Consider the following 72,089-nt stretch of genomic DNA (forward strand, 5'->3'; position numbering starts at 1 on the left):
GGGAGAGGGGATAGGATGAGAGAGATAGAGAGAGAGAAATGATAGGATGTGTGTGTGTGTGTGTGTGTGTGTGTGTGTGTGTGTGTGTGTGTGTGTGTGTGTGTGTGTGTGTGTGTGTGAGAGAGAGAGAGAGAGAGAGATTATGGGATAAGATGGAGAAAGTGAGAAATATGGAGAGAGTGTGATAGTATGGAGAGAGAGGGGGGGTGATGAGAGAGAGAGAGGGGTTAGGGATTACTTAGAAAGAGACAATGCTTAAGGGTAACAAGCTAGACATAGAGAAAGAGGTTAGGAGTTAGTAAGAGAGATATCTTAGGATTTATTTAGTTATTTTGTGAGTGTTTTTATGTGTGTTTGAGAGGGAGAGAATTAAGAATATGTTAGCATTCATGCTTACCTATTGATTACACATTTGGAAAATAATGACTACATATTTTAGATTATACTTAATTCAAATTGATGGAAAATAAAATTTTGATGACATAGGATTGATTTATCTACATGATGATGTAGATATCTTTAATAGATTTCCAATTCATTTTGAATGGAGTCAATCGAACTTTGTATGTGAAATTTATGGCCTTCAGAGTAAAGCCTACTTTTAGTTCTTGAAAACCTAATCGAGTTTTGAATGCACTTTTTCATTTTCATAAACTAGTCAAGTTATTTAAATACTAGAAACTTGATTGTGTTATGGCTTGGTGATAGCATAGGGAAACGACCCAAAGGATTGGGAACTGTTTTCCCTCCAAATTTTTTTCCTTTAGATGTTTTTTATATTCTAAGATGAATTTCCATCTTTGCCTTCATCAGGTTTCTAATGGTGAAGTGGGTGTCTCTGAAATTACTACCATAATTTTACACATCTTCTAAGATTTCTAACCATATAAATTTTTCTATTTTTGGACAATATTAGCAATGCATACTTTAATTACTTTTACCAATGCCTTGACATTCCTCACAGACATATGTCTACCATTTTTTAATAACTTTTGATATACTTAATTAAATTCAAAATAAATTATATATTATTGTTCTACCCTTGATTCTATACACTTTTTTAAAAATAAGTTTCTATTTTCGATTGTTTTGGTGCAAGTTATGCTCAACACACGAATGGGTACTAAAATTTCAGGATGTAGTCAGATTCAATAATTCATTAAAAAAAAATACTCATCAAAAAATTTATAAGAAAAATATACAAATTCTATAAATGATTCTTAACTATCATCCTATCAAAAGGTTATGCAAAATACTAAATATAAATATGTTTTTTGTGCTACACACAAAAAAGCTACACACAAAAAAAAGTTATGTTATGTTTTCTAATCAGGAACTATTTTTTGTGCATGCAGGGTTTGACCGACCTAATATTACCCATCTTTTACAAACTCTAGTAGTTTATAGAGTAGATTCAAAACACTACAATTTATATATTTTATGCATATTGTCATTTTAAACCTCAAATGTCTCCTCCAAGTTCAAATTTACCTAATTTCAGAAAAAATGTGTCCACTTATACCCCCTTTTTGTACATTGTCTTCGTGCACTCACCCTATAATAATCAAGAAATGGATGTGACATTAGTGAAAAAATATTTTTATGAGGGAATACTTGGATTTAGGCATGAAGACTCAAAGCATGTTCAAACATACAAATAATAATTATATCATCCAACATAAAATATTGAGTGAACTTTAAAAAAGGTTAATTATCATTTATGAAGTGTGAACATAAGAGCACTACAAAAATTTAGCATCAAGAAAAAACAAGAACGACATCCATCAAAATAGCTAGCAACAATCGGTAGTAAGCCTGGGATTGAGCAGCAGGGTTGAGGGGACTGTAAGGAAGTGTTGACCCCGTACCTTAAAATATTTTGTGTTCTTGTGCTTTTGTGACAACGAGTAAAGTAGTTTTCATAACATCAATCCCTACATTGTCTAAAAGTAGATGTCAATGTTATCATTGGTGTAATAAGAAGACATTTATTAGGGTTTCTAGAACATATCAAAATTTTACACAACATAACATCTTGGCAGACAAGTATGTGGCTTCACCAAAGCAAAACAAACTATAGAAAAAACAAAGAATGAAAATAAACTACAAAAAAAATAAAGAAGGCAAACAAACTATGCACATTTTGTGTGAATTGGCGACGATTCTCAAGATTGGCAGCAAATGTTTTCAGATTAGCAATGATTTTCTTCTCCAATTGGCAATTTGTTTTCCACAATGAGATAATAATTAATTTCCTAAACTGTTGGTGAATCAATATTGGGAATGAGATAGTGTAAAACTTGTTTCAAGCTTGAGAGTCATTAATTCTAAACAGTAAAGCGCCTACAGAAACAAAACAATGGCTCTATAAAAAGTATACACAAACTTTAATATGAATTCTAAATTATCATCATAATTTGTTAAAACAAAGTATGCCAACCAAATTTTGTTTCCTATTGCAAATAAGTTTGATATACTACTATTAATTTTCTAGTCTTCAAATTTCAAAAGCAGGGAAGATCTTAGGAAATTAGATCATTTTCATCCTAATACAAATCCAATATACATCAAAGGAATTCAGTACCCGCTTCTTTCAAAAAGAAAAAAATATTTCTATTCTAAAGCTAAATATGCACAGAATAGATGAGATGAAGATCTTGATATTATATCTACATTGCAAACATGAAACTCACACAAGAGAGGAAAACTACAATACATGCATCACAAGAAAAGGTGCAATTTCTTGCCCAAAACTATAATCACATATATTCTAGAAACAAACATAAAGAAGGTGAATGGATAATCGTAACAAGTAGAAAAGAATGCAAAATGAAAATTTCCTATAACCCTTCATCCTCAAATAGACATCTCTTTTAATAGAAACAATTTTTAAAGGCAAATCAGACTCCATTAAGTGATCTAAAGTACAAAAAAAAATATTGGGGTACAATGCATCGAATCATTAGAAAGCATGAAAAGATTTCTAAAATCAATTTCCTAGTACACACAGGATCTGACATGCTTCAAGATACCATTACGAACTATAAATTTAATGAAAATATCTTAATCATTAGTAATATACACAATGAAGAACATTGGTCTGAGTGTGAGGACCAAGGCATTTTTGCATTCTAAAATGAGCCTAAAATGAAGGATCCTAAACTAACAAAATGGTTGGGAAGCTTATACAGGAAACAAGTAAGTATATCTTCCATGCCTAATTGTTTGGCTTATTTGCATTATAGTAGTAAGGATATCAAAGACAAAAAAAACTTCACGTCCTCTTTGCCTTTATAAAGGGTTTACCATTAATTTTATAAAATGGTCCCCTAAATTTTTTTAGGATTTTGTCAAAAGTCATAACCTACCAACCTAGGTGATAATTAAATCCATACCAATAGAACTTCTCAATTTTAAATTCTTAAATGTATAGGATCTACAATGGGAAAATTTTGTGGCATGATAATTATAAAAAAGAAAATAATGTTAAGATTTTAGTTTATATTAAACTAGATCATTATAATTTTAAACTCATAAAAATAATTACTAATAGATTCATATATAACATTCAAAAAATGAATCAGTAGATTGGGTGTGTGTTGAGATCTCCCCTATTAACACTACCCTTTCCCATGTTCCTATTACTACTACTAATTCTTGGATCAAACATGACCATGGTGACACTTATCCTAGCATAGATAATGAGCCAAAGACCACCACCCAGGACTAGAAGGATAAGCTTCAACAAATTCTGGATTATAAGGATACCCAGGATTTAAGGGGTGATGATATAGTTCTAAAATATTTGAATAAAGCTAAATATAGAGCTAATATAGGGTTGCAGATGGACAACTAGATGTATAATGAAATAAAAAAAAATCACTTATATGTTTCTTCTTTGTAGGAAAAGTTCCTTTTATTATAGGTGAAGCTAGATGAGGAATGTAAGAAGAGGGGGGAGCTAGATTCTTTGGTTGGGAACATCCCAACCAAACTCCAGGAGTATGAAGCTTCCCTTAAAAAATTGATTAAGGACTGTGAGATGGGTATGTAGGATATTACTTTGTCCATCTTGGTTGCTACTGCCTCCATTGGGAAAGCTTCTCTAGATGAAGCCAATTTGGCTGGTCAAGCTCTATCATTGGTTGGTAGTTTGAGAAAAAGGACCAAATAGAGCACTAAGAAAGTAGACCTCCAAATTCATCTAAAGAATGTTCATGGTTCTCTTAAGGAGGTTGTTGTCTTAGGTGCTACCATTTTTTAGTGCTATAAAAGAACTAATCTATGTTTTTTTAAAGGTTTTTTCTGAACTTTGGGTTACTACTATTTTGTTTACTTTTGTTGGTTGATGGTCCATGTAAAACTAGCTTGACTTGGTTGCTAGCCCCTGTAAAACCAACCTTTGAATTCTTCTTTAACTTTTTGGGTTGCTAGTCCCTATAAAACCAACTCCTTACTTTGGTTCTTTTTTGTTTGGGGTTTTGGGTCCCCTTCAAACCTGCTTTTACCTAATCAAAACATTCAAATAGTAAAATTTGAAGGTCATATACAAGACATGATGTTAATAGAGAGGAGTGGTAACAATGCAAGATTCAAATGTATAGAAAAAACAACAAATTTCAAATTAGATCTCCTAAATCCTCCCAATGGAACTCCAGATAAGATAGCACATATCCAAGGAAGTATGAAATTTCAACCTTCTAATAATCCTACAATACTAAATCTAAACATAAGCAAAACAAGATCAAGGTTGGCAAGTGAAATTTGTCTACCATAAGTAGTGCTCAAAGAAGGAGAAATAGTGGAAGAAATAGACAAAGAGAAATATGATCTTACTCAACCTTAATAATCTAAAGACCAAATCCCAAGAGGGAGATCAAGAAGATCTTAAAAATGTCACAAAAACAAGAAAGGATAACACTAGTGATAATGGTTTTGAAAAAGATGGAGTCACTAGATTAGAAGACAATTTTAATAAACTTCAATAGTGTGACCAATGCAAAAGTCAACAATTGTTTATTGAAGATATTAAAGGAAAGCTAAACCTTTATAAAATCCTAACTAAGGATTTAATTCCCATTCAAAATGATTTGACAAGTCAAATATTTCTATGGGAGGAAGCACAAAGGAGCACAAGCATATTCAAAGGATAATGTCTAACAATGAACATTTTCAATCCAAAGATAGAGTCATAGATCAAAATAAAAAATTAACTGATAAAATGGCTTCTCCCAAACTTTAGGATAATAGGGAAAAATATTCCAAAATAGTAGATTATATCACACATATAGTGGAAAACAATGATGTCATACTCTGTGCTAAACACAACTCTAACATGGTTTCAAAAAAAATTTTAGATGAAGTTTTCTTAGATAAAGATGACTTCTTTGAGGACCTTGATTCTGAATTAGAAGATGAAAATAGTGAATAAGGGATAAAGGAGAAAATTTGGTTAATTGAAAGAATCATGGAAAGGGATAAGGAGAAATTTGAAGATAAGGATTAGAGGATTATATTAAAAAACTCAAGTTAGTAGAGAGACGAAGTAATTTAGTTATCAATGTCAGATAAAAACATTATCTTTAACATTCAAGTAGGAGTAGGGGAAGTTAAATATCCGAGTATAATTTAACAATAAAAGAGTATAATAAAGTATATATTCCACCCTTTTGAGAAAAATTAGAAGAAAGTGAAGGAGTTTACAGATATATTCCTATTGAGGTAGAAACAGTTTTAAGAGAAACTAAATTAATAAATCAAGAAGAGTTTCTAGATAATTGGAATTTGGATAATGTAGATAGCAATAAAGTAGGTACAATCCAAAATGTGGAGGAGTTGGGGATCTAGGAAATATAAGTATTGCAGCAAGATATGGATAAAATAAATGGAGTAAATAATCAAATTAAGAAAATAGTAGAAAGAGATGTGGACAAGGAAGATAGAAGAATTAGTAACAAAATTATGAAATAATTAGAAAAAGACTATTCAGATAAAAAGGAAGATGAATCTACTGCTGCAAGTATGAAGAATGCTAGCATAAATTTAGACAACCTTGGTATTGTATAAAATTTTGCAAGGCTTAGAACATCCAAAATGTGGAAAAAAAGTAGAAAAAGAGGAAGGAAATTAGTTTATTTTAAAGAAGCTACAAATCTAGTTGGTAACCTTAAAAAGATAAACAATCTTCTAAATGCAGGGAAGGGGAAGTTCCTTCCCACAAAGCCATGAAGCTAACAACATGGAATGTTGGAGGCCTAAATTCCCCTACCAAAAAGCACTTAATAAAGAAAAAATTAACATTATTTGAATTAGATAGTATTAATACAAGAATCAAAACTTAACAAAGAAGAAGGAAAAAACTTTTAAAGAGAACTAGGTTCTTGGAAAACAAAATTAGTTGATTCACTAGGGGCCTCAAGTGGGATTGGTATTTATGGGACCCAAGAAGGGTAGATTTCACTCCACTCATATCCAATAATAATTAGATGCAAGGAGTGTAAAAATCATCAAAGGTAAAATTCAATTCATACTTATTAATGTGTACGAACCAACACCAACAATGAATAAGAAAGAAATATTGAATGAATTTAGTTATTATTTAGAATTAAACCCACAAGAAAATGTTTTCATTGGTCAAGATTTTAATGTAACTCTAGATTTAAGAGAAAAAGAAGGTGGTTTATGACCATCAACTAGGTTATGTTATATTTCAAATCATGGTTCGTAAAAGATAACCTTATTAACATTCCTACATCTAACAAGGTCTTCACATGGAATAATAGACGAGCTGGGTGAACTGTAACATAACAAAAATATTAGACAAATTTATATTTAAAGGAACTTTAATATCATTTAATCATCCTTTCAATTCATTCATTCTCCCTGTTGCAAGATCTTATCACTACTTGTTAGACTAGAAATAGGAAAATCACAAAAACCATCAAAAAATCCATTTTAGAATGAAAAAATATAGTTTCTAGATAAATAATGTCTTAATAATATACATCAATGGTGGAATGAAGAGAAATTTCAAAGATCAAAGATATTTTATTTTATAACCAAATTGAAATCATTAAAGTAAAAAATTAAAAAAAGGAATAAAGATCATTTTAATTACATATTTAAAGAAAAACTAGAGAATGAAGAAGAATTAAAAAAATAAAAAGAATAAATCATTAAGGTAGGAATGGATAATGAAAAATATATCAAAGAAAATGAATTTATAGCTAAATAGGAAAATATCCTAGCAAAAGAAGAAATATTCTAGAAAAAAAAAATCAAGAGAAACATGGTTATTAGAAGATGATAGAAATAAAACCTTTTTCTATAATTGTAATAGTAATAGAAGAAATATCAATAGAATAATAAAAATCATGGATAATATAGGAAGGGTAATTGAAAATCCAAACGAGATAGCAGAAACTTTTGTGAATTATTATACAAATATCTTTAATAATTTTAAATCATCAAATTCAAATAGCTCAAATTAAGAAAAGAATAATATGAATTATAATATTGTTGAAGACTTTAGGGACAAGATGGGCTCTGCAACTTGCCATGTGTTCGGATGATGTCAGCCTTGGAGCTTTTTTGGTTTGTGTTTTGTGAGTCATGTGGTGTGCCCCGTGTCTCTCGTACTATTTGTTTGGTTGTTGTAATTACTATGTTTTCTTTTGTCCTTCATTTAGCTTGTGTTTTATTGTTTCATTATTTCATGCACTCATTGTGTTGTGTGACACTTGCCCTCGGCCTGGTTTTCTCATGCCATGGGAGAGCTGAATCATGGTTGAGGGGAGGCCAACATTTTGCAAGATGAAATGGGTAGGAGTACAACTAAAAAGGGCATTAATAAGACTGCAATTGAGAATGTTGGCAATGTTGAAGGAAAATTGTCTTACAAACAAGTGGTGGCTGAAAGTTCTCCAACCTTCTCGATAGCCACAACATTTAAGGGTGTCATTCATAGATAGAATGTGGAACCAGAGTTGCGAGGAGGAGAAGGAAGATGGACCGCAACCAATGGAGGTGGATTCTCTGACAGAAGTAGTGTCATTGGTGGAAGTGGAGGAGAGAATGGTAAGTCTCCTTCTCTAGGTCCTAAGGTTCTTTCTCTTTACCCCAATGAGGACATGGTGTCTGCTAGTTTGAATGAAAGGTCTAGGCTTAAAAGCATTGCTATTTTCTTCATTTGTTTGGATAAAGAGGCCTTGCCTGCTAGGAAGTTTTTTGATGATTGGCTTGCAGTAGTTTGGGGTAAGAAGCTTGGTGTGTATGTGACATATTGTAGAATGATTTAGAAGGGCTTGTTTGTTATTTTTCTGAAAAATCACAACATGCAAGAAAGAGTTTTGGAAAAAAGGTTTTGGAATGTTGGTAGGTTGATGTTCAGGGTCTACCCGTGGTCTCCAAAGGGTGATTTTGATAAGGTGGTTGCTAGGGCTCCACCAAATTAGGTGGAAATTAAGAACCTAAATGTGGAATTTTGGCCATTCATTCTACAAATTCTTAAGTCGTTAGGTTCTATTTTACAGGTTGAGAAATCTAGGGTTACTTTGCCTCACCTTAATGCTAGCTTGGTTCTTTTGGCTCTAGCTCCAGATGTGGATTTTCTTGATAATATTTCTTTAGATTTTGAGGGAGAAAGGTTTTGTTGGGAGATTTCCCTGTTGGGAAATTTAAATGTTTGTTTTCATTGCAGACATAATGGGCATACTAAAAAGGATTGCCCAACTCTTCAACCTTCTCATAAAGAAAAAATTAATGTGGTCAATAACAAGAAGTCCTCTGGTTTACCAATCACTGGTAAAAATAATGCAAGCAAAGTCCCTAATAAGGATGTGGGTTCTATTAACCAAGCTAAGGAGTTAGGTGGTATATAGTTGGAAGACCCTGCTACCATACCGGGTCTCCAGCCTCTAATTGTTAATGTTATTGACATTCCTATGAGAAATAGTTTTTTGTTGCTATGGAACCCCCTTTTTGAAGAATATTTTGATGTGGTGCTAGCTAGGGTTCGTGTTTCAGATATTATTCCTATGCCTGTAGCTTCCCCCCTATCAAGAGGTCAGTCTAAAATCCCCTAGGAAGTCATTAATGTTCAGCCAACTCTAAATGCTTAGTAGTTAGCCTTCATATCCATTAAAGAGAGGGAAATTAAAATTCAACAAGAAAATAAGGAGGTTCTTTCTTTGCCTTTTTCTCCCACTTCCTCTCCTGGATCTTAATTCGAAGGGTCAATTTACAGAGGTTGTTAGGAAGAAGAGAAAGATTGCAGAAAGAAGCTCTTGTCCTTTAGGGGATAGAGGGAGGAGGAATCTTCATAATTGTTTTAATAAGTTATGTAAGAGTTCCAAAACTCCCCCTAATTATTATGATGTTGCATATCCATAGTTGGAATGTTCGGGGGTTAGAAATGCCAAATAGGAAATACCTTGTTAGAAGATGGTGTAATAACTTGAAGGATAAGGATTTTATTTGTTTATAGGAAATTAAGGTGGTTGGGTTTCAAGGCTATTCTATTTTGAATTTTCTTTGGGACAAGTATATAGGCTTCCACTCCAATCATGAGAGAGCAAAGGGTGGTGTGGCTATTCTTATTCACCCTAAATGGGAAAGCTCTATTGTAAGCCATGGGTGTTCCACGTGTTAGAGGGTAATTTGGGATACTGTCAAGCAAGGCAAAAGTGTTTTTGGTATTTGTAATGTGTATGCTTCAAATAATTATAGAGAAAGAACAGAGTTATGGGAGTGGTGTTGTGTGCACCTACCAAAAATCCCATGGGTAGTTGTGGGGGATTTTAACATGGTGGAGCACATCATTGATAAATTTGGAGGTTTGTCTCATTGTTGGAAAGGTAATGAAATGTATTTTTGGTATAAATTCAAAAGAAAATTCAATTTGGTGGATCTCATGGAAAATACATATGGAAAGTTCAAGACATTTGGTTCACTTGGTGCAATAATCAAACAGGCAAGCAAAGGGTTTATTGTAGACTGGATAGGGTGCATGGGGATGGTTCCTCTATTTCCTTCCTATAGCAAAATAGTCATGCTCTAGTCCAAGTTGTTCCAACTTCTCTCTCTGACCATTCACCTATCCATACTTGTTGTAGGATAGAAGCTTTTGGGAATTCTCTTATCCCTAAGAGGACTCATAGCTTTTTCAAGCTTAATTCTATGCTCCTCAAGGATGCTGATAATGTTGAGGCCATAGTTATGGTAACAGAGATTCTTACAATTAGTAACCCTTTGCTTGATCCTATTGATCTCTGGAACTTGAAGGTGCAGACATGGAAAAATCTTCCTCAAGTCATTGGTAAAAATTTAGGCATGGACAAGAACCAAGAGGAATCCTTGTGGCAGAACAAATTGATATGGGTAGAAAAAGAATTGTAAGGAATAGGGTCGAATGAGGAACTGGTGATGCAACTAGCTAGCATTAAGCACCATTTGAATTGTATACAAAGGTACAAGATTCAAGGGCAAAGGATTAGAGCAATAATGAATTGGATTAAAGAAGGGGATAAAGGTTCGAGGTACTTTTTTAACATTATCAAAGTTGATTAGTGATATTCTTGTAGGGGATAGAATTTCAAGTGACCTTGAGGAGATTCAAAATGATTTCTATAGTTTTTATAGTAACTTATTCTCTTCAGAGATGACTCCAAATAGTAGAATAGTGATGGAAGAATGCTTTAAGATCATTCCTGTCAAAGTTTCTGAGGAGGAGCAGAATAATCTTAGTAAGGATATCTCATGGGGGAAATTGAAGCTACTATTTATACCTTTCCTAATGGAAAGTCTCTTGGTTTGGATGGATTTCCAACTGAGTTCTATAAGAAAAATAAAAGTTGGATCTACCTTAAGCTGTTGGAAGTTTATAAAGAATATTTAAAGAAGGGGTCATTAGGGGATTCCAATAATAAAGGAGTTATTAAGCTACTACCTAAAGTGGGGGATAAGTCTCTGGTTAAGAATTGGTGACATATTGCCTTATTAAACCTGTACTATAAAATTCTTACTAAAGTGCTTGCGAGAAGAATTTCTTTGTTGCTAAATATGTTTGTTTCTCAGACACAAACAAGTTTTATCCAAGGGAGGTATATTCTAGAGAATCTTATCACTAGTTGGGAGGCCATGAATTGGGCTAAAGATGATGGGCAAGATGTAGCTATGATTCTATTAGATTTTGAGAAAGCCTATGATAGGATTGAGTGGGGATTTGTTATTGGTATGCTTAAAGCATTTGGCTTTCTAGAAACATATTGTAATTGGATAAATGCTTTATTCAAGGATGCTAGTATTGTCATTAATGTGAATGGATGCATGTCAGAACCTATTGTGCTAGAAATGTCAATTAGGCAAGGTTGCCCAATTGCCCCTTTTTTGTTTGTCATTGCAGTGGATGCTCTTTTTTACATTCTAAGGGCAAAGGAGTTGGGACCACCCCTAAAAGGTATTTCCTTGCTTAACAGGGAGGATTTTCTTAATGCTTAGTTTACAGATTTTACTTCTTTGTTCTTAGGGCTTTTGGAGGAGAATTTTGAGAATGCTTATAAAAGGATTAATTTCTTTTGTATAGCCTCCAGGTCCAAGATTTCACCTTCAAATTCTAATATGTTGGGTTGGTCTGTTGATCCATCTGATTGGTTAGTTAGCAAGGGTTGGCATTGGTTTGGCCCTAATCAGATTGTTAGATACTTGTGTATACCCTTTTTAGTTGATCCATATCTCAATAAGATGTGGGAATGGGTGTATGAAAAAATTAATAAGAAACACTTGAAACGGTAGATCCATTCCTTGCCTCTTGTTGGTAGATTGCAAGTTGCATTGAAAGTTCTTTGCTCTCATCATATTTTTTATGCCTCAGTTTGGATGTTTCTTAACTCCCATGTGAATATGTTAGAAAGAATTCTATGAGATTTTCTTTGGTTAGATGGAAAAGGGAGTAAGAAGAGACATTGTGTTAAGTGGGAATGGTGCTGTCAAGTAAGAAGTCAGGGAGGTTTGGGTTTGAAGGATCTTAAAGCCCAAGGAATGGCTCTAGCATCCAAATGGGTGTTAAAAGCCCTATGGGGTAATGAAACATGGAAAATCCTTACTAGAAATAATCTTTTGAAATTCGTCATTAGGAAAGGCAAGAATTGGAAGGATATTCCAATGATTGATATTGTTTTAGGGGAGTTTAAGATGAGATTGTTTGGGTCAAAAAAAATTATACCTTTTGGAAGGCTTGGATCTAGCTGAGGAAGTTTATATAGGAAAGAGAAGCAACATGAGGACCTCCTTATTTCCTTATGAAGGATAGATCCATTTGGTGGGGGCTTTCTTATAATAATAAAGCTTTGGCCCTTACTTAGAGTTATTTTGTCAAAGCTTGGAACTTGAAGGGGATTTCATTGATTCAGGATATCTTGATGGGTGGGTAGTTAGGAGTGTGGGAGTAGTTAAAAGGCAAACTTAATATTCCTAATTCTTAGAAAAAGACTTACACATTGATTAAGAAAGTGATTAAGTTTAATAGCCCCTGTGATATTATTGATTCAAAGGTCTTTCTTGATAAAGCTAAATGGGTTGATGGTGTTCTATTGAAAGATACCACTACTAAAGGGTTGTATCTATGCATGAAGAATGATTCTTCTCTCATTGCTAGAGTGATCCAGTGCTGGGGGCAAATTAATCCATTCTCTGATTGGTCTTTCTTTCTTGAATGTTTTTGGATAGGTAAAGTTGGGCCTAAAAAGATTTGTTGTAAATGGTTGTTGTTGTTGTTTAAAAAGTTAGTTGTTGGTCAAATTCTTTCTTCTATTGGTCTATCCCGTGTGTCTTGTAGTTTTTGTAATGTGGCTGAGTCTTTTGAACATTTATTTTTTGAATGTGTTTATGCCTACAAGTAGTGGTCCATTTTTCTTGGCTCCCCTTGTCTATGGAACTGTGAAGGTAGTATCACCTAGAGTGAAATTCTTGCTAGTTATGTAGAGAAATTTGATTCTATACTTAACACTTTTTGGTTTTCTCTTTCAACTAAAATTTTATGGACTCTTCGGAAAGAAAGGAACAAAGAAATCTTTCAGGAGGAGAGAAGGGTACTTACTAAGTTTAATTTTAAACTCACCCATTTTCACATTATGTCTCAGGTTGCTTTGGTGTTACATATCTCTAGGAGTGATTTCATGATCCTTATGCAAGAAGCTAACCTCTTGATCAATAAGGATAATGTGCATTCAACAAATTATATTGCTAAGTACCAGAGTTTGCTAGCTCCTTCAGGGGCAGCAGATTTAAACAATGTAAGTAACGTGTTTCAAGGATACAGTTTAGCCAGTTAGGAGGAGGCAACTGCTAATGTGACTCAGAACCTTAATGAAGTTCCAGTGGCTCAACCTAGTCATGACAGCCATAATGATGGCTAGAGCTAGTTTGTTTCTTCAGTTTAATTTTTATTATGATAAATATGTAAAAAGTTGTAATTAGTAAATGGAAATGTAAAAATCTAATAGTGCTATGATCTTTTAAGTTTTGATATCACCCCCCAAAAAAATTGTAACTATATATGTAATTGGGGATGTGATCTGATGTTTTATCTCAGACTCTTGGATATACTTGTAAATGTGTAAACTATCTTAATAGAAAAAAATAGCTTAGATTAAGATGTTAGGTTCTATTCCAAAAATAATAACTATAAAAGATAATAAAAACTTAAATAAGAAATTTACCAAAGCATAAATTAAAGATGCCATTTTTTAACTTAATCATGATAAATATTTGGGTCTTGATGGCTTTCAATATTTTTTCTTTCAAAAATGTTGGGATATTTAGGGAGACGATCTTTGGAAGGTTATTGAGGCAACTAGGAATTCTAGATCCCTTCTAACTAAAATTAACATTATACTCCTAGCTTTAATTCCAAAGAAAATTGAACATATGAATCTAGGAGTTTTTAGGCTCATAGTCTTATGTAGTACAATCTACAAAATACTCTCAAAAGTAGTAGCCAAGAAACTTTAAAAAGTACTACCAAATCTCATTTCAAAGGAACATACATGTTTTGTTCCTAATAGGTCAATTCTTGATGGTATTATCATAATTCAAGAATTAATTCATTTTGTGCAAATTAACAAGGAATCTAGTAATGCTAATAAAGTTAGATATCCAAAAATCTTACGATAAAGTGGATTGGAGATTCTTATGACACTCAGAGCTTTTGGATTCTCTTGTTAATGGATCATCTCAATATATAATTGCATTTTGACCTCTGAAATATCCCTCCTCATAAATGGTACCCCTAAAGGTTTTTTTAGCATATCTAGAGTAATAAGACAAGGGGATCATATATCACCTTTTCTCTTCATTATTATGGTAGAAACTTTTGGCAAAGCTATAATAAAGGCTCAAACTGAAGGAAATTTAGAGGAATCATAGTAACTAAGGAGGTCCCTAAAATAACATGTATCAACAATTTCCAAATGATATAATTCTACTAGGAAAAATAACTTTTGAAGAAGCTCAAAATTTTAAGAAAATAATAAATAATTATATGGATGCATCAAGTCAGAAAGTAAATGCTAACAAATCAGATATTCTCTTTACTAATATCAAAGACAAAGTGGACAATGGAATTCATAAAAGGAACCTTTCCATGAAAATGTCTCGGTATTCAACTTGAAAAAGGCATTAGAGTTCAAATAAAGCATGGGACACAATTTTAGAAAAATTGGATTAAAAAAATAGGAAGTTGGAAAGGGAAATGAGTAACTACAGATGGTAGAATAACTATGATCAAAGAAGTACTTTCATCTATCCCCACATATCATATGTCATGTCTTCCCCTAACCAAAGATGTACAAAATAAATCAAACTCTAAACTTAAAAACTTCTTCCAGCAAGGTATTGGAGATCAGAAAAAACAAGCTTTGATAATAAGAGAAAAAAATATGTAAACCTAGAGAATTTGGAGGCCTAGGCATAAAAAATTTGAGTTGGAAAAATGAGGCACTATGGGAAAACCTTATGTGGAGAATGTTTAATGAGCATAATAGTAAATGGGCCAAAATTTTATTTCTTAAATATTTAAACAATAATAATCTCATGTCTTTGTTTAGAACTAAAAATCCTCCAAAAGGTTCAATAATTTGGAACTTTATGTTGAATTATCACCCATTAACAGCTAACAATTTAACTTGAGATATTGGTTTAGGGTAGGATGCTTTATTTTTGGGAAGATTCATGGGATGGGTTCCCTTCTCTAGGTAGTCTAAGTCTACCTATCAACATCAAAACTACTCTTTCATCTCTGTGAGGTAAGAATGTAAGTGAATATTAAATTAAAATTAACAATAATTAGTATGGAGGATTGAAATAGAAAACGCTAGATGAAACTCCACTTTCATCACAGGGAAAATATATTTTTAATAAACTTTTAAAAGGTAGACAAGAAAGTCATAAGATAGGAAAGATAAACTATTTTGGGGAGCATCGAAGGATGGAAATGATGAAGTCAAACTAGGGTATGAAAAGATAATAAATTATCAACAATGGGATAAGATTGACATCCCTCTAAATCTTTGTTCAGACCCAACATGCCTTTTGAAAGAAGGTATCTTCCTTTGGGATGCTCTTCAAAAGATAATTCTAACAACATATAGTTCTACCAAGATTTAATTTGAAGGACCATCTACATGCGGGTATCTAAAGGATCATGGTCAACCAAACTATGGCCTTAAGTGATAGTGAAGAACCAACAAATCACTGTTATGTCAACTTTACACATAATTTTAAAGTAGTTCTAGAATTTATATCAAAAAGTTGTAAGAAAAGAATATGTAGGAAATTGAATGTAACTTCTAAACTACTAGGCCTTTTCTAGAGAAAAAATTATTTGATTGGTCAAAATTTTGGCTTTTAATATAGTACTACAAAAATTTTAGGGTGAAAATAAAAAGTAGGTGTATGTCTAACCACCTTAATCAAAATCATGTGATAATATTTTTTTAATATAATTATAGATATAAAAAATAGACTCATTCTCGGATGTGATGCATATTTTTGGTATTTTTATTCCAAATAAATAATTAATATTAAATTTTCTACTATACCATTTTCAAAATTTAAAAACTTCCATGTCTAGCCACTTTAACTAGTTCAAGAAATTCAAAATTAGAGTTCTCATTTATTTTTCCTTATAGTAGTCAAAGCATAGAATGTAACGCATCTTTTGGATTTCAAAAATTTTATACGGTTTGAAAGTTATAGCTATTTTTCAATTAGTATGTTGATCAACACTGAAAAACTAGAGAATGAAGAAGAATTAAAAAAATAAAAAGAATAAATCATTAGGGTAGGAATGGATAATGAAAAATATATCAAAGAAAATGAATTTATAGCTAAATAGGAAAATATCCTAGCAAAAGAAGAAAAATTCTAGAAACAAAAATCAAGAGAAACATGGTTATTAGAAGATGATAGAAATAAAACCTTTTTTATAATAGTACTAGTAATAGAAGAAATATAAATAGAATAATAAAAATCATGGATAATACAAGAAGGGTAATTAAAAGCCCCAATGAGATAGCATAAACTTTTGTGAATTATTATACAGATATCTTTAATAATTTTAAATCGTCAAATTCAAATAGCTCAGATTAAGATGTTAGGTTCTATTCCAAAAATAATAACTATAAAAGATAATAAAAACTTAAATAAGAAATTTACCAAAGCAGAAATTAAAGATGCCATTTTTTAACTTAATCATGATAAATATTTGGGTCTTGATGGCTTTCAATATTTTTCCTTTCAAAAATGTTGGGATATTTAGGGAGACGATGTTTGGAAGGTTATTGAGGCAACCAAGAATTATGAATCCCTTCTAACTAAAATTAACATTACACTCCTAGCTTTAATTCCAAAGAAAATTGAACATATGAATCTAGGAGATTTTAGGCTCATAGTTGTATGTAGTACAATCTACAAAATACTCTCAAAAGTAGTAGCCAACAAACTTTAAAAAGTACTACCAAATATCATTTCAAAGGAGCATACATGTTTTGTTCCTAAGAGGTCAATTCTTGATGGTATTATCATAATTCAAGAATTAATTCATTTTATACAAATTAACAAGGAATCTAGTAATGCTAATGAAGTTAGATATCCAAAAATCTTACGATAAAGTGGATTGGAGATTCTTATGACACTCAAAGCTTTTGGATTCTCTTGTCAATGGATCATCTCAATATATAATTGCATTTTGACCTCTAAAATCTCCCTCCTCATAAATGGTACCCCAAAGGTTTTTTTTAGCATATCTAGAGTAATAAGATAAGGGGATCCTACATCACCTTTTCTCTTCACTATTATGGCATAAACTTTTGGCAAAGCTATAATAAAGGCTCAAACTGAAAGGAAATTTAGAGGAATCATAGTAACTAAGGAGGTCCCTAAAATAACATGTATCAACAATTTCCAAATGATATAATTTTACCAGGAAAAAGCACTTTTGAAGAAACTCAAAATTTTAAGCAAATAATAAATAATTATATGGATGCATCAAGTCAGAAAGTAAATGCTAACAAATCAGATATTCTCTTTACTAATATCAAAGACAAAGTGGGGAGTAAAATTGTAGAATAATGGAATTCAAAAAAGGAACCCTTCCATGAAAATACCTTGGTATTCAACTTGAAATAAAGCGTGGGACATGATTCTAGAAAAATCAGATTAAAAAATGGGAAATTGGAAAGGGCAATGAGTAACTAAAGATGGTAGAATAACTATGATCAAAGTAGTACTTTCATCCATCCCCACATATCATATGTCATGTCTTCTCCTAACCTAAGGTGTACAAAATAAATCAAACTCTAAACTTAAAAACTACCTTGTCCCCTAACCAAAGGTGTACAAAATAAATCAAACTCTAAACTTAAAACTTCTTCCGGCAAGGTATTGGAGATCAGAAAAAACAAGCTTTGATAAAAAGAAAAAACATGTAAACCTAGAGAATTGGGAGACCTAGGCATAAAAATTTTGAGTTGGAAAAAATGAGGCACTTTATGGGAAAACCTTATGTAGAGAATGCTTAAAGAGCATAATAGTAAATGAGGCCAAAATTTTATTTCATAAATATTTAAACAATAATAATCCCATGTCTTTGTTTAGAACTAAAAGTCCTCCAAAAGATTCAATAATTTGGAACTTTATGTTGAATTGTTGCCCATTAATAACTAACAACTTAACTTGAGATATTGGATAGGACAGGATGCTTTATTTTGGGAAGATTCGTGAGATGAGCTCCCTTCTCCAGGTAGTCTAAATCTACCTATCAACATCAAAACCACTCTTTACTCTCTATGGGATAAGAATGTAAGTGAATATTAAATTTAAATTAACAATAATTAGTATGGAGGATTGAAATAGAAAACCCTAGATGAAACTCCACTTTCATCACAAAAAAAATATTTTTTAAATCAATTTTTAAAAGGTAGACATGCAAGTTATAAGATAGGAAAGATAAACTATTTTGGAGAGCATCAAAGGATGAAAACTATGAAGTCAAACTAGGGTATGAAAAGATAATAAATTATCAACAATGGGATAAGATTAACATCCCTCTAAATCTTTGTTCAAATCTAGCATGCCTTTTGAAAGAAGGTATCTTCCTTTGGGATGCTCTTCAAAAGATAATTCTAACAACATATAATTTTACCAAGATGGTTTTTGAAGGACCATCTACATGTGGGTATGTGTAGCATCATGGTCAACCAAACTATGGCCTTAAGTGGTAGTGAAGAACCAACAAATCACGATTATGTCAACTTTACACATAATTTTAAAGTAGTTCTAGAATTTATATCAAAAAGTTGTAAGAAAAGAATCTGTAGGAAATTGAATGTAGCTTCTAAACTACTAGGCCTTTTCTAGAGAAAAAATTATTTGATTGGTCAAAATTTTGGGTTTTAATGTAGTACTACAATAATTTTAGGGCCAAAGTAAAAAGTAGGTGTATGTCTGACCACCTTAATCAAAATCAAGTGATAATATTTTTTAATATAATTATAGATATAAAAAGTAGACTCATTCTTGGATGTGATGCGTATTTTTGGTATTTTTATTCCAAAAAATAATTAATTATGAATTTTCTACTATACTATTTTCAGATTTAAAACTCCCATGTCTAGCCACCTTAACTAGTTCAAGAAAATTCAAAATTAGAGTTTTTATTTATTTTTCCTTATAATAGTCGAAGCATAGAATGTGAGGCATTTTTTGGATTTCAAAAAATCTTATATGGTTTGAACGTTATAGCTATTTTTCAATCAGTATGTTGCTCAAAACTTTGTAGCTAACTCCATTAGAAATGAAGTAATAATTACTCACTAAACTCATGATTTAACAAATATTATATCGATGGAAAGTTGAGACATTCTCAAGAAACCCTTTTCATTTCATCAAATTTGGATGAAAAAAAGTCATCACCTACATCGTCAAAGTCAAAAATACTCAATAACATGCCAAAAAAACCTTTTTAGGATGTTTTTGGTGTTGCCATGGATGGGTGGCATCTAGAGCAAAATCAAGCCTAATCAGGTTCCTAATAATATCGGGCACCCATTCCTAAATCAGGTACCTATTTCCAAATTGGATACCTGTTCTCAAATCAAATACCCATTTTTTTAAATAAAAAAATTTAATTAAAATATAATTTTTTAATTTTTTAATAATAGTATGACCCCTTTTTAGGATCCTTAATTTTTTTTAAAGGCTTTAGGACCCTTAACCATACATATATAATGTTCCAAAGGATAAAAAAGGGTCATAGGGTACTATTTGACACTCTTTGACCCATTTAATCACAATATGTTTGCTTATGGGTCCTAGGACCCTTAACCACACAAATGATGAGATATAATGGCTCAAAATGGGCCTTAGAGTACCCTATAACCCGTTTTGACCCATTTGATGACATTAAGTGTGCTTAGGGGTCATAGGATACTGCATTACCCCTTTTGACTCATTCGAACAGATGATATATGTTCCTAGGACCCCCTAGGAATATATTTTCTTGTTTAATGGGTCAATAGGGGTCATAGGGAACTTTATGACCCCATTCGACCCATTCAAACACATAATGTATGTCCCTAGGGGTCCTAGGAACATATGTTGTCATATAATGTGTCGAAATGGGTCATAGGGTACTCTACGACCACTTTTAACTCATTCGAACACATGGTATATGTTCGAAGGGATCCTAAGACCCTTAGGAACATTTGTTCTCATTTAATGGGTCAAAGGGAGTCATAGGGCACCATATGACCGCATTAGATCAATTCCGACACATGTTATATGTCACTAGAGGTCCTACTATCCTTAGGAATATATGTTGACACACAATGCGTTGAAAGGGGTCATAGGATATTCTATGACCCTTTCGACTCATTTGAACACATTATATATGTTAGGGGTCCTAGGACCCTTAGGAACATATGATATCATTTAATGGATCAAAAGGGGTCATAGGGCACCTATGACCACATTTGACCCATTCAAACACATGATGTATCTCCCTAGGGATCCTAGAATCCCTAAGAGCATACGTTGTCACATAATGGGTCAAGAGGGGTCATAATGTACCCTATGACTCATTTTGATTCATTCAAACACATTATGTATGTCCTTAGGGGTCTTAGTACCCATAGAAACATATGTTGTCATATAATAGATCGAAAGGGATCATAGGGTACGTTATGAAACCTTTGAAGCCATTTAGACACATGATGTATGTCCCTAGGGGTCCTAGTACACCTATAAACATATTTTTTCATATAATGGGTTAACAGGGGTCATATGGTACTCTCTGGCCCCTTTCAACTCATTTGAACACATAATATATGATCTTCGGCATCCTAAGAACCTTAGGAACATATGTTATCATTTAATGAGTCAAAAGGGGTCACAGGGTACCATATGACCCCTTTTGACCCATTCAAATACATAATGTATATCCCTAGGGTTCTCAGGAGCCTTAGGAACACATGTTATCATATAATGGGTTGAAACAGGTTATAGGGTACTCCATGACCCTTTTTTTATTTATTCAAACACATGAAATATGTGGACCCCTAAGAACACATGTTATCATTTAATATGTCAAAAGGGATCACATGGAAACCTATGACCCCATTCAAACACATGATGTATGTCCCTAGGGGTCCTAGGACCCCTAGAAAGATATGTTGTCATATAATGGGTCGAGAGGGGTCAAAGCATACCATATGACCTCTTTGGATCCATTCAAAAACATGATGTATGTCCCTAGGGGTAATATGTGGTGTCATACAATGGGTCGAAGGGGTCCTAGGGTACTCTATGACCCTTTTCGACTCATTTAAACACATGATATATGTTCCTAAGGGTCCTAGGATCCATAAGAACATATGTTCTCATTTAATGGGTCAAAAGGGGTCATAGGGAACCCTATAACCCAATCCAGCCCATTCAAATACATAATGTATGTCCCTAGGGGTCCTAGGAGCCCTAGGAACATATGTTGTCATATAATCAGTCAAAATGGGTTATACAATACTCTTTGACCCCTTTTGACTCATTCAAACACATGATATATGTTCCAAGGAGTCCTAGGACCCTTAGAAACATATGTTCTCATTTAATGGGCCAAAAGGGTTCATAGGATACCCTATAACCCCATTCAATCCATTCAAGAAAATGATGTATGTCCCTAAGGGTCCTAGGACTCCTAAAAACATATGTTGTTATATAATATGTTGAGAGGGGTCATAATGTACCCTATGACCCCTTTCTAATCCATTCAAATGTATCATGTGTGTCCCTAGGGGTCCTAGTACCCTAGGAACATTTTTTGTCATATAATGGGTCAAAAGGGTCCTAGAGTACTTTATGACCCCTTTTGACTCATTTGAACACATGATATATGTTCCTAGGAGCCCTAAGAACATATGTTGTCATTTATTCGTTCAAAAGGGGTCCTAGAGTACTCTATGACCCCTTTTGACTCACATGAACAATTATAATATGTCCCTAGGGGTGCTAGGACCCCTATGGTTATATGTTATCATGAAATGTGATAAAAAGGGTCATAGGTTATCTTATGAACCCTTTCGACCCATTAGAACAAATAAAATAGGCCCCTAGGAATAGGACATATGTTGTCATGAAATGTGTTGAAAGGGATCATAGGTAATCTTATCACTCCTTTTGACCCATACAAACAATTGTAATATGTCCCTAGGGGTCTTAAGGTCCTAGTTTATCATTAAATGTGTCGAACGAGGTCGCAGGTTATCCTACGACCCCTTTTTGACCCATTGAAACAAATAAAATAGGTCCCTAAGGGTGCATAGGTTATCCTATGACCCCTTTCAACCCATACATGAACAATTACAATATGTCCCTAGAGGTCTTAGGACCCTTGAAGACATATATTGTAATGAAATATGTCAAAAGGAGTCATAGGTTATCCTATCACCCCTTTTGACATATTTGAACAAATGAAATAGGTCCCTAGTAGTCCTAGGACCCTTAGGGACATATGTTGTCATGAAATGCATCGAAAGGGGTTATCCTATGGCCACTTTTGACCCATATAAGCAATTATAATATGTCCTTAAGGGTCATAGGACCCCTAGAAACATATTTTGTCATGAAACATGTCGAAAGGGGTCATAAATTATCCTATGACCCCTTTCAACCCATTCAAACAAATAAAATAGGTCCCTAGGGGTCCTATGACCCCTAGAAACATATGTTGTCATGAAATGTGTCAAAAGAGGTTATTGGTTATCTTATGACCTCTTTCAACCCATTTAAACAAATGAATTAGGTCCCTAGAGTTCCTAGGACCCCTAGGGACATATGTTATCATGAAATGTGTTGAAAGTAACTATAGCTTATCCAATGACCCCTTTCAATCCATTTGAACAAATGTAAAAGGTCCTTAGGGGACCTAGGACCTCTAGGGACATATGTTAAAATAGAATGCATTAAAAGGGGTCATAGGTTATCCTATGACCCCTTTTGACACATTCAAACAAATGAAATAGGTCCCTAGGGATCCTAGGACCCCTAAGGACATATATTGTCATGAAATGTGTTGAAAGATGTCATAGGTTATCCTGTGAACCCTTTTGACCCACTCAAACAAATAAAATAGATCCCTAGGGGTCCTAAGACCCCAAAAGACATGTGTTGTCATGAAATATGTTGAAAGGGGTCATAGGGTGTTATATGACCCCTTTCGACTTATTCGAATACATGATATATATTCTTAGGACCCTTAGAAACATATGTTATCATTTAATGGGTCAAAAGGGGTCATAGAGTAACCTATGACCCTTTTCAACCCATTTAAACACATGATATATGTCCCCTAGGAACATATGTTGTAATATAATGTATTGAAAGGAGTCATGGGGTACTCTATGACCCCTTTCAACTCATTTGAACACATTATATATTTTCCTAGGGCTTCTAGGACCCATATGAACATATGTTATCATTTAATGGGTCAAAAGGGGTCATAGAGAACCCTATGGCCCTTTCAACCCATTCAAACACATGATGTATGTCTTTATGGGACCTAGGACCCCTAGGGACATACATGATGTTTTGTAATGGGTCAAAAGGGATCATAAGATACTCTATGACCTCTTTTGACCCATTACATGACAACATATGTTCCTATGGGTCCTAACAAGGGGTCTTAAGACCCCTAGGGACATTCATGTTGTGTTTGAATTGGTAAAAAGGGGTCATAGGGCATGCCATGACACGTTTCAACTCGTTACATGACAAAATATGTTCATAAGGTTTCGAAGACTACTGGGGACATACATGTTGTGTTCCAATGTGTCGAATCGAGTTAAAGGATATCCTATGACCCCTTTCGACCCATTACATGACAAAATATGTTCTTGTGGGTCCTCAGACCTATAGGCACAAGCATATTGTGTTGAAATGGGTCGAAAGGGGTCATAGGATAACCTATGACACATTTCAGTCAAATACATGACAACTTATGTTCCTAGGGGTCCTAGGGCCCCTAGGGACTTGCATGTTGTGTTTCAATGGGTAGAAAGGGGTCATAGGGTATCCTATGACCCCTTTTGACACAATACATGAGAACATATGTTCCTAGGGGTCCTAGGACCCTTATCATCATGTGTGTTGTGTTCCAATGGGTCAAAAGGTGTCATTAGATACCACCCTATGACCCCTTTTGGCCCATTACATGACAACATATGTTCCTAGGGGTCATAGGACCCCTAGGAATGTATGTTGTCATGTAATAGGTCAAAAGGGTCATATGATACTCTATGACCCATTTCGACCCTTTGGAACACAACATATATGTCTATAAGGGTCCTAGGACCCCTAGGAAACATATGTTGTTATATAATAGGCCAAAAGGGGTCATAGTATACTCTATAACCCCTTTCTACCCATTGAAACACAAGATGTATGTCCCTAGGCATCCTATGACCCCTAGGAAGATATGTTGTTGTACAATGGGTCGAAAGGAGTCATACATGACCCATTTGGACTCATTGGAACACATGTATGTCCCTAGGGGGACCCCTAGGAATAGACATCATCATATAGGTTATTAACTTAGGTTACTAGTGTATATAATATATAATAATAATATACACAATATATAATTAGGGTATCCCATGACCCATTCAGACTCATTGGAACACATGTATGTCCCTAAGGGGACCCCTAGGAACATACATCATCATATAGTTTATTAACTTAGGTTATAATATATATATATATATATATATATATATATATATATATATATATATATATATATATATATATATATATATATATATATATAATCATTATTATTATTTAATACTATATAATAAATTTTAGTAACTATATATAATAATTGGTCCCCCTTTGAGTTTGGTAAATACAAATCAATATTTATCTTAAAAATTGGTCCCCGCCCTCTTTACATTTGAATTTGGCTCCATGATTTGGGCACATAGATTGGGTACCCATTATGAAATCAGGTATCCATTTTTAAATTGGATACCCATTCTCAAATCAAGTACTCGATAAGGCAAGGTATTACATTTTTGGTTTGGTATCAGGATGGGTGGGAAAAAAGTCAAAGCGGATTTTGAAATGCTTTTAGACATTTCAAAACTACATATTTTTCACATCACCACTTTTTGGCACACCATGATCCTGCACATACCCATGCCTGCTTTGTGAAAAAGAATCAAAAACCTCTGAACACTTGCTTTATGATTTTCCCTTTGCTAAGAATTGTTGGTATTGGTTATGTAAAAAATTAACTTAGCAAACTGAATTCCTTGATAATCTACTAATTTTTAAAAAAAGTTGGCTGAAACATGGTTGCACTAAGGTTTATTGTAATTTATGGAAAATATGCTCTTCCATATTTCTATGAGAATTGCGGAAAGAAAGGAATAGGATATTTTTTTGTAATGAAAAGATGGATCTAACATCCTTTCTTAATAAATTGGAGGCTTGTATTTAGCTAACAATAATCTCATAAACTCATATAAGGAGGAAGGTTCCTTTTCAGATCGGGATGCATATATGCATAAAAATTGGCTTAAATTAATTAATCCACCAATGATATACATAAAATCCAACAGGATCGCTAGGAAATAATATAAATGGGAACCTCCTTCTGTAGGATGGTCAAAGTTAAAATTTTGATGGGGCCTCTAGTGGTAATCCAAGGTCAATAGATTTAGGATGCAATTTATTCAAATAATGGATCATGCCTACTTAAACATGCCAAACCTTTAGGAGTAATGTCTAATAACTTAGCTAAATTAGAGGCCCTAATAGAAGGCCTCACACTAAGTAGATAGATAGGTATTAACAAATTATTCATTGAAGCAGACTCACAAATTATCCTAAATGCATTAAGAAAAAGAGAAAGCCCAAACTGGATCCTTAATTCTAAACTTGAATAGTCTCTAACCATTGTTGATCAATTTGAAGAAACAATTATAAAACATATTTATAGGAAAGGTAATAAAGAAGCAGATAATCTTGCTAACAAAGGAGCAAATGGAAAAGAGATTCTAATAAGATAAGCTAATACATGATAAGTATTAGTTAGACACTTGCTCTTGGAGTAAAATTGGTTTAGTACTTTTACTATCAAAATATACATGTTAATGTCTTTTGATAGACCTATTGTATATCTATGTGCAAGTTGTATGATTGACCAATTTAGTTGGTATCATGGAAGTTTAATGTTAATAAGAGACATATTTTAGGTTATTCAAAATTTGTCTTTGTACTATTTGATTTCAAAATTAAAGTTAAAAGGAGATAAGTTTCATTTTGATTATGATACATACTTCATTTCATTCTAATAACTTGATGTAGCCAAGTTTAATTTTCAGGTTATATTCACAAGGAATTTTGAAGAGCAAAGCTACAAATTTGGAAATAAAAAAATAGGCACTAAAATTGGTTAAATCACTATGAGATATTTATGTAAGGGCTACACTAAGGACACATATCCATCTCTGATCTTTGGTGCCCAATCAAGATAGTTTTAAATCTAAATACAATCTTGGGCATCATGGCCTCTTAACTAACAAAAACTAAAACTAAAAATATATAGTAATCAAGCAATATGGTCATACTAACATAGACCTATCAAGAGCTAACATGAATATATGACCAAAAGAATTAATACAAGGACCAATAACACATGACAAACGTAATTACTTAGCTCTAAGAATGAAGAATGAATGTAATATGAATTGATTATAGGTACAATAGCACTATCATTCGCCAATGATGTACCCACCAAGTAGTACTATCTAATGTGGCCATGCACTTGCTTAGGAGATCTATTGCCATTTTTTTAAAGAATATCCAACATTATAATGTTGAGAAACACCTAAGAGTTTCCTGCCAAAATGGGTATTTTGCTTCTTTTCTTGAATATAGTTACTTACAATGAACAATATATTTTTATGGGAGAAAAGTAATACATGTGTGTGATTCGAACTTGTAAAATGCCTAGTATATATTTTTAAATCCAAATACTATGGGTAAAATGCTCACAATTACTACAACAATGTTAGATGATTCTTGGATTTTTTGTAGTGTGATGTGAAAAAATGTACAAAATGAAGTTAAGAAATTATTTTAAATAAAACTTTCTAGCACACCTAATCACATAATTTGCATACGCGTTATTATAGAAGGGGAAGGAAAATTGGAGTCAACTTAAATTGAAGAACACTACCAATCCCGAGACTCTACCAATTGGTAGGACTATTCCGCCTCGATGGGAACATCCAACCAAGGGATAACTCGATTAAGTTAGACCATTATCTTTGTTAGATTATGTTTAAAATAGGTTTAACAAACGCTCAAGTTCCAACAAATATACAATATGGAGAGAAAAGAAAATTAGTTCATCATATCAAAGCCCACTGACCAAAATGAATAAAAACTATTAGGGACAACCACGAGTTATAGAAATTTCATCATTACACTATTATAATAAACTATAGAAAATAACATTTTTTGATCTAATTGATCCAAGATTTCATAATATTATTAAAAATTCAATGACATCTTAATGAACCTTACAACACGATCTCTAAATATAAAACAAAACACAACAAACCCTACCTAATTTACAATAAGTCCTTAATTGTACCTACAATAAGTCCTTAATTCTCAAAATTACCTTTCAATCGTTCATTCCTTTTTCTAAACTAAATAAATGTTCACTTTGTCTGTTACATTAACCTACCTCAAAATAAACTTTCTGCGCCTTCACCCTTTAAATTTCGTGAAGATTCGAATATACTTCCATCCAAACATATTTCTTTCTCCTTATGAAACAAATCTACTGACTCGAAGTAAGCTATGTTCGCTTGGTTGCGAAGATTATTGCAAGTCCATGTTCTCAAGAATGCGCTATCAAAGTTGCATTCTAAAGAAAATGTTTACTGTTACCATTCAAATTGTGGATTGGAACCTTCGATTGTTGCAGACCTGCATTCTCAAGACTGCGCTTTCAAAATTGTTACAAAAGAAAATTGTTACAGGTGATATTCAAATGATTGCCTGGAAGCTTCGATTATCGCGGACCATCATTCTCAAGAATGCACATTCAAAGTTGTATTCAAAAGAAAATTGTTACTGGTAGTGTTCAAATGGTGGCTTGGAACCCTCGAAAAACCTACATTCTCAAGAACGCCCTTTCGCAAGGTAAAAGATGTCCACTCTTCATCGCTTACAGGCGATTTTCATTTGCTATTCCTACAACTTTTCAGAATAGGTTGATTAACATGTATGCCAAGTGCGGAAGTTTGATTGATGCTCGTAAAATGTTTAATCACATGAAAGAACGAGACAGCGTCTCGTGGAATACGATTATTGTAACATATCGAAGATATGAGGATCCCCACGAGGCGGTCGCACTGTTTCACCAAATGCAACGAAGAGGTTTCCATCCCAATGAGTTAACATTTGCCAGCGTGATACCAGCCTGTGCCAAAATGGGAGGCTTGGAGCAGGGTATGGACATCCATCTATCCATTAAGGATAGAGAAATTTTATTAAATCTTGTAGTGGCAAATGCCCTGGTAGACATGTATGCAAAGTGTGGAAGCTTAGACAAGGCACGCGATTTGTTTGACAGAATGCCTCAAAGAGATGTAATCTCATGGACTGCAATGATTTCAGGATATGTACAAAATGGAGACTATGACAATGCTTTAGAAATTTTCAAGCAAATGCAATTGACAGGTGTAAAGCCAAATTCGACTACGTTTGCCAGCATCCTCCCATCTTGTGCCAAAATGGGAGCTGTGGAACATGGTACAGCGATCCATCAAAGCGTAATGGAAGGGGGATTTTTATCAGATGTTGTAGTTGTAAGTGCCCTGGTAGACATGTATGCAAAATGTGGAAGCATAGACAAGGCATGCGAACTGTTTGGCAGAATGCCTCAACGGAACGTGGTCTCATGGACTGCAATGACTGTAGGATATGCACAAAATGGACTTGTTGAAAAGTCTTTGGAAACTTTCAAGCAAATGAAATTGGAAGGTGTCAAGCCAAATTCAAGAACCTTTGCTAGCATCCTTACGATCTGTGCCAAAATGGAAGATTTGAAACTGGGTATGGGCATCCATCAAAGCATAGTGGAAGGAGAGTTTTTGTCAGATGTTGTCGAAAATGCTTTGGTAGACATGTACGCAAAATGCGGAAGCATAAACAGGGCATATAAAATGTTTAATAAAATGCCTCAAAGAAATGTGGTCTCATGGACTACAATGATTGTAGGATACGTACACAATGGGTTTGTTGAAAAGGCTTTAGAAACTTTCATGCAAATGCAATTGGAAGGTGTAGAGCCAAATTCCACAACATTAGCCAGTATACTCCCAGCCTGTGCAAGAATGGGAGCTTTGAAACAGGGTATGACCATCCATCAAAGCATAGTGGAAAGGGAATTTCTATCAGATATCGTAGTTGCAATTGCCCTGATAGACATGTATGCAAAATGTGGAAGCATAGACAAGGCATGTCGACTATTTGATAAAATACCTCAAAAAGATGTGGTTTCCTGGAATGCCATGATTATTGGATATGCACAAAATGGAATGGTTGAAAATGCTTTAGAAATTTTCAAGCAAATGCAATTGACAGGTGTAAAGCCTGATGCCACAACCTTTGCCAACATCCTTCCAGCCTGTGCCAAAATGGGAACTTTGGAGCAGGGTATGGACATCCATCAAAGCATAATGGATAGAGAATTCTTGTCAGATGTTGTCGTTGCAAATGCCCTTGTAGATATGTATGCAAAATGTGGAAGGATAGACAAGGCACGTGAGCTGTTTGACAAAATACCCGAAAGAAATGTGGTCTCATGGACTGCCATGATTGCAGGGTATGCACAAAATGGATCTTTTAAGGATGCTCTCAAGAATTTTGAATTGATGAAGCATTGTGGAATATATCCTGACACTGTAAGCTTTTCTTGTGTCCTATTTGCATGCAGCCATTCCGGTCTAGTGGATGAAGGATGTACATACTTTAATGAAATGAGTAACCATTATTGCATTGCACCTACAGGGGATCATTATATGTGCATGGTTGATCTTCTTTCTCGCGCTGGCTATCTTGAGGACACCCTAAACTTTATCATTAAGATGCCAGTTATACCTTCAGTGGTTGTGTGGATTTGTTTTCTTGGTGCCTGTAGACTACATAGGAATATAGGCTTAGGAGTATTTACAGCAACACTGCTTTTTGATTTGGATCCTAAAAATACTGCAGCTTATGTTCTTCTGTCAAACATCTATGCGGAAGTGGGCTGCTGGAGTGAGGTTCAAATGGTCAGGAGATTGATGAAAGATAGAGGAATTGTAAAGATCCCTGGATGTAGTTGGATTGAAGTCCATAAAATGATACATACTTTTTGTGTGGGAGACAGTTCACACCCAGACGCAGGAGATCTATTCAAAGTTGGAGAAATTGGCTTGGGAGATGAAGGCAGGAGGGTATTTTCCAGATTAAAAGCATTTGACTAATGAAGTGGAAGAGAAGGAAAAATAGTTATTTCTCTGCCACCATAGAGAAAAGTTGGCAATTGCATTTGGTTTGTTAAACATGCCCCTGGTATGACTATTAAAGTTGTACTTCAACAAAATTTATCTTCAAGATTGTTGAAAGGGAAATTATTCTGTGAGATGTGAGTTGTTTCCATCATTTTTAGCAGGGATAATGCTCTTGCGAAGATTATTGGTGATGCTAAATGAAGCAATTTCAAAATTAGGCTTCTGCACCATGTTAGACCTGTAATAATAATGAACAGTTAAGGTTTTACTATAAGTTTCTATAAAGTTTTAATATTTTTCTAAACGGTTATCTGGACCAAGCTTTTGGCTTCAATAGATCAGATACAGGTCAATCTATATACTGTTTAGTAAATAACATGTTTCCCTTAATTTTTCTTAGGAAACTTGTATATATATGAACAAAATGAAGGCCAGACTTTGGAATTGGACTAATAGATTCCTATTTATGGCCTGGGCATATCCAAGTGGTAAACAAAATCCCGCTTGCTAGTCATGTTCATAGATAATCTTGTTGACTATCTTCCAAACATTGCTACAACCAATTAACCCAGCTTATCAGAAATTTCTTATGAGCCAAACTGGGAAACAAAAAGGGACTACCTGCTACATCCTGGGAGCATTGGATTCAACCCAAGGACAAAGGAGGGTTAGGAATCATTGATCCACACGCAAAAAATCTGCCTAAGTGGATAATTAGAGCTTTGGAGGGTGATGCTCCTTTGACGGAAACACTTTCTACATTCAAAAACAAATTCCACTAACTCTGCCCAAGGCAACAGAAACTCTAAAATGCAGAAATATTACAAAAGATAGCAGCTCTATCAATCACAGTTTGACAGAATTTCATAGAGAGGAAAGCAACAAAGAATAATGATAGGAAGTTCAGGTTGAAAACAGAGATTCCTTTAATAAACATTTATCCTTCATCATGAACAGAATCAGAGCACTCAGATTGGAATCAATAGATACAATGAACAAAGTTAAATCGAAATTAATCTCTGTTAACACCCTTTCCTCAAAACTTTGAAATGTATTCGATTCCTTTGGGGAATCAGATTCTACTCATATAACAAATCAATGCCCAAAACCAACTTTCAATCTTCCCACAACACCTCAACTTTGCTCTTCGACTTCAATCTGCAGAAATTCTCCATTCTTTCTATTCTCTGGGAACAGGGTGTTCTCCCTTCTTTTGTTCCATCCCCACCAACCGTCCAACAACAAACCCTATTCTTCTTAAAACCACCAAACAAACCCACTTACAACTGTCGATGATTGTTTCAACTTTCCCAGTCATTTCATCTTTTCATCAAACTGTTTGTCTTCCTAGTATGACAGCTGCAGACTACTGGGTCTTACCTCAACCATGGACTTATCTTCCTTTTCGAAAGGCAACAGGAGGTGCTCTTCTTTGTGAATAGTATACTGTTTTGCGACAGGGACTCAAAGTAACATAATTAAACAGAAAACTTAATAAGAAAACCAAAAATTGAGGAAATCAAAATCTAAGAGCTCGATGCCCCTGCATCAGAATCCCAAGCAGGAAAGAAATCATGAGCTCCTGCTCATGAAGTTAAAAATATCATTTGTCTCTTTCTTTTTCCTCCTCTTCTAATTGACTTATTTTGGCATCCCTTGACGTTCTCCCACAGAATTTACTTTATGATTACATGCACTCTTCTTAAGCTTCTCCATCTGCATTCATTTACACTTGCTGCTGATATCTTTGCCTTCAGATTGTATTTTTCAACTTTCAATTTCCACAATTCTCCTTTACAATTCATTCACTTATTATTCTTTTCAATGACATTAAAATCCTTACATAAATCTGCAATTTCACCATTCATTGTTGAATCTTCGCCTCAATTCTCCCTCATCATTCATTCACTTGTCATTCCTTTCAATTCATTCTTTTCAATGACATCAAAATCCTTACGTAAATCTGCAATTTCACAATTCATTGTTGAATCTTCTCCTTCTTTCCTTGCTCCACCCTCCTTCAGAAAAACTATACTCTTTTCCTCAAGTTGTTCTTTCAAATGTAATGGCACCTCAGTTTCCTCTGCATGCTTATAGTCTTCATCAACATGCTCATACTCTACATCTGGTCCATCATCCTTTTAATTTATCATGGCTATTACTTTCCTTGTTGCTACACTAAAAAATTGTTCAATCTTTTCAATCTCTTCCTTATGTAATTCTTCCTCTTCATTAGGATCCTAATGTAGTGCAAGGCATGAGAATCCCCAAAGGATATGTCCTAGCCCCTAGCAAATAACCACACAACGGAAACACAACACACGATACAAGATCTAATAACAAACTCAACTCTTTATTCATAAAACAACTGATTATATGCAATGTGCCAGGTTGTAAGGCCTTCTCGGTTATGGTCAAATACAAAGCAAGTAATAGTTCTATAAGATCCCTCAAGATCCAACTCAAACCCTAGCTAGTCCATATCTATACAACAACACTCTGGTAGAAACCTCTAGTGAGATTTAAACTTGTGCTCACAAGTCACCAAGCAATCTCCTTGTTTCCCAAGTTGCAGCCATTAGCTCTGCTCACAAACTTCGCTCTCTTAGCTAGTCCATCTTGTCCATGCTGGATGATTATGATTCAAGACTCCCCTAAACCCCCTACTTATACCCAACCAAGACACAAGTCGGCTTGCAACAGATATTAAATACCAAATCCTTTAGAAGGCTTACAACACCTATTAAATACACATAGGACAAATAAAGAAGACCCGAATAGGCCCACACAAACTTCAACAATCATTGCACATCATGATCATACTCCTCACACATTAAATGCACCAAGTCAATTGATCAAATCTGCAAAACTCCATTCAAGAAGCCCAAACTACTAAGCGTCAGCAACCACCAACCAAGCACTGTCAAGCTCCTTTGAGTGCCGAGAAATATAGTATAAGCTGAGAAACACTAGAAATGTCGAGCAAGCCTTTAGCGACTGAGCTCCTTGGTCAATACTACCCCAAGAACTGCCCAATAATGACTGAGCACCAGTCCTTCTGCGATCGAGTTTTCCAACTCCAAGGTCCAACCACTTCACCATGCAGGATTACCACTAGCCTAGGATGCTCCTGCATCAGACACCCCAGGTGTGAAAAGATGTTCTTAGTAGCTAGAAGAACATCTTCTGGGATTCAACACATAAATCCCAAATGGGTTCTTCACATACATATCCTCCAAGTCTTCAACTTTCACACTCTTTCCCTTGTTCCGCTTCTGCCAATCCTTTCTAGCAACAAACAACTATTTGCCCTACTTCTTCACATCCATCCTCGGTGTTCCACAGGTTTTCTTTCCACGCTGATCTCTAACCCTCTTAGAATCCTTCAACTCAACTCGGCTACCAATACTTAGGTTCCTCCTACTGAGTTCTTCATTCAACAAAGGAATCAAGGAATGCTTCATGCCACCTTTCTCAATTGTAATCACATTCTTAACACAATCATGAATAGCCCTACAATCATATTGCCAATGTCTACCAACCAATATGTGACAACTACTCATGTCCACAATATCACACAACACTTGATCCTTATACTTCCCAATCAGGAAATCATCAAGACACTGCTACTTCACTTCCAAAGCATGTTCATCTTGCAACCAACCAAACTTATAAGGACAAGGATGTCCCATTCTCTTCAAACCCAGTTTTTGAACCATCTCCTCAACAACAAGGTTATCTGTACTGCCACCATCCACAATCACATTGCAAATTTTACCACCAAACTTACAACGAGTCCTGAACAAATTACTCCTTTGACAAAGTTTCAGTGCCTTTTTACCAAACAGTCCTCACTGAGCCAACAAATTCTCCCCTTCCTGCTTAGGTTCATTGACACAATCTTCAACTTCATTCACCACAATAGCTCTCCTATGACCAGTCTTCTGTGAACACTCAAAAGATCTGTGAAATTCTTCACCACATCTGTAGCAAGTACTCTCAAATGCACCTATACCTGTCCTTTTCTTCTAATCAACAGGTTTTGGTTCATCTTCAGCAATTTGTTTATCCTTCTCAGAATGTTCCTTCTTTTCCTTTCCTCAAGAATTACCTTGATGTTTGCTCTTCAACTTCTCTTCTGCCTTCAAAGCATACAAATAAGCTTCTTCAACTGAAGCAATATTCAGCATACCAATCTCATCTTGAATATTGAATCTCAAACCATTAATGTGCTGAGCCAACTTTTCTTTAGAAAGTTCTCTATGCCCAGATCGAATAGTCAACTTGTAGAACTCTTCGGTGTAATCTTTCATAGACATGTCCTTTTGTTTTAGATTTTGTAATCTCTTAAACAACTCAAGTTGATAGTGCACAGGAATGAACTTAATCTTCAATATAGTCACCATCAACTGCTACCTAGTGATTTTCATTTCACCTTCCTCTTCTTGATCTCTTTGCAATTCTTTCCACCAAAGAGAAGCATGTCCTTTCAACTTAAATTGTGCCAACCTCACTCTAAGTGGATCACCAATATTCTCCAACTCAAAGTAATCTTCCATCTCACCAATCCAATCAATTAGGTCTTCAGGATTCAGAGTTCTTGAGAAATAAGAAACATCCATCTTATGCTTCAACTTCAACTTAAATTGAGTGTCAAATCTATCCAGCCGACCAGCTTTGTCTTCCATAGATCTCTCAACTCGATTAGTTCTATCTTCGTTACTAGATCCAACAACCTCGAAGTCTTCGAGAGCTTCCTTGTAGCCATCTTCAATACCCATATTCCTAGGTACACCAACAATAGATCTCATGATTTCATTCCTTATCAATTCCATCTCAAATTTGAAATTTGACCTAACCTTCTCTGAAATCTTGGTCTCCATAGCATCACAGAGATCATCAATTTCCCTAGGGTCCAATCTTCTCAGAGACATCTTCCAAGATTTTTGCAAACCCTTTGCAACAAGTCTCCAACCAGAGCAAACCTTTCCTATGATAATTCCCAACCAGATCAAACCTAAACTCTGATACCACCTGATGCAGTGCAAGGTAGGAGAATCGCCAAACGAGATGTCCTAGCCCCCAACAAATAACCACACAATGGAAACACAACACAAGATACAAGATCTGATACCAAACTCAATGCTTTATTCATAAAACAACTGATTGCATGCAATGTGTCGGGCTATAAGGCCTTCCCTATTATGGCCAAATATGATGCAATGCAAAGCAGGAGAATCCCTAAAGGAGATGCCCTAGCCCCCAGCAAATAACCACACAACATAATATAAACAATAACACAAAGATTTAGATCCACACAATGCCAATTCTCATAATAAGGTTTTCATCCAACATGCCCGTCTATAAGGCTTTCTAGGTTACGGCCAAATACATCAACAACTACAATAAAAGTTCAACAAGATCTTGCAAGATCCAAGCCACTAGCTAGCCCAGATCTGCAACCTGGTAGAGAACTCCAAGAAGAATCTCAACTCATGCTTGGAAACCACCAAGCAACCTTCTTGTTTTCCAAGCCACACTTAGCTACTAGCTCTGCTTAAACTTCACTATCTCAGCTACTTCTCTTCTCCATGAAGAATGATCATGACTCTAGACTCCGCAAGGCCCTTTACTTATACTAAACCAAGCCACAAGTCAGCCTAGCATAATAGACATTAAATAAACACTTACATTAAATGGACCCTCAAGCCACAAGTCAGCTTGGCTACAAACGTTAAATACATAACATAAATTAAATACTTAGGATAGGCCCCAAGTTTACAATGCATAACTAACTCATAAGACCAAATAAGAATACACACACTTATACATAGTTTCATGTGCCAACCAATGATCCAAATCCAAGAGCACACACACCGACTCCCATAGATCAAAGCTCACGAATACAATCTCCAAAGTCCGCCAGTAAATCAGGAACCCACAACCAACAGTCACCAAAATAGCTCTAACTCCAAGACAATTACTCCAAACTCTATGTGCACTTAGGACAAGATTGCCCAATATGCCTCGAACACATCCTCAATCGTGCAAACCATAAAGTTCACAAAAATTCAAGCTCTATGTTCCTACATCAGACTCCCAAGGTAGATAGAAAAGTATGTCCCATACTTTGATGCCAAAAGAAATATCTGCAACCATCTTCATCTTCACTAAAGGCTTCTAATTCATCAAGGATAAGAGAACAAATCTTAAACTCAACCATCTATGCTTCATCCACTCAAACATAGGAACCAAATGAATTGCAACAACCCAATCAGCATGCTCACTCCCAAGAACAAACTGAACTCAATGCTTCATCAATAATTCCTACAACTTATCACAACCAGAAATAATAACATCCTTCGATATGAAATCCATGTCAACAACATTATGTAACTCCAAAACCAAGTCAGCAACATGTAAGCCCAAATCCACACTAAGAGCAACATGTAAATCCTCAGCCATGTGAGCAACTAGTGAATCCACACCAGTAACATCTAACTCCACATCAATAAAAACATCCATATGTGAATTCTCACAATTATCAATCTCATCGCTCACAACAAGATGCTCTACAATTTCCATGTCAGCCACAACCAACTGATCATGAAAACAAATCTCCTCTTTAGCTTCAAGAAAGTTATCAATTACCTCTTCCTTAACAGCAAAGTGTCTTCTCCTTTGCACAATCTTCTTAATTGGCCAAACCACTCTCTTCTAGAGCGGTAAGCTCTAGTTACAGAAATCTCTGCAAAACTCAACCATCCCTTCCTTAATTTGATTGGTCAATCTAGCTTCCAACCGAGTAGACATCTCTGAAATCTTCTTCTCCACTACATCAAAGAGATTGGCAATCACCTTAGGGTCCAATTCTCTTGGAGCCATCTTCCAAGATCTTCAAAAACCCTCTGCAACAAATCCACGCTCTTAACAATCACCAACCATATCAAACTTTCAGTCAACAAGATCAAATTTTCATCTTCGCAACCATCAATCCATCCATAAGTCCTTTGCAATTGTAAGTCAGCACCACGATCTGCCACCTTACAACAAAGATATATAGGACATCAGAAGGAACAATACACCACAAAATCAATCACATCCAATTGCGACCAAATAATCTTCACCCTAGGTTTTGGTGCAAACTACCTCAACTTTGGTGATCTACTTACATGCTCAGGAAAACCTCCGCTCTAATACCACCTGACGCAGTGCAAGGTAGGAGAATCCCCAAAGGAGATGTCCTAGCCCCCAACATAGTGGAATATAAACAATAACACAAAGATTTAGATCCACACAATACCAATTCTCATAATAATATTTTCATCTAAAATGCCCAGCTGTAAGGCCTTCTAGGTTATGGCCAAATACACCAACAATTACAATAAAAGTTTAGCAAGATCTTGCAAGATCCAAATCACTAGCTAGCCCAAATCTACAACTTGGTAGAGAACTCTAAGAAGAATCTCAACTCGTGCTCGCAAGCTAACAAACAACCTTCTTATTTCCCAAGCCACACCTAGCTACTAGCTCTACTCAAACTTAGCTATCTCAGCTACTCCTCTTCTCCATGAAGAATGATCATGACTCTAGACTCCACAAGACCCTCTACTTATACTAAACCAAGCCACAAGTCGGCCTAGCATAATAGACATTAAATAAACACTCACATTAAATACACCCTCAAGCCACAAGTTGGCTTGGCTACAAACATTAAATACATAACATAAATTAAATACTTAGGATAGGCCCCAAGTTTACAATGCATAACTAACTCATAAGACCACATAAGAATACACACACTTAGACATAGGTCTTTATGTCAATCAATGATCCAAATCCAAGAGTGCACATGCCAACTCCCATGGATCAAAGATCATGAATACAATCTCCAAAGTTCGCCAGTAAATCAGGAACCCACGACCAACAGTCACCAAAATAGCTCTAACTCCAAGATGATTACTCCAAACTCTATGCACATTTAGGACAAGGTTGGCCAATATGCCTCAAACACATCCCCAATCGCGCAAACCATAAGGTCCACAAAAATACAAGCTCGATGTTCCTTCGTCAAAATACAAAGCAAGTAATAGTTCTGCAAGATCCCTCAAGATCTAATTCAAACCCTAGCTAGTCTAGATATCTAGCACAACAACACTCTGGTAGAAACCTCCAGCAAGATCTAAACTTGTGGTCGCAAGCCACCGAGCAATCTCCTTGTTTCCCAAGTTGCAACTACTAGCTCTACTCACAAACTTCACTCTCTTAACTACTCTATCTTGTCCATGCTGGATGATTATGATTCAAGACTCCGCTAAACCCCTTACTTATACCTAATTAAGCCACAAGTTAGCCTAGCAAGTTACAAATTAAATAAACCCTTATATTAAATACATAATTAAGCTACAAGTTGGCCTGCAATAGATATTAAATATCAAATGTCTTAGAACGCTTACAACACCCATTAAATACACATAGCACAAATAAACAAGAGCCAAATAGGCCCACACAAACTCCCACGATCACTCCATGTCACAATCACACTCCTCACACATTAAGTGCGCCAAGTAAATTGATCAAATCCGCAAGAACTCTGCTTGGCAAGCCCAAACTATTGAGCGTCAACAACCACCAGCCAAGCACCACCACCAAGCTCCTTTGAGTGCCAGGCAATACTGTATAAGCTGAGCAACCGTGTAGATGCCGAACAAGCCTTCAGCCACCGATCTCTTGAGCCAACACTACACCAAGAATTGCCTAATAATGACCGAGCACCAGTCCTTCTACAACCAAGTTCTCTAACTCCAAGGTCCAACCACTTTACCATGTAGGATTGCCACTAGCCTAGGATGCTCTTGCATCAGATCCTCATCAAACTCAGGACCTTTATGCATTGCTGGATACTCTATCTCAAGCTTCAACCTTATGCTCATCTGCTGCCATCTCTATACTTATCTGCTTATCTGCATCCTTTTCTTCCTTGCCTTCCAAGAGACATGTCCCCTCTTCATATGCGCTATCTACTTTCTCTTCTCCATTACCTTCAAGCACAACTTGATCAGATAAACAATTCTTTACCAACGCATCCATTCTACTTGCAACTATATTCATTATCCCAGAGTTGTCTTTTCTCCATGTCATGTGTAACTTTAATCTCTGCGTCCACCATGGTCACTATTCATTATCACGATGGTCTTTCTTGCAAGAATTGAATACGGAGAGAGGGATCTGCGAAAAAGGGAAGAACTTGGATTAAGCTTAAGTATTAGAGGAAATTTGTGACAGTCACAAGGAAAATCTTGGTCTGCTGGTAGGATCGTAGGCTCTGGGAAAGCTCGTTCCAGCAGGAGAAAACATCATTCACTTGATCTCCATTGTCAGAAAGAAATGGAGAAAACCAGTCACACTCCTAATTTGACGGAGAAGTCAATACTGCTGAAGGTGCCGACAGTTCACACTCTTTGTTTGTGCTTCCAACTTTTGTATGCATATTCCTAGCACATAACCAACCATGGTTTGGCAATGCACCTCATTGTTTGGAGCTCTGAAATCATTTATGTCTGAAGGTATGTGAGATTTATCATTATCATTGTTCTTTGAAATGCAATTGACACTATCGTACTCCTTCATTGATGAAATCGATTGTAGAACAATGTTGAAATCTGTGTGCATCCTATTGACAACTGCTTCTTTTGTATTTCCTTTGTGGCAGTCTCTATACGTACCTGTTACCTAAGGTGACCATTTCTTTTTTGACAGAGACCTTTCTTGATATGTTGATTAGATGTTTCGAAGCACTGATCCCTTTTAGCATTACTTTTGACATTGCCATGTTTCAAAGTACTGGTCCCTTTTAGCATTACTTTTGACATTGAAATGTTTATCAATTTAAAGTTTAAACACAGTTACTCATATTTCCTTGCTGCAATTTGTGTTTAGAAAATGCTATGTTGGCCACATATTTTTGGATAGTCTTTCACCTTTTTATGTGCGCTCCTGTAGCCTTCATTGAGGGAGGTCAAGTAGTTTGTATAGTAATGTTATCTCTAGCACTAGTTTGGGGTCCTAAGAACCAACATGGCCACATGTACTCAAATCAACAGTATTGTCACAGCCACAGCCCAAATTATGCAATTATATAATTACTAGGAAAAATATAATAATAAGAAATTACCATGATTACCGTTATGTTTTGCACGTAACTGCTCTGTCTTGTTTCGGATTTCCTATACTATTTAGGCATTACATAAAATTCTCACTACCATTATGCTTGAAGTGCATCCATCTCTTTCAAAAGGCTCCCCCATTTATTGAGATTATGCACTGTCATATAGTTGCATGACATGTTTGGTCTTTTCCCATGAATTTTGGGCATATTTTAGGATTTCCATGTTTTGCATTACATGTTTGAGAATCTCTAACTTCATTATAAGAAGTGTGATTGTATTATGATGTCCTTTTATTTAGTATCTCTATCACATTTTCCTTATGTCTGAATAGAATTTCATTCATGATGTAAGCCCTTGAAACTTTGAAAGTCCACGGTACTATTGAATTAGGAATTTGCATGTATGTATCTATGTTCTTGGTTGAGTATATGTGTACCTCATTTGACAATATTAATTTGATTGTAATTCCTATATGCTCTTGTAAACTTTAGGCTGACTTGTTGCAGAAGATGTGTCTTGCATGATGTAGTGATTGATGTATGTATAGATCATCTAGGGTTTTCTTTCATTTTTATAAAAAGGAAAACATTGGGATTAAATGCATGGTTAATGTGTATCTATGATGGGCATGCATGAAGGTCATTTTGTATGGCCATGTTAAATCATGTTAAATTTTGAATGTGTTTTGAGATGGAACTAAGACACTAAAATGATGATAAAAAAAGATGATTATTATGTCTTGTGAATAATGCATCTGACACTTGTGTATTCTAGACATTGTTTGCTACATAATTCCATTACTCCTCTTAGTTTTGTTTGTTTAGGCTTCCTCAATGTCGGGCTGGGTAGCTTTCATGTTAGGAAAGATTTCGGGGAAGCTTAATAGGTTCGTGGTAGGGTGGAAAATCACTTTCCTACAATATTCTCACCCTTTTGTGGTTTTTTGAACAAGTGTCTGGAGCTCTTATCAGGAAGGTCATAGTTCAGAACAGAGATATTTCTTGTAATCGATTGATGGTTTCTTGGATTGATACTTAGGTTAATCAATTGATGAATCTTGTTAAAAATTGTCGTTAAAAATTAGGAACCTATTGTTTTGTCTTCCTTGACATGCTTATATTTCTTTCATTAAATTTAATAGAATTTATATTTTGTTGACTGGTCAATGTGCATATTGACCTTGAATCTTGTAGACTTTCCACATTTCATGGAAATTACTGACATGGCACTTGTTGAGTAGGTCGCAATCCTTACAGTTCTGGCATAAGCTGTCTCCCCTCAGTGCTCTGCTTATGCACTGAGAACAGCAGCAAAATTCTGGGTCTTACCTCAATTGTGGACTTGTCTTACTATTCGAAAGGTGATATGAGGTATTCTGCTTTGAGATAGGTATTTTGTTTTGCAACAGGGACTCAAACTAATATAAAGACAAATTAAATAGAAAACTTAACAAGAAAATCAAAATTTTAGGAAATCAAAATCTGAGAGCAGGATACCCCTGCACCATCCTTTGAAAGAGTTGATTATATTTTGCATCCAAACAGCCTCTATTGGATGTTCTTGGGTGACTGTTATCTGGAAAGACATGATTCTTTCATTTTGATTCTTTAAAACTCATGGATCTGCACCCTTCAACCCCAGCTTGGCGGATCACTTTAACAAAATTAATGTTGTTCTGATGCAGGAGCATCATTTTTCCTTTTGAGAAACAGTTATGCCAAGTTAACTGGAAACCAGTTGAGCATAAACAGAATGAAGGCGGTTTATGTTTGGAAAATCAATTAGGGACGGCAGGTTGTGAGGGGAAGAGCATGAAATGCTGCTTGGAGAAACAGAAACCCTATGGTAGGAGGAAAGAACGGCTTGATCAATTGCAGTGGAATAGAACACTTAGGTTGCAGACAAGAGTTGATGTTGCCATTGATAATTGTTGTCATTGATAAACACTCTTAACAGGTTTATAAACCCGACCCTTAACAGGTTCAATTGTTTTCTTCTCTAAGTGGACTTTGACAGAAAAATAAACATTTCAATCCTATCTTTATTCTGGGAATGTTTCTTTCTAAATCTAGATTAAAGTATTTCCGCGGTCCAATCCACTGTGTTCTTAGTTCAGTTCCTGTCAGAAAATAATCTCTATTTAAATCTTGAACTCTTTAGGACTATTCTATTGTCATATGGTTTCTTTGAATTCCTACTCCCTATTTGTCAGAAAGCTGTCAAAAAATCGCTATCTGGATATTGCCATCTTAATGAGTTATTGAGTTCTTGTTGCGTAGAGGGCAGATTAAGTTAACTTTTTTCTATGGGTTCTGGTACATATTGCTATCAGGTTCGATCAGTCTCTCAGCCATGGGCTAAGTTTCCCTTATTCCTCTATTTGGTGGAACTGGTTGGTTCAAAAGAATGGCCAACCATCGGGTATTTTTAAGAGGTTCAAAGGAAAGTGATTGTTTAAAAAAGGTATTCAAGTTTTTCAAGATATATAGGATCCTTCCACCTTCCATTGGGAATCGTGGCCTCTCTTTATATGCCATTTCCATTTCTTAGTCTCTGATAAACAAACAATTCTTGAAATCCAGCAGTTAGTTACTCCTAAACTTCATAATTTATTATCCCTGGATTGCCATGCAAACTAAAAATGACTGAAAATGGCATAATGCTCATAGCATCTGCTTCATCCCCCACCATCTTCACATAGCTCCTTTCCCCTATCACCATCTCACCTTGTTTTAACTGCGAGTGGAAGTGCTCTTTTCTCAAGTCCAAATGGAATAAAATCAGCCTCCAAATCTGGAAGTCCAAAGCTGATTGGCAGTCTCAACTCTTATCATGTAAAGCTGCCTTCTTCCTATTGCCTTAAATTCATCTATCCTTTGCCCATTTGTCCTTTTTGTGGCAGATTATAATCCATAAAGCATGCTTTTTGGTTCTTTAGTCATTCCCTTGAGCATGGTCTTAGAAATCAGATATCCATAGTGTTTCTCCATCCTTTGACATTCAGTTCCACACTTGCAGATATGTTATTGTCAAATGCTTTTGGAAAGTCCGTTGCAATGTTGTCTTTGCTAACACCATCCTTCCACTACAGATAGAAATTCAAATGATATGTGCAAATTGGTCTCTGTAACCAGGGAATCCTCAAACAGATTGGCCTAACATTTCACAAGACTTGGAAAGTTCACATTCTCCTTCCGCAGTTGCACGCAATCATTGAAAACAATATAGATTGGACCAATTAATACTCGTCCACTATTGGATAATGCCAATCATGGAGCCTGATGTTCTTGTTTCTTATGTAGCCGTCTGATGTCTATACTGGGTATTGTTACTATTATTGTGATACTTTTTCTAGCTGTTCTTCGATTGTTGCTTTTCCAGCTTCTGATCTCATCTTTCTCATTTCTTATTCTCTACTTTTGTAGCTACAAGTTCTTGTTGTTGTAGCTATTGTATTCATGATTCAACAGCTGTAATAATTTGGTGCTTTTTTTTCTCAGCTATATTAATTTCGTTTTTGGGCTTCTTTTAATTGTAATAAAAAAGCTCGAGGACGTGGGGAATGAAGGTAAAACAAAGTCTTGGAAAGAAGCTTGACCGGTGGAAAATAGAAAATAGAAAATTATCTCCTACTTATCAAATAGAAAATGATTCACAATATTTTTCAGTTTTTTATATTGTTTATTCGTCTGAATTGAATCGATTGTATTAAGTTTTCCCATGTCGGGTCAATTAGTGAGATTATATTTTATATTCCAAATTAGATATGTAATTTTATTTAAAAGCATGCAGGTTCTCTATCAAGATTTGCTTAATGTTGTTAAAATGTGCTTGACTGCTAGTTTAATGTTGTTTCACACTCCTTTGCTTGGTGGGATAGCAAATCAATTTGTGAATTCAAAAATATATTTTTAATTTAATTTGATTATGATTTATTTTGATTTTAATTGGAAATAAACTATTATAATTCATATATGGAAAAAATCACAATTATGTTTATGAAGCAAGTGGAAGATATACATGACACTTGAAAAGCCTATATGATGATGTTTATAGATTGATGTTATAGAAAAGAGAATAGATTTTGCATATGTTTAAATAAAGTCATAATTTGTAATTTATTTTAATTGAATATCTATGATATTGAAAAAGTAATTCATATTAATGAGACAAGGGGTTGATAATGGTTCAAAAAAAAGGTAAATGGGCTATTTAATATATATTTGGGGTGATAATAGGTATAAAGCAAGAGTTAAGAGTGGTCACTGCTACAAGAATATATCTATAAGATTAAAAAAACATTACAATTATATTTATTATGCGGTCAAATTAATCGCAGTGGAAAGCTTCTAGAATGTCAATAAAGAGGAAATTCCATTTGATAATATAGCAATCGAATAATATTGCATTAATTGTATGCCTAGAAAATGTTGGTAAGAATAAATCTCACTCACTCTTAAAGGTTGATCAACTATCCTTAATCTCATATAAATAAAAAATCATGAAAATTTGTACCAATTTCATGTCTAGAATTTATAGATTCAATTGATAATCTTCAAAACTTAAGAGTCACGTTGGAATGCTGTCATTAGCATGCATAGGGAAACATGGGTTTTGGAAATAATTTACAATAACAATCTTTATGAGGTGTACATTCAATGTTTGCAAATAAGAGGGGAATTCATAATGAAGTAACCTTAAACGTTATCACTATTGCAAAGTAAATAAAGATAATAGAGAGATGAAAATATGCTAGGAATCTATATATTAACACCAAAGATTTTATATTCATTCAAAGTATTCCTTTTATAAAAATGTAAATCACAAAGCATCTAAGAAGATCAGAGTAACTTAGTTTAACACAAGAAGACATTTTTAATGCACTTGATTGTTGCCAAATAAACATATATGACCATAACCATTTACAATTGAGTCTTAAAAGAAAAATGGTGCTCTCGTGCTCACTCCCATCCCTTCTTCCAATACTTCGAAAGACCAACATGTATGTCTCAACAATTGTCAATGGAGTTGCTCTGCCTCTAGGTTGTGAGTTTATTGTAAATTATATTTTGTCTCACTTCTCTCTCTATCTCCCAAATGCTTGCTGGCATTCCTAGCCACACTTCAGCCTTAGCATTGTTGTTATAGTTCCTTGTGGGGCTAGTTTGCCTTATGCTATGATTGGTGGTAAGCCTCCTCTACTGCATAATATTCCTTGTGTCATTGGTGCTCAGAGCTTTAATTTTGTAGGTGTTAGTGTTTCCTTTAGTTAGGGAGAAACCGTGCCCCATATCTTGTGTCAAATCGTCATTCATGGTGGTTTGTGGTAAGGAAGTGGTGAAAAATGAGGAATTATATAAATGTAGGGCTCACAACACAAATTCTACAATATTTGGTAAATTCTACTTTACCTTTACAAGTGTGTGCTAGATTCTTGGAGACCTCTAATGGTGGAAAATCTATTGAGATCTTCCCTTATGCTAAAGGTTTCTTCATGACTACTTTTGTCTCTTCGAAGGATAGAGGTTTTGTGTTGGGTAGGTTGTGATCTTGGAGAGAACACTTTCTCTTGAGCATCTAATGTCAATATACTGTGGGTTAGAATTTTGAATCTTTTCCTCCAAATTTGGTAGGTCTCGTGTTATGAGGTCATAGCGAATGTAATATCATTTGTTTCATGAAGATTATTGATTTCACTTCTTACATGGGGAACTCTAATTTTTCTTAGATTTTGGTGAACTTTAATTTTGAAATTTCTTCATAGAGATGTGTTTTTTTATGTTCAAGGAAAGGCCTGGAATCAACCTCTTCATTATAAGTTCCTTCCCTTCAAATGTACATGACTTATGTCCATCGATTCCCCCCCCCCCCTGCTCATCTCAACACAAGGGTGTTGCTACTTGTTGGAAGAATGCTATTGAATATCTCTTGACTATTCATTCACTAGATTCTCTATTTGATGACTCTTATTAAAATAATGATGATTATTTACCTTTTCTTGTGGTTATGACATATCATTTAAACACTATTAGGGAATTGCTGTGACATTCTGTCACACACCGCCCAGTAATGGGACCCTTATTTGACGTATGCACAAATCAATTTTTATTGGAGAAGAGACATCCGCCGTGGATTCTCCAAACTTTGCAGAGCACAGGTTAACGGTGATGAATGAGGGTATAAGTTCCTTAATATGTGCAAAACTGTGGTCTTCGTTGGATGAGGATCACACTTTACCAACCATCAAGGAATTCTTCTAAACAACCTAAATCCACAGCCCCCTTCAAAATGCACTCGCCAGTATTTGAGAAGCACACTTTTGCCCTCCTTGTGGATTTCATTCAGCAGGATGAAATCCTCAGCACTCTCAAAATTGCATTTTTGATATTTACGAAGTGCATTTTCCCTCACGCCAATGATAATACTCGCTAGGGATAAAATCTTCAATGCATTAAAATCTTGCTCCCCCTTTCTCTTTTATGCACTGAGAATACATTTGACCCTTGCATGTAATGTTCCTTATGGAATAAGTTTTTGATATGCGTCATGGAAAGTGTCTAAACTTGTGAAAATTGTGGAGTCCAAATGACAATTTTTCTTGAAAATTTCAAATATTTTGAAAATTCCAAAAAAAAATCGAGAACTTAAAAAATTCCAAAAGTTATCTTATCTTAAAAGTTGTGACAATCACCCAAGTTTCGGAAAAAATTGAAATGTTAAAAAATCATGAAAACTTGGAAAACATGAAAATTCAAGACGTCCTAAAAATTTCACAGGGCAAAAAAGAAATTTGGAATCCAAATGATAAAGGTTTGAGAAAAGTTTTAAAATTAAAAAAATTGGAAACATTAAAAAATTCTTGAGGATGAAAATCCAAAGTGACGCGAAAAATCCCAAAAGTGTGAAAAATCATGAAAAATGAAATATTTGGGAAATTCGAGAAAAAATCCCAAATTAAAAAAAATAGAAAAGAAATCAATCAAATCGAAAAAGAAAAAGAATTGAAAATTCTTCATAAATGGAAAATTTGGATTTTAAAAACGATTAAGATTCTTTTTGGATTTACATGGGAAATTAAATATTAATTTTATTGATATTTAATTTGGTTATTTTAAAGAATAATCCAAAAAAGAAATATTGGAGAAAAAGTTGGAAAGAAAATTTATTTTTTTTGCATTAAAACATGGAAATTAATTAAATATTAATTTCAATTGATATTTAATAAATTAAAAAAATCAAAAAATCAAAATGGGATAAATGAAGGCTTAGCTTCATCCTGAAGCTAAAAACATCAATAATGACAACTTTTGAAAACAAACAAAAAAAGTGACAAGTGGCACAAAAAGATGGAAACCTTGGTGGCTAAGTAAAACAATTACCTAAGTTTAGCCTACAACTTTTTTTGAAGGATGATTTATATAAGAAACCTTTTCATTCATTCCTTCTCACACAAAAATTTGAAGAGCAAATTGAGAATAGGAGTGAAATTCAAAGAGTTTGGAAAGAAGATTTTTGGAGGATTTTTTTGAAATCGTTGAAGAGTTTTGTGAGAATTTGCGATAGGGGGATCTTGAATTTTATAAAAAAGGAACGTTTACAGTGAGTTGTGGAATATTGTATGTTTCTTGAGAAATCTAGAAAAGTGAATTCTATGGAGAGGTATTTGGAAATTATGACAAAAATCCAAAATCTTTGTCTTTTGGACAAATTGTGTCTTCTTTTTATGCTTTCTACATATTCTACATATGGACATTTTCTATTTTGTAGGAAGAAAAAATGGCAGAACCCAGGGGAATAGAAGAAATGCATAGACAATTGATAAAGAATGAAAGGAGAGGATTCTATCCCGAATCCAAAATTATGTCGAAGTGAGCAAAAATTGAAGATACAAGCCTCAGCGGCCTTGATTTAAAAGAGTTTAATCAGAGAATGTTTGGATACAATGACCATCATCCAACGCACCTAGCTACAAAAATTGTGAAAATTGAAATTGCTGTTGCAGCTGGTTTCCCTCCTTTTCAGCATTCGGAGTTGATTGTGGAATGTACCAAACACTACAGTCATAGGGACAGGAGTATCAGAGATTCTAAATGAAATATCCTCATAGATTTTTCTCCAACATCCATAGCTGAAGCATTTGGGATTCCTTCTCACCCGAGGATGGTCACGAAAATACAGGAGTAGCACTTAGAATCTACGCCTCTGGAATCCATTTTTGTGAAGAAATAATCAACAAAAGATGGTTGAAAAAGAATACATCGCATCATTCCAAGATTCCTAAGGAAATAGTATGGCTTGACTTGCAGAGGGAGTATAGTGAAATGATCATGATGTTGAGTTGCATATTTGGCATGCCTCATTCTAATAGATTTGAATCTTGGATGTGGTATTTTGTTGAGCAGGTGACCAAGGAAGGTGACATAATAAATTGGGTTGGGCTCATAAGTGACAATTTGAATGAACAGTTGATGAATCTAGAGCATACAAGGAAATTTTACATGAGCTCTTATGTCATCTACATGCTAGCACGAAGGATGAATTATGATGGACTAGGATGCAAAGGACCGATTGTAAGCAGAACCCAACACCTCAAAGTTCATGAATGCTACCTACAGTTGCATTTATATTCAAAGGATGATTACATAAGGGTTAATGATACCTTTGCCATGCACATAGTGAAAACACTACAAAAGAGGTTGCATATGAAATTGTTAGTAGGCACAATGAAGTTGGTCGAAGATTATGGCGCTTGGTTCATTCAGTTTCCTACCTTTTCATACATTTGAGTTTAGGGATTTTACATGGAGCCATACAAACTTCCTAGGTACCCAATGGATAAGATGGTCTTGTTAGAGCTTACTTGACAACTCACAAGCTATGACAAGATCCAGAAAGGGAAGAAGAAGTTGGGATTGCAGTTCCCAATTTCCATAGGATAAGGAAAAACTGAGGTATGCCCATATCTAAAGGCTGTAGAGAGATCATCAAATGAGCTCCACTTCTTCCATCTTTTGCTTTATCCGAAAAGGACTAATTTTGATCCCTACAACAAGATCACATCAGTAGCAGGATCAATGTACCAACACAAAGTTCACCTGAGGGCAAATGTTGCAGATGAGAATGAGATTAGAAAGAAGATGCATTCAAGATTACTGTTGAACATTATCAGAACATGCAACATATTTAGGGTTCCTGATCAAATGGAGGAGGATCCAAATGTGATGTGAAAAGGATTCAATCCAGAAATGATAGCTCAACCATATGATTGGAAAAGGAAAGAGGTTACAAATATGGAAGTTCTTTCAAAGCCAGTCTTGGATTTTACAAAGCGGTGGATTGAGCGTAAGCTTGAAAAATTAGTTACCCCAACCAATGGATTCACATATAGGTTGCTTGGTCACCGACCACTTAGGGATGAAAGATTGGGACAAATATTTGAAGGGATTGTTGAAGCAAGAGGAAGTCTATCAGAGGATGTAGGAACTAAGAAAGGGAAAGAGGTATCTTGAGAAAAACATCCTAGGATTGAGGAAGTCATCCAAGAGCCTCAACATAAGAAGCAGAAACATGGAAATGTTCCCTCTTCTCCGAGTCGCACTCCCAGTGTTCAAGAGATTGAAACATTTGAAAGTCAAAAGGTAGAGACAAGCATAAAGAGATTTGAGTAAGAAGAAAATATGGATAGGCCAATACATGATAGACTAAGTATAAATGGCTATGAAAAATCCGTGCAAGAAAGTGGGAGTGATCAAGATATCTCTACAAAGGAAAGTCTCACTACAATCTTAGAATGGGAAATGATGAAGACTAGGGATGGTTCACTAGAGGAAGAGGCTCTTGTAGTAGTAATGCATCTTCCAAATGTTGAAGCCTTAGTTCTTGAAGTAATGGTGGATAGTCCAGGAGGTGAAGAGGAGATCGACATTCGAGCAGTCCAAAGGAAAGAGCAATTGGTGATTCTAGGGGACCAAATTATAGACATCCCAGAATGGTTGAGGCAACAAATTCAGATGAGTCAACAAAAGGAGGTTGATCCAACAATTGAAACATAGAAAATTTTGGACCGAGCAAACTGATTAGAAGAGAAAGGGAAAGAAAAAAGATATACTAAAGTTGTCAAAGGAGAATTCGGGTCTAGAATCTTGCAGATTGTGACTCGTACAATCAAGAAGAGAAAAAAATAGATTTCTCCAGATGAATACCATGTTATGGAAATAAATCTTGGTCATGCCTCCTGAGAGAAAATATTAGAAGGATTTGATGACTCTACATAGGCTTTGAAGGATAGACTAAAGAAGGTGGAAGAAGGGTACGAGAAACATAAAAGAGAAATTAGGGCCTTATGTTAGTACATCAATGGCTTGCCTCATCTAGTAAGAGGGGAAGGTCCATCATTTGTCCCTCTAACAGGTGTTTCCATTGAAGTGGTAGATGACATTGACAAGATCAAGCAGATTGCTCAAGGTGCAAAGGTCTGGGTCAAAGGAATTCAGGAGGAAGCCTTCAAACATGCAGAAGAATTAGTGCAAGTGCATAGTAAGGCATTACTTGCACTCTCCAAGATCCAGTGCATAGAGGAATCATGGGAGGATGAATATATTTACCAAGATGAAGTGATTTTTGACATTTAGAATTTGATGGACACCCCAAAAGAAGCATTGGCCAATGGTCAAGTTATCAATGAGGGGGATGTCTATGATTTTGTTTGATGGTACAGTGCAGTGATTACAACTAAGGAAATGTTTGAGAGCTTCACCAAGGAATCCACTCCATGGAAGAAGATTGTTGACAACATCAAGCAGGGGATATCCAACGTAGTTGCATCCTTGTTATCATAGATATTAGTGGAAGAAGAAATGACAACTGATAATCTGAAAGTCAAGTTAGAGTAATTCTTTCGACTAAATGTCTATGAAAGAGATGATTTTGAGAAGTTCTCCATTTTCTCAAATACAATGCACACTACTCAGGACTTCCTACCAGATTGGGAGGAAAGCTTGGGAAAAGTAGAAAGAGCAATTGCAGTTCTAGAATTCAAGCAAGAATCTGCACCAAGCATTAGTACAGAGGAGTTGGAAATAGTGTTGGATCGATTTCATGCCTTCAAGCAAGGGAATCTAGGATAGATGTATTTAATGCATAGAGGGTGTTCTTAGTGGTCATTTATTGCACCCCACTCCCTTCCTAAACTAACATGCATAGTGTGCATTTATTACCCACTATAGTAGAGGATTCCTTGTCGCATTAATTTAGATTCCTTTTCTTTGCCCTAACCCTAATTAGAGCTGATGTGACACGATCTTGGCCATTGGTTATTGTAATCATCCGGGCTGCCCCTTGTAATCGAGGACCTCTGTAAAGGCCTTATTTCTCATTTGAAAAGAGGATTTTCTAAGATTGTTGCTATGAGGTACTAAGATAATATAGTTTTGATTGAAGCTTGGTGAATACTTGATGTGTCTTCATGCTTACTTGTTCTCTTAAATTCCCTCATTTAGATTAAGTTAGTTTAGTTAAAGTGTTGTGATTGCAATGGAGAATATGATGGTGTATTGATGGATTCCTTTGGTTCATACTTTTGACGTTTTAGTGATTCAAAATCATTGTGCGAAGTTAGCCTGAACCCCTTTCATGCATATATTTCACTTCTATCTTTCATATACATTGTTCTTTATGATGGTGTATGTGGTGGTATGGAAATTGTTTGCGTAGCCCTTGAAGATTGCACCAGTTCACGCATAGTTGTAGTATAACTTGGCGAAGCAAAGCTCGGTAAATTTGAGGAATTTGTCCACCAGAGTACTATTTGTTTTCATCACTTCCCTTTGGAACAGATTAGAATCTCTAAACCCTATCCTATTTTATTTCTGCATATTTTGTGAAAATCCAAAAAAAAAGTACTTCATTGCAAACCTTTCAATAGCTCCCACAACCAATATGGCTTGAAATGACTCTGAGTAAACACACATAAGGCCCCTTGTGATCATCAACAAATCAAATCAACCACTGAGCTTATCCATTGTCAAGACTTGATATTGAAGGAACCTTGGAGTCATCATATGATCTTCTAGCAATCTTAGCATACACGAGACTTTGTTCAAGAGAGGATGCAATATTTCAGTATTTTGTTCTACTATTTGGTGGATCATAAAACATACATCAACATGAACCTCCTAACCCAATCTAATAGCTCGATTTTCTCTTTTGAATTAGTTTTATATTACTTATTATTTTCTACAAACATATTGATAGTTTGATTTCATTTTCATTTTCTACACATACATATCATGCAGATATGATCATCTACTAAATCATTTGAATAATCAACTACTCACATCAACAATGACATCATAAGGAAAAAATGGTATATCAATAATGGATAGTCTCACACAATCAACATCAAGAGTCTCAACATCTTTGTTGGCATATGCTCCCAACATCTTTTTCTAAAGTAGGTATAGTGAGGTGGTGAAGTTGTGCATAACCCTCTTACTTGGCTAGGCACATTGCTTGTGTGACCACCTTGTGCCCAAATGAATAATAAGAACCTTGTTGATTGCAAAATCTTTCCCAAAAAAAATGCTAAAATCCACATCCCTTTTAATGCTACAAAGGTGATGTCATACACCATCTTTCCATGTACTTGACCTTACACACGTGACCACATCCAAAATTATCCACTACAACTTGCCACTAGGTTGACCAATGAGATGGATCAAAATTTTGGTGACTATGAAAAAAAGAAACACCAAAATATTTGAAATAATGCACTTGATCGAAAACCTTCTCAAACTACACCACATTCTTACACTTTTCCATATTCAAAATTATACTATGTCATACATATCTTCAACACAAACAAGCACCCATGCCAACAAAATCATCGTTTTCATTCTCCTTCAAGGAGAAGCTTCATGGTAGAAAAAAGTCATCATAGGTTTCTCCAACATCGTAATCTTGTAATCTTTAAACCAAGAGCAACTATTGCATCTGCCGCACAATTTCTTTCTATATAGGTGTGGTGTATGACAAAACAATTTAGGACTAGTAGAAGCATTTTGATATCATCCATAACATCAATAGAGGACTAGTTGATCATAGTTAGCCCTTTACCAACATTGATGATGAGTTTTGAGTTGTCCCCTACAATAAGAGCCTTTAAGTTTATGGAAAGAGAAAATTTCAAGCCCTAAAACATTACCATAAATTTTGTCTTATTATTAGTCAATCCATCAAGATTACCAAAATATGCAGCTACAAGAGCTCTAGAGGAAGAACAAGTTGGTTCTCAAAATTGCAAGTTGTTGAAACTCCTAAAGGTATGTTAGGCTTTATGATGAACACTGATCTTGGTCAACAAGCAAGAACCAACCCTAAAAAGGATTAACTTCTCCTACAATTTAGTTCTACTACATCAAAGTGAGTTTAAGTTCACCGTTATTAAGTAGATTGTAACTTTATACAATCCTTGGTATTCTGTAACTCGCATATGTTTGAATAAAAATTTGGATTCAATTGAAACTCCTATAACTAAACCTAAAATGTGAAAAATAAAAGTGTTTATATGTTTATGAATGAAATTTGATTAATGTGTCATTGTGAGCCATAAAGTCATAAGTGCATATTGTTCATTTGAAGTTTAAAACTTGAACAGCTGAGAACTTTCCTAGATTTCATGTTTATGCCTTTGCATAAATGTACAAATATATTGATCATAAAACTCTTCTTACCAATCCAACTTATTCTTTTAAATAACAATACCTCTCTAATAGAATTTAACTATTCTTTGAAGACGCAAGTCAAACAAGATATACAAAAGCATAAAGGTACACCAAAAAATCAAACATGTCCTTGATACACTGATTCATATGATCCAAAGAATATAAATACAGAAACAGTGTAAATGATATCTTTATATTAAAATTGATGAACAATTGATGACATCCTAGAAACACAATATATTCTATATATTCTATGTTATAAACCCTGGAAATAAGACAATGTATGTTATGTCCTCCTTGCCCCATTCTTTATTTCCCTTTTATAAACAGGTGAACTTTTCGGACTACAACTCTTGATAGGTGAAAACGAATTAATTATCTTAGACTAATCCATTGCCCTTTAGAAATTAAAAGACACACTAACAATTGATATACAATTAAACATTTGGAAGCAAACTCGTTTTAGGCATTACTGAAATGATCATTCTTGTGATAAATGCATATCCTGCTGCATATCAAACACTTCAGTTGGTATATCTCTGCTTGCCCGCTTTCTATGCATATCAAGCATTATATTTCCAATTGTAATTTTTAAACAACCCCCCTGCCATATCTTTATCATCTTAGAAATTTGAAGGCCTTGAAGGTATTCATACAGTCACAGAACTATTATGTTATATCCACATATTCTTTAATGCAAAAGTATCTCCAAGTGGCAAAAATGCCTCTTTGTTATGATTTAATCCACCTCCATCCTTACTGAATTAAATTCATTCCTTTCAGTTTCAGCCCCGTCAAATAGATCATGTCTCTAGTATTGCATAGTTTTAACAAATGCATCTTATTTGGAAGTTTCAAATATTTTCTAATGCTTCCATTATCACATTCACTGCAATCCCCGCAATGAAATCCCTTTGGAGTATTCGAATAAATTAATTCATGTATTGGCTGTAAGTCTCTATTCTCATGCCTGTACAAGCGGACATTGACTAATTGCACGGATTTAAAAATCTATATAAGCTCCTAGAACGAAAAAATATGTCAAAATGTATTTTGTCAGATAGTTTTCGGGTCAAATTTGTGTAACCGCATTTTTCAAGAATTTTCGGTATGCCATCTCTGCGATTCCACATTTTACGTGCATGTCTACCGTAGCATACGCAGGTGGAAAGGACGCAGGTGGAAAGGATGCTGGCAGAGGATGTTTCAAACAATGCTTTGAACAAATCCATTTGGAGCAGATTTTGAAACCATTGTAATCCATGTGAAATATATCTGCTCCAAATCTGCAGAAGTGCTTATTACGACATCCACAACTAAACATTTGACAAAAATCCTTTACGCTTTGATGAATTCTCATAACCTGTTCCAAAAACCCTGTATTGTTATCCACAGACAGGAAGGATAGTAGTGATGTTTGTGGAAATCGTTTTCCGCCTGCTAACTGTATTTGTTTAAAAGTTTTCGGAACTCTTTTACCGAGTTCATCGTTGGCATATTGTGAATTCATTCATTCCATTGAACTACATTCACACCTCCTGCTAAATATAGGGTTCCTGGCAAATTGGCAGTGCAAAAATAGGTGGGTAATAGACTCTCCTTCCTGCATACAACGAATGCATCTATAAGGGAGTTGAATTCTCCTTTTAATGAGATTATTGTGAGTTAAAATTCTGTTATGCAATGTCATCCACCAAAAAAGTTTTAACTTAAAGAGGGATTCCAAACCTTCCTGCAACAGTCTGATGAAGAAAACTCCTTGGACAATAGATTGTAAGCCAACTTTTCAGAAAAATCTCCCTTTCGGATTTTCCTCCATTTAAGTTGATCTTCCCTGGGAAAAAGGGGGTTTCTATCCTTACTGATAATCCCCATTACCAGTAAACAAACTTAGAATACAAAACCTCATCCCTTTACTATTGCTCCGGGTTTGACTATAGTGCTAGATTATTTTCAAATTTGACATGATGGACATTTCTATAGTGCAAGATCATTTATCCCACTTAGCATCACCAGTAATCTCTGCAAGAACATTGTCCCTGTTTGAAATGGTGGAAACGGTTTGCATCTCTCACGACAATTTCTCTTCCAACAATCTTCGAAATAAATTTTGTTGCAGTGTGGCATTCGGTACATACTCGAAGATTTTTAACAACTCTAATGGTTGTTCCAGGAGTTGTATTTAACAAACCAAATGCAATTGCCAACTTTTCACTATGATGACAAAGAAGTAATTCTTTTTCCTCCTCTTCGACATCATTAAGGGAATGTCTTGAATCTGGAGAATACCCTGCTGCCTTCATCTCCGAAGCCAATTGTTCCAACTTCGCATGGATCTCTTGTGTCTGTGGGTGTGATCTGTCTCCTACACAGAAAGCATGTCGCATTTCATGGCCTTCAATCCAACTGCATCCAGGGATCTTTTTAATTCTTCTATCTTTCATCAATCTTCTTACTATTTGAACCTCACTCCATCTGCCAGTTTCAGCATAGATGTTTGAAAGAAGAACATAAGTCGCAGCATTTTGAGGATCTAAATCCAAAAGGACCATAGCCGTAAATACCCCTAAGCCTATATTCATATGTGATCTACAGGAACTAAGAAAACATAACCACATAACCACCACGGGTTTAACTGACATTTTAATGATAAATTTTAGGGTGTCCTCAAGATAGCCAGCACGAGCGAGAAGGTCAGCCATGCACACATAATGATCAACTGTAGGTGTAATACAATTAATGTTCCTCATACGATTGAAATATGTACAGCCCTGATCCACTAAACCTGCGTGGCTGCAAGCAAACAGAACACAAGCAAAGCTTATTATGTCAGGATATGTTCCAGAGTGCTTCATTAATTCAAAGATTTTCAGAGCATCCTTGGGAGATCCATTTTGCGCATATCCTGCAATCATGGCATTCCACGAGACCACGTTTCTTTGAGGCATTTTATCAAAAAGTTTGCGTGCCTTGTTTACGCTTCCACATTTCGCATACATGTGTACGAGGGCATTTACTACTGCAACATCCGACAAAAACCCTCCTTCCGTTAAGCTTTGATGGATTTCCACGCCCTGGTCTAAAGCTCCCATTTTGGCACAGGCAGGAAGGATGCTGGCAAAAGTTGTCGAATTCGGCTTTACACCTGCTGATTGCATTTGCTTGAAGGTTTCTAAGGCGTTTTCAATAAAACCATTTTGTGAATAACCAAGAATCATGGCAGTCCATGACACCACATTTCTTTGAAGCATTCTGTCAAACAGTTTGCATGCCTTGTCGATGCTTCCACATTTTGCATACATGTCTACCAAAGCACTCGTGACTACAACATTTGACAAAAAACCCCTTTCCGTTATGCTTTGGTGGATGTCCATACCCTGTTCCAAAGCTCCCATTTTGGAGCAGGCTGGGAGGACGCTTGCGAACGTTGTAGAGTCCGGCTTTACACCTTCCAATCGCATTTGCTTGAAAGTTTCTAAACCCTTTTCAACAAACCCGTTTTGTATATGTCCTACAATCATTGCATTCCATGAGATGACATCTCTTTCAGGCATTCTGCCAAACAGTTCAAGTGCCTTGTCTATGCTTCCACATTTTGCATACATGTCTAGCAGGGCATTCCCAATTACATCATCGGACGAAAATCCCCTCTCTATTACACTCTGATGGATATCCATACCCTGTTCCATAGCTCCCAATTTGGCACAGGCAGGAAGTACACTGGCAAATGTAAACTGATCGGGCTGGAGACCTGTTCGTTGCATTCGGTGAAACAGTGTGATTGCCTCGTGAGGAAACCCATGTCTTCGGTATGCTGCAATTATCGTATTCCATAAGACATTGTTCGGCTCTTCAGTGTAATCAAACACTTTACGAGCATCTACCAAATTCCCACAATTCGCATACATGCAAATAAGCTTATTCTGAACATGTGCGCATGTAGGCTCTGCAAATCGGTGGTGAGCGACGAAAGAGTGGACGGTTTTCGCTTGTGAAAGAGCTTTTTTGAGAATGTAGCTTTGTAATAGTCGAAGATATACCGAAGAGTTTAAAGGAGGATTGTGTGTAGTAAGAAGGATACGCAGTGCCTCCTTCAGCATAGTGCTCTCAAATTGAGACGAGCAGTGGATGGCATTTTTAAGATTGTAATGGAAGCAGCGTGATTAAGTCTTCTCTGCCATAATGACATAGCCAGCGGTGAGCCTTGGCGCATTTTTTCAGCCTAATCTTTATATGTGGAAATTTGCCAATTTTTCATGTGAACTTCCATGAGTGAGTGAAGAGCTTAAAGCTAACCAGTTAGCTTTCCTTTCCCATTTTTAGGGAGCTCTTTGTAGAACTCATAGAGTGCAAGGTGATCTAAAAGTGTTATTTTAAAAATGTTTGTCCAATAACTGTCACTAAGACCCCCAATAGTCATTATAGTACTTTTTGCACAAACGGACCAACCAATAATCAAGAGAAAAAAAGGAAAAAAAAGTGAACGAGTATTGGTATTCATGGCAATTTGTTTTGGTATGTTTGTGTGTAGATACCGGAGTTTTTTTTGGGCTGGAATTGGGGGAAAGGTAGCGGTTAATGTGACGACATTGTGTACATGGGCAACAATTGGCTCTTTTCTCCCAATTCTTCGTGTGTCTTAAAGCCCAAGCCTTGAAAATGGCCTTTATAAAATAAACAATCAAGTGACAAACATCTTTCATGGCCAAATATGAAGACGCAAGCTATCCTCTTGATAAAATGCACCTTAAAGTCTAAACTTTCAAAAAAAATACTTTAGATCTGCGAAAACACAATGATTTGTTTCCAGATTTTGTAATGTTTTCTACTATTTATCATTGAAATCAACATGAATTTACATTGAAATTTTCGTAAAAAATCATTGTGTTTTCATAATTTTGAAGACAAGTCAAAGGTGCATTTTGTCAAGAATATAGATGCGTCCAAATATAACTACATTATCAGTGACACATAACTAAACAAATGCTACTTTTGTCTTAGTAGAAATAATAGTTGAAGATGATAAGTACTACCATTTGTACCAAAAGGAGGTGCAATAGTTATGCCGATAGACATATATACACATGGCATTATCTTCTACATTCATAAAAAATTATAATAGAGATAGACAATAAATGTGTATTATTGTTTTTCATAGTGTTAATTGTATATTAAGAGGTACATAGAAGGAACCTTTCTTTTCTATGCACCTCTCAAAGGAAAACATCAGTTGAATGCAAAGGTTGCTTAGTGACTTGACTCTTGACATGAATGTAAACACAACCCCTGCCTCTCAACCTTACCAATGTTGATTGTTGTCATTTGTAGTGGTAGTCCTTGGGATTTGTGTATTGTTATAGCCACACCATTGCAACCAGTATGTCACCAGTTGCCTAGTGACATGGGAACTATCGGGACAATTATGGGGTTAGTTTCATCCCATGGAGGTTCGAGACAATTTTCAATTCTTGCTTACACATGCATTGGGATGTCAGGCAATATGTGTCAAGGACTAAATAGTTTGAGTTATCTCACCAAGAGCCTTATTTACAAGGCATATTTTTAATGATCGTATACCTTCATGTAGGAAGGCCTACTTGGCTAGGAAGAACAAGGTTACAACAATGTTAACAAATTGCACTTTATCATTTTAGCTTGTAAAAACATTAATGTTGAACATTGACTGAACAAAAAATGAAAATTTCTCACTTTCATTGTGGATATACCACACACACAAGGTTATCTTCAAGGAAGTGATGTTAAGAATGAAGTGGTCATGTCAGCAACCAATAACAACTATGTTTAGATTAATTAATTTTTTTTCCTCTATTAGATATAAGTAAAAGTTAGATCAAGTCATACCATCACAATTCTAAAGAGTATATGAACATAACCAACAAGTTTATGATCTATGATCTATACTGACCAACATTAAAATATTGACCCAATCGAAATTAAGAGTCTAATGTTTCAAAAAATGACTCGCATGCAATAACTAACTATAGAGATCTCAACCCTCCATCTAGGTTGTCCATGGAAGAGGTCCCTCAACCCATTTGAGCATCTTGGCTCCATCTCTGATCACAGTGTTCAAATCCTTCATCAAGTGCTTCCATGGAAGTGTTGGGGTGTAAAGGACAACATTGGTCATAATACATTGGGTTCTTCCTTCATTGAATTCATTGACATTTTTTTTGTGAACACAATTACATTTGCTATGTCTATGTTGTTTTCTAGTTGGTTAACAAATCTTCTCATCTTAGTCATGTTGATATTGAGCCTATTAACATTAGAGCTGGTACTTGGCTAATTCACTGTCTCCAACTGCTTGTTCAAGTCTTCAAGTTCTCTTCTCAACTTGATTTGGTCCAACACGTCTTTAAGGGTACCATCGAATGCAAATGGTTCTTTGACTTTTTCTTTCACCTCAAACCAGATGTTCTTGTCCTTAAGAACCTTAGAACAATCATTAGTGATCCTTAATGCATGTCTCTCCTATACTTTATAGCTAATAGTAACCTACATAAAAAAATTGAGGATAATGAGTCTCCACAGAGACTCAATAAGGATTCTACTCCTATCTTTAAATACATCATCATTTCTAATTATCCAAAGAGACCAAAGAAAGTAAGAAAAAAAAGTGGCCTTGAATCTATTTAGATGTTTGGGGAGACCAAGGATAAAACAATAACAACATAGATGGTGAGGATGTCATCATTAAATTAAATGCCAAACCAATTCTAGACCCCTTTGGCAAAGTCTCATTCAGAAACAAGACAAGACATAGTTTCAGGCTTTGAGAAAAAGGTACAGGGGAAAGAATCACCATTAGTGTTGCTCAAGGGTAAGCGATGAAGCATGGCTTGCCAAATAAAGCATTGGATCTTAGGTTCAACATTACGGTGTCAGATTGAGGAAAGATGCTTGGACCAACATTTAGGTTCTAACCTATAAGACCACTTGGTGTTAAGATATTCAAAGAAATCATTAAAATCAGACAATAGATTGTAAAGGTACTTAGGCTTGGTGGCGAAGAGATGAGAGCCATCTGGCCAAGTTAGTAGACAAAGCCTATCAATCTCATTACCACACTTTTGGGGAAGCTTGGCACTTAGCCAAGCACTTTTACGAACAACAATTGTTCCTTTCTGGGAAACGGGAAGGTTAAATCTTGAAGCAAGGACCTCCCAAGCGTATATTTTTTCTCCTTCAATGAGGTCATTGAATCTATGCATCCCTAACCTATCTCACATTCTGGCCAAGCAACCTTGCAAAAGTGCTAAAGGTTTACCTTTTCTATCTAGATTCCACCAAGGGGATTTTTCCCTACAAATGTTAGTCTGACTATTTGTGATCTTAGTCCCTATTACCTAGTGTCTTACTTTCTCCCCTTCCTTCCAAATAGCTTTAAACATCACATATCCTTCCACCTTGATCTTCCATCTACATGAGAGGAGGTCATGAATGTGTAGGCCCTTCCAAGATTTACCTATATAGGGGACACCATGAGAAATGTTGTGTCTAATCAATAATTTCCAAGGCTCATTTCCTTTTGTGGATTTAGTAATCCATTTGGTAGAAAGAGCTATGCCCTATAATCTTAGATCCTCCAGTCCCAACCCTCCTCCTTCTTTCCTCATAGAGTACCAACTCGTTTTAGTTGCATGCTTTTTCTTGTTCCCCTTCCCATCTAACCATATGAAGTCCCTGATCACTTTCTAAACACATTTTATTTGATTTTGTTTAAAGATCCATGCAGATGAGCAATATATATTATATGTTGATAAAAAATTCTGACATATTTGGACTCTTCCAGCTAGGAACAAATAGTTATTGTTCCATTTACCAATTTTTCTTTCAATCTTTCCTTTAATCCATTCCCACATGGAATTTAAATTGGGAGAGACAAAGAAGGGTATTCCCAAGTATCTAACTTTATGTGAAGGACCACCCTAGGAGAAAACCAAAATTACAATACCATGGGGGAGGTTGTTCTTCCCACCCATGTATGATAGAGTTAGCAATGGATACCTTGCTACCTGAAGCCTTGTAAAACAAATCCAGTTTAGTGGTGAGGTTAGTGACATTTGTTTTAGACATTTTAATGAGAAGTGAGGTATCATCACCAAACTAAACATTACTAATTTCTTCAAGGTTAGGTAAGGTTACTCCTCTAACTTTAGGGGATAGAGAGTTATCTCTAAGAATGTGATGCAAGCTATCATCAATGATGACAAACAAGGAATGGGCTAATGGGTAACCTTTCCTTATAGATCTTGAAAGGGGGAAGGGATCGAACCTTGAGCCATTGACCTCCATTGTAGCACATGCATTTGCTATTAAGATGAGCACCATCTTATTAAAACATTTAGGGAATCCCAAACATTCAAGCATTAGTCTAATAAACTTCCATTCTATTCTGTCATATGCTTTCTCATAGTTAATGAGAAATGTGGTTTTTTGTTGACCAAAATTTTAAAACCACTCCATTGTTTCCCAATAGGTAATGAGATTCTCCAAGATATACCTCCTCTCCGCTTCTTAATAAAATCAATTTGATTATAGTTGATGACATAAGGTAGAACCTCTTTAAGTCTAAGAGCTAGTACCTTTCCCAGGATCTTATAAGAGACATTAAGGAGTGTGATAGGCCACTAGTTTTCTATCAAGGTCCTATCCCCCTCCTTGGGTATGAGCTTGATTAGTCCAAAGTTAATCTCAGCCCCTAAAGAACCACACTCAATATCTTCTTGATATGACATCAGAAGATCTTGCCAAATCCGATCCAAGTGAGCTTTATAAACTTCCACATGAATTCCATCTGGCCCTGGAGCTTTGTCATTACTCATCCGAGATATAGCCTGCATAATTTCTTCTTTAGAAATGGGTTTATCAGTCATCCCTTTATCTTTATATGTCACCCTTCCTAGAATAAATTTCCTTATTTATTTTCTTTCACTTTTCATATTAGAGTTATGCTCTTCTGATGTAAATAATTTTCTATAGTAAGTTGCAAAAACCTTCACTATTTCCTTGTTATCATTAATCAATTTTTCTTCATCTCTAAGAGTCTCAATCTTATCTCTAGCCTCCTTACTCTTAAGAAATTGAAAAAAATAAAATTAGACCCTTTATCCCATGATTAATCTAGTTAATTCTTGCTCTAGTCTTTGCCCCTATATTTTAATTTGTTGAATCCTTCTCAAGGCATCTCTAGCTTCAACTAGGGCACATTGTAGGGAGCTATCATTGAGGTTAGATTGCAAGGTTTTTTTTGCCACTACTAGGGTTTTGTGTAAGGATACTTCTTCTTTTATCATCTTGTTAGATTTCTTCTTACCCACCATCTAAAATACCTTTCTCTGAATTTCAATCATAGTTGTCCATCTGGCAGCTACATTAGGATGAAAAACAACACAATGGCTAAACCATCTCACCATTATTGTAGCAACATTAAGATCAACATACTTAAGGAGGTATTGAGAGAAAATCCTACAATCCTATGGATATCTAAAGGTTTCTTATCAATCTAGAAGATTATAGCAATAATGGGTTGGTGATCAGACAATATAAAAGGGTAACTAGCACATTAGAGCCTTCATCTGAGAGCTAAAAACTAAAAGTGTTTCTATTAACATATAATCTATCTAATCTACTATAAATCTTGTTTTTACCTTTTTAGATGTTAGTCTAAGTATACCATATGCCTTTGTCCTCTTCTCTTCTTCAAGACAGGGGATCAAAGAACAAGTTTTTACTTATCATTCTAGACCAAAAAACCTCTCTTCTCCTTTACACTCAAACTTGCATCCTCCCACCTTATCTTGTTGACTTTCTACCATATTGAAGTCCCTGACCAATATTTAGGGGATATTATGAAGTTTGGATATCCAATTCCATAAGGAGATCCTATTTAGACTCCAAACATCTTCTCCTGGTGATTAAGCACAACCCATGCAACCCTATTACAAGGTGAAGATCCCCATTCAAATACTAAATTATTCCAATTAGGGCTAACAAGGATAGCAATCCCTCCCTTGTCTCTATCATCATTGGTGTAAAAGGACTTAGCATCCTTTCATATAAACTTTAAGGCTATGTCTAGTTAGAATCCATAAGACTTGATTTCTAGTAGTAACTAGAAAATCAATGTCTTTATGAGCTCTAAGAAATCCCATTATAACATATTTCATATTCAGGGTTTCTAGACCCCTAATTTTCCATGAAATGTACTTAGCCATTACAACTGAGATGATAAGGTCTGGTTTCCTTTAGGGGATTTAAAACTCTTAAAACACTTAGGCAAATCATCCTTTTGAATCTTAGAAGGTTTAGAGAGGGTGCAAGGCATAGAGGGTCTACCCCTCTTTCTTTTCACCACATGATCACCCTCATTTTGTATAATTTCTTCATTATTCAACTCTAGACCCTTTCCATAGATACTTCTAGGTTTTTTGACCTTCTTCTTGGTAGTGAAAATAAAATCATCACCTTCTCTCCTTAATCCAACTTAGGAGCTTCTACTATGTTTCCTATGCATTCCTCTATTCCCTAATTATCAAGCTCATCCTCAATTAGGATCCTAATCTATGAAGCTAGCTTCCTCAGTCCTTCACCAATAATTGGGGGGATAGAAGAACCTGATCTAGCTCAGATCGCAACCAATTCAAAACCATTGAGCTTGTCTATTGCATCATAGGTTTCCATAATAGCATCTAGCCTATCACTCCTAAATTCATTCTTAGGTTTTTTTTTATTAGGATTAGTATTTAAGGCTGAAATGCAAGTTTGGATCTCTTGACCTTTTAGTATAGCATCCGCCTCTTTAGAAGGGGGGTAGAACAGGGTGACTAACCAATTCTTTTCTAAACTTATGATTGGAAAGGTTCTTGATCTTTTCGAGAACAATCTATTGGGTATTCAACATTCTATGTTTAGGTTTCTCTTGTAGTATCCCAAGAGACTCTGGGGATGGAGAGGGCAAGCCAATAGTGATTGATTCATGGGAAAACAAAGAGGGGTCTTTCTCATTCAGGGCTTTGAAAGAAGCTTGAAGAACATCCAATTCAACACTAAGGTCAATAGAGATGTGTGAAGTTTCAACACTCAATGCAAGAATTTCCTTGGCTAGTTCCTTCTTGTTTCTAGAAAAATAGATTATTTCCCTTTTATGAATTTAGCATCATTTTGGTGCCCAACATTCACAAAAGGATTCACTTTTTGAATAAGGGGAAAGTTCTTCCTGATATGCCATTATTTTGTACACAAGAAGTAGGAGTTGATACCACCTAAAAAGGATAGAGGACACACATAATGATAACCCTTAATAAGAAAGGATACATCCTTGGAAAGATCCTTACTAGGGTCAATTGCAATAAAAACGCTTGTATTTTTATGGGTTAACAATGTGGATGACTCATCTTTTTGAATAACTTTTCCAACAGGGTCTAGAGTCTTAGGGATCAAGTTCCAAAGGAAAGGTGGAATTTTACCCATAGAAACCTAGCATGGTGAAGAGAGGTCTAAAATTTCTTCATTTATAGCATCAAGGGACTAGTGAATAGTGGGAAAGGTGGAACTACCAATTCTCCAAAATTGCCTTTCAACCACACTCTTTTGGGACTTACGCTCTTCAAAGAATATAATGAAAATACCACTTTGAATCATTTTAAAGAAGGGAAACCTAAACCCTAGTTTCTTAAACCAATTATTACGAAAATAGTCATTAAGATATGATCTTGTAGGTAGTTTCTTTAGGTCTTAGAATGATAGGAAGATTGCATAATCTTTAAGCCTAGATATTTCATTCTCAATCACCTTGCTCATCTGAGAATTAGGAATGAGGAAGTAAGAAAGAGAGGAGAAATTATTACTCGAATCTCCTCCTTGGTTTAACTCATCATTTCCTTGCTTTGTGCTCAAATTTTTCTCCATTTGGGATGATTGGTTCATTCCTCAAATCCTGGGAAAAAGACATCGATAGAGAAGGAGGTTAGTTGAATGAATTTTGATGGTTGGCAATTGGTATTTCCTGAGAAATACCACCTGGAGATGAATTTCTCATAAATGCCACCAAGAATCAAATGCTTAAAATCCTTTAGGGTGGTGAGGGGACAACCAACTAGTGTTGGAAACTTACAATTGGAACAATTGTTCTTTTCTCATTGATGTCAAATCTATTGATAAGACATATTTCTATCTAATCTAAATGTCATATCTATTTGATTGATAAAGAGGATTTGAGAAATTTCTCATAACAATAGCACCTAGAGGAAATGTTGAGTTATGAAAAGGAAGTTACAATGGACATCTAATTAGATAGAATTTGATAAAGAAAAGTGATTATTTATGTCAAGAAAGTTAAGCCAAGCCAAGCAATAGAGTAAAAGGCTAAGGAATGTCGAGTGATGCTAGTGTCAACCAAGCTACAATAAGTGCCAAAAAAATCTAGTGTTGACCAAGCATTAGCATTGACTGAGAAAGATAGTTGATGCTAAGCTAGAAGTTTTACAATGAATGAGTAATTTAGTTATGATCGAGTGTCAAAATTTAGAGATTGTCGAGTGAAAGTGTGAGAATGAATTCAAGGAAATCATGAGATCTATCCGACTAAGTTGATTTCTTGGGAGATGTAAACTATCTTGAAGATAAGATTGATTAGTTGGATCATTAAATTCAAGGTGAGGATTAGGTAAAGACCTAATAGAAAAATTCTAGAGAAGTTTCTAGAGGATGATCAAGAAGATAAATAGATAAAATGAATCATGTTGAACCTAATCATAAAGCCTAAAATGTACAATGATGATGGAAAATGGTAAGGCAAGAATTTCCTATCTAAAGAGGTGCATAGTCGAACAAATGCAAGAGTGCAGGTGTTAGTGTATGCAAGAGCCACATACAAAAGAATGTTGACTAGAGATGTACAAGTGTTTGAGTGAAGGTGAAGCTAAAGAGGATTTCTTACGTAGATATTGCTAACATTGATAAGTGAATCTAAGAAGATAGCTTAAGTGTTGTTGAGAAGAGAAGGTTGATTACTTGAAGGGTTTCCAAGTGAAGCAAGATCAGAGGTGACAATGGGAGGCTTATTAGTGAATTAACACATGAACCGAACATAGATATGAACCTACAAAGTGAGTTATAATATTAAAAATCAAAACCTATTGTTTTCTTTCTAATCATTCTAAATAGTTTGTATTAAAATCCTTTTAACAAAGGTTGAGCTAACAGTCATTTGGAAGACTTAACAGTCTATGTAAATCCTTTAACTAGGTGACATTCTAAATGGAATAATCAAAGTCCTTTGACAAGGCCACTCCTAATAGGGTGATTAAATCCTCTAACTAGGTCACATTTAATAGTGTAAATTGTAAACCTTTAATAGGGTTGGCTCCTAACAGGGCTCACTTTGAAAGAGTGAAAATTTGGTGATGTGTTGTTAGTGGTTTGTCCCAAATTGGGTTTCCAAGTTAAATCCTAGTGTCAAATCTATGTTGATTGCTTTATATGTTTTACATTTGATGATGTTTTCATTAAGCAAAAAAAGTTATGTTTAAGACAATATCTTTATAGTAGAGATCAAGAAACAACATGATAAGTAGAACAGTGAGTGTTTATGTTTAACTTTTCAAGTGGTAGTTAAGGACCGTCATTAATTGATTCACCCCCTCCCAATTATTCTAAACATTTCTAACAATTGGTATTAGAGAATAGTGATTAAAGAGAAAAGTTTGAAAGCATTTAAAGCCAAAGATCATGATTCATAAGAGAGATGTACCAAAGTTGAATAAGGAGAACTTTAGTGCATGGTAGACCTTGGTGAGGTTGCATGTATCCAATATTAGTGATTCTTCTATCAACTTTGTGGACAAAGAGTTTGTAAAGATAAAAAATTACTCCTCTAGCAGCTGAACAACTGAAGTAGAAGCAAGAACACAATCAAGAAATGTTGGAGATTGCCTCAGCCCTAAGCTATGCAGAGTTTGATGACTTAAAAGATTGTGATAGTGCAAAGAAAATATGGGACAAATTGAAAACCATATAAAGAGGTAAGGACAATGTCTTAAGAGCCAAATATGAAAGCCTAAGAGGAAAATTTGATGACATGAGAATGATGGAAGGTGAGAACATAACATAGTATTGCACAAGAGTTAAAGAGGTTGTTAATGCTATTCATGACTCATATGGAGAAACCAAATATAAAATAGTAATAAGAAAGGTATTGAGGACTCTACTCCCAATATATTCCATTAGAGTTTCTGCAATCCAACAACTAAGATGTACACTAGGTAACAATTTGACCTTAGAAGGTGTAATTGGTAGACTTACTACCTTTGAGATGTCTAACTTTGATAACTACACACCTACTACTATTGAATCTGCATTTAATTCACAATTAGTTCTTAGCAAAAGAAAACATAAACATGTGAAGAGCAATAGTGATAGTTTTGACAATGAGATTAATGAGCTTGAAGCCCTTATTGCAAAAATATTTGGAAGAGGAAAAGGTAAATTGCCTAATATTTATTTCTTATGCAACAAGGTTGTGTTGGAATTCTTTAGAATAACTGTGGGGGGGTGAGGGGGGGGGGGGGGTGTGTTGAATCATTTATCCAAGGTCCAAATGTACAAATAAAACTTTTCAGTGATTAACATATTCATATCCATAAAACCACAACATACATACATCCATTAGATAATACAATATCTTAACTTAGTAGGTTACTATCTTAGGTCAAAATAACTTTAGTAGGTTACTATCCTAGGTCAAAATAACTTTGCAGAAATGTAAACATGAAATACCATAAGAACATCCACACAATTTGACACAAGGATTTTATGTAGAAACCCAATTTGGGACAAACCACCAATAACATGCTACCCAATTTCACTCTTCTGAAGTGATGCCTTGTGAAATGCCAACCCTATTAAAGATTACAATACACACTATTAAATGTGACCTAGTTAAAGGATTTCAATCACCCTATTAGGAGTGATCCTTGTGAGAGGACTTTAGAACATTCCATTAGAATGCCACCCTATTAAAGGATTTACAAATGACTATTAGGTCAACCGTATCAAAAGGATTTTATCCACACTAGTACAGATGTTAGAAAGAAACAACAGGACTTGATTTGATAAAAAATTACAACTCACTTGTACATTATAGATCTCTAGTTCAATCCTCCATTATGCTTGGCATTCATACTCTTCAACTCTAATAACTTGTTCACCCTTCAAGCAGTCACCCCCTTAAGCCTTTTTTCTTTGTATGTCAATTACAATCTCTTTTGTTTGGCCACTAGATGAAGTAACACCCTAGACTTCTTGTCTTTCTTAGGTTCTCACATATGAAAACCTTTGCTTTTGGCTACCTATCTCTATAAATAGAGAATTTAGATCTTTTTCTTCTTAATCAAAATCGTCCATTTTAGGGTTAGGTAAGATTCAATAAATACACCCACTTTTCCATTTTTGATCTTCTAGAAACTTCCTCTACAATATTCCTTGAATTTTCCCCAAAATAGTTTACCTTGAATTTTGTGCCAGTAGCTCATCATAGTTATCTTCCACATGCTTCACATAATTCAAGAAATCAAATTAGTCATCTCAGATTTTTCAAGTCTTTGATTTAACATTATTTTCTATCACTCAACATCTACATTGTTCTATCACTTGGCCAACACTAGTTCACTCAGCAAACACTAAAGTTTATTGATGCTTGACATCAACTAAACTTTACTTGGCATATACTAACTTTCATTTGGCTTGCACTATTTGTCTTCATTGCTTAGCACTATTGATTTTGACTTGGCTTCTAATGTTTTCTGCTCAGCTTGCACTGTTTGCTCGATAAGGCTTGGTAGACATTTTTCTTTACTTGATCTTCTTCTAGTCTTAGCTTGAGTAATATTTCATTATAGACTTTAAGTACATAAACAATACACTAAAGTATCAAAGTCTTACTTCATCTTAGTGCTCCTTTTATACACCAAATAACTCAACCTTTCTCTAGGTTCTTTTGCTATCTCCTCTTTTCAAATCCTCTTCATCAATCAAGCACATGATAGAATTCAAACCAAAAAGTAATTGTCTCACCAAAAAGTAGCAGTTTGACATCATTGAAAAAATAATGATTGTTGCATGATAAGTTAATCTACACTTCAAACAATCTCTTTTCAAAAATCTCTCTCTTTGCTATTGATGGCAAACCAATACCAACAACAATGCCAAAAAGAAAATCAATATCTTTGAAATTTCTCCTTGTATCAGTATATGTCCTTCCTCTATATAGGGTAATGTAATTTTTTTCAATCTCCTTCAATGTATCTCTCTCTATGTCTCCCTCTTTCTCATGTCTTCCGAATTTCTTTCTTATATCTCCTTCTTTGACAACAATGCCAAAGACTTGTCATCTTTTCATGTAGATATAATTCAAGTTCTCCCTTTTTCAACTTGCATGTGACTAAAAATATTCTAATTCAGCCCCTTTATTACTTTAGGTAGCTCCTAAAGTAAAATCCATTGCATCAAGTTGTAAGATACAACATTCAACTCAGTAGATGCAGAGCACTACTCATGCTTCTTAAGTAGCTTTGGATAAGGGTATCACTTTTACCTCTAAGATATTCATGTACTTCCTTAGGTAAAGTTTTTGTGAATATATTAGCTATATGTTCTTTTGTATTCACATATTCCATTCTCACTTCTTTGTCTTGAACCAAGTCTCTCAAGTAATGATACTTGATTGTAATGTGTTTTGTCTTTGTGTGCATCACAAAGTTCTTTGATATGTTTATAGTGTAGACACCTATATTTGATTACACCGCTTTGGTAATCTAATTTAGCCATATCTAAAGGCATCATTAATTAAATTCTTATTTAATTAATCCTTTGCCATCCCTAGCTGATTAATTTAATTAATCATCTACAATCCTAATTGATAAATTAAATAACCTATTATTTATCAATTAAATCCTATTCTTCTATCTAATTCCAAAAATCCCCATTTATTAAATAAATCTATTCGATAAATAAAATCCTCAAATCTAAAAACCCTTAACTTATTCCTAAACCCCCTTTTTAGCCTAATCCACCCCATCCACCCATACTAACCTAGCTTAGCCACTAACTCACCCACCCTCATGAATGCCATCCACTTGCAAATCTCTAACATCCCTAATCTAATCCTAAACTCAAGCCTAATCCACCTCCTAAACTTGTCACATTCCCTAAGTAAGCTTAAGACTTTCCTAAGCCAAGGAAAGTCAACAATCTCAACTCCCTCTGAAATATCCCAACCACCCAACAATGAATGCTCTTACAAAGGCCATAAAGACTCTTACAAGCCTATTCATTGCTCTTACAAGCCATAATGAAGGGTCTTTATGAAGATATTATCCCTTGAGCCTCATTTGTTGATTCATCCTTCTCCTTTCCTCCATCCACTCACCCTGTGACATGTGTCACTCCTTGATTGGTGCTAAACAAGCACAATCCATGTGCTCCCCTTTGAGTGCATCCTAGCCCTCCTTAAGCTTTCATATCTCCTTGCATCTTAACCCTCCATCTCTCAA

General features: G+C 35.1%; 2 protein-coding genes and 1 pseudogene across 4 annotated transcripts; 2 read left to right on the top strand and 1 right to left on the bottom strand.

The window, feature by feature from the left end:
* Positions 1-27,880: 27,880 nt before the first annotated feature.
* LOC149556367 (pentatricopeptide repeat-containing protein At4g13650-like) lies at positions 27,881-30,927 on the top strand. Its single transcript, XM_089830656.1, has 2 exons — positions 27,881-29,953; positions 30,065-30,927. Exons 1-2 carry the CDS (start codon positions 28,161-28,163, stop codon positions 30,594-30,596), a joined length of 2,325 nt encoding a protein of 774 aa, XP_089686782.1. The 5' UTR covers positions 27,881-28,160; the 3' UTR covers positions 30,597-30,927.
* A 131-nt stretch (positions 30,928-31,058) lies between these two features.
* On the top strand, positions 31,059-42,828 carry LOC149556368 (uncharacterized). 2 transcript variants are annotated; one of them, XM_089830657.1, is made up of 3 exons: positions 31,059-40,189; positions 42,033-42,162; positions 42,477-42,828. In XM_089830657.1, exons 1-3 carry the CDS (start codon positions 40,135-40,137, stop codon positions 42,730-42,732), a joined length of 441 nt encoding a protein of 146 aa, XP_089686783.1. In that variant the 5' UTR covers positions 31,059-40,134; the 3' UTR covers positions 42,733-42,828. The 2 variants fall into 2 exon arrangements, with proteins under 2 accessions (XP_089686783.1, XP_089686784.1); XM_089830658.1 differs by having other exon boundaries at positions 42,033-42,152; positions 42,477-42,594.
* Positions 42,829-54,675: 11,847 nt separating this feature from the next.
* Positions 54,676-58,784, bottom strand: LOC149556369 (pentatricopeptide repeat-containing protein At4g30700 pseudogene; annotated as a pseudogene). The gene has a single exon (XR_016364689.1). The product of XR_016364689.1 is annotated as a pentatricopeptide repeat-containing protein At4g30700 pseudogene (transcript).
* Between the last annotated feature and the right edge of the window lie 13,305 nt (positions 58,785-72,089).

Source organism: Cupressus sempervirens, chromosome 5, assembly GCF_028749045.1.
Source record: "Cupressus sempervirens isolate cs-2001-9-10 chromosome 5, ASM2874904v1, whole genome shotgun sequence".
NCBI lineage: Eukaryota > Viridiplantae > Streptophyta > Pinopsida > Cupressales > Cupressaceae > Cupressus > Cupressus sempervirens.

Bases quoted from the DNA above. Each gene is read 5' to 3' on its own strand.
- LOC149556368 (XM_089830657.1), top strand. From the start codon at position 40,135: ATGGTTTGGCAATGCACCTCATTGTTTGGAGCTCTGAAATCATTTATG. The intron at 40,190-42,032 runs GTATGTGAGATT...CTTGTTGAGTAG, and splicing joins GAAATCATTTATGTCTGAAG to GTCGCAATCCTTACAGTTCT. The intron at 42,163-42,476 runs GTATTCTGCTTT...GTTCTGATGCAG, and splicing joins TATTCGAAAGGTGATATGAG to GAGCATCATTTTTCCTTTTG.
- LOC149556367 (XM_089830656.1), top strand. From the start codon at position 28,161: ATGCACATTCAAAGTTGTATTCAAAAGAAAATTGTTACTGGTAGTGTT. The intron at 29,954-30,064 runs GTATGCACAAAA...ATTTGCATGCAG, and splicing joins TGGACTGCCATGATTGCAGG to CCATTCCGGTCTAGTGGATG.